The sequence below is a fragment of the Chenopodium quinoa genome, unplaced genomic scaffold (genome assembly GCF_001683475.1).
Source record: "Chenopodium quinoa cultivar QQ74 unplaced genomic scaffold, ASM168347v1, whole genome shotgun sequence".
Classification (NCBI taxonomy): domain Eukaryota; kingdom Viridiplantae; phylum Streptophyta; class Magnoliopsida; order Caryophyllales; family Amaranthaceae; genus Chenopodium; species Chenopodium quinoa.
This window is the reverse complement of record NW_018744151.1, coordinates 1,657,946-1,725,023: the sequence shown is the minus strand read 5'-3', so window position 1 is coordinate 1,725,023 and position 67,078 is coordinate 1,657,946. Positions and strand designations below refer to the sequence as shown.

Sequence of the window (67,078 nt, the reverse complement as noted above, 5' to 3'; positions counted from 1 at the left end):
AATAATCTATTTAATTTATGATGACATACTTATATACACTTGTCGTAAATCTCCTTTTAGTCCATGTGACTTGTCGGTTTTATCATCCAAAAACAAAATTAAATTTCTTCGAAAAATTCCCTCTAATAGTCTAATAGACATGAACTATATTATTAATGTAACCATTGGCGCAAATTTGTAACTATATAGTTTGATGTTCATCTTATATATCTAAATTGTCAATTAACTTGTAAATAATCTTTAAAGATAGTCGTGCTTATCCTTTGATATTTTAAACACACATTACGTATATATAGATCTAATTTGAAATTCCGATATAATAATTATACTTAGATCGACGTTGAAAAAGACGAGTTTAATTAGTGGTAAAGATTATCTAGATAAAAGTTATGAAAGTCTCACTAACTTTGCATGGAGAGCTACATACTTCTCCCAAATTGGCCATGAGATTGGTTTTGTAAGGGTGGAAGACTAGGGTCTGTTCTCATTGACTGAACTGAGTTAAACTGAACTAAACTTATTAGAGTTGAACTGAACTGATTAGAGCTGAACTGAACTGAACTAAACTGAATATTTTATAAGAGAAGGAAATTAGGAGTTGAACTGAACTGAACTTATTAGAGCTGAACTGAATATATTATAAGATCAGAGAATGAAGGAAATTAGGAGTTGAACTGAACTAAACTTATTAGAGCTGAACTAAATTGAACTGAACTAAATTGAAAATAATCGTATCAGAACAGGGTCTAAGGCTTTGTTTGGTTGGATGAAAAATCTTCTTTTTTTTTGTGAAAAATGATTTTTCAATATTTTTAATTATGCTAAGAAAAGAGGAAAACTTAGTGGAAGCAGTCGGAATTCTATTCCCCATTTTTCAAAGGAGTAATAATTATATTAGAAACAATACACTACGGCCCTGTTCTCTTCATCTTAAAAAAATAATATTAAGTAAAAATAAGTTCAGTTCAGTAAAATTAATTTTAGTTGAGTAAAAATAAGTTCAGTTCAGTAAAATTCAGTTTTGTTAAAGAAGAATTATAATAGAAAGTCAGCAAAAATAATTTCAGTTCAGTAAAAATAATTTAAGTTCAGTAAAAATAATTTAAGTTCAGCAAAATTAAATTCAGTTCAGTAAAAATAATTTCAATTCAACAAAATTAAGGTGAAGAGAACGGAGCATACGTATAAATGAAGATAATATTTAGACTAATCTATCTAGAATTTACATACATTACATATTTTCAATCAATAGTTTTCATTCTTTATCAATATGTTTCACTTGACATTTCACATGATGATCGAGACAACGAGACATCCAAAAGCTCATAAATATATACTACTGCGTTAGTACAATTTTTTTTTTCACAACTCAAAATCAATATATGACATGATTGCATTGGAAGGAAAAAGATGAAACACCATTAAAATAAAGAACTTGGTGAGTCACTTATTATCAACATCACCTTTAAGTAAGGACATCTCGAACATTAAAAGCTAATATACTTGCACATGAATAATTTTTTTTATTACAAGATGAAGTCATAAACATTATTCTTTTAATTGCAACAAACAAATTTTACACTATTCACACACCCCCTCTTTTAATTAATCATTTTTTGTGATTTATACATTAAAAAATATATGAAGTATATATATACATGAGGTCTTATATATATTGGAGTCACGATATTATATACTTTCAATACGTACTAATTTTTATACTAATTTTTTTTCTTAAATTTAAGTAAAAATATAAATATTATTGTATAATATGTGCATTGACAATATGAGATCTCCAAGTTGTGATTTCTTAAGAATGGAGGAAATTTATGGATATATATGTCATTAAAGTTTTTAGTTGCTACTATGTATATATAATATTTAATGGTTCAATATGTAGTGTAATAGTCTATATGAATTTTCATGGAGTAAATAAGGAGTATTATACAACCTTTAGTATTTGTTCGGTTGCCATAAATATATATATCAAAGTGGCTTACATTGTTATGAAAATTCTGATTTAAGTTTTAGAATCTTATGATTTTACTATTTATGTATATCATACGATTCGAATTACAATTCTATTCGATTTTACTTATTTCTCTTAACTAGCGAAATCCTTACAAGTTTAACATATATATGATTATTTATAAATATATATTATCAGTTGTTGGTAGCATGTTGAGTAAACAACTATTTTCTATTAATAATTAGGTTTTAAACTCATAATTTAAATATATTTAATTAAATTTAGATATAACGACTTGAATATGCATGTCAGTAAAATCTTACGCTTTTACAATTTGATTCTAACTTGACAAGACCCGACCCACACACTCACACACGCACCCAATATAACAAACACCATATATGTACGTACACTCAACTCAAGTATTCTAGTAATGCAAATTATTGCAATATGCAAATTAAGAGGTAGGGCTAAAGGGAAAACATGAAGATTATGCTACACTTTTTCCTTAAAAAAATGATGAAAAAATAAAGAAAAAGTAAAAGTGGTTTATAAAATTTGTACAAGTATTAAGAGTAGAGTAGCAACTAGCAAGTAGTACAAGTGTGCGCACATTCAGCTGGCAAAACAAAGATGGTCGGCTGTCAAAACTCAACTGAAATCACGTGCATAGCGCATGGGCCCCTTGCCACCTTATTCCCGGCGTTTCTGGATCCGCAGGTAACGCTTGCTTTTTTTTTTGTTAAGTTCACCATTTTATTTTGCTTTTTTATTAATTAAAGTCAATTACTTTCATTAAATAATTAATGTTACTACGAGTATAATTTTTTCCACTTTCTTCTTCTATTTTATACAAACATTTTTATGACACTTAATTACAGTAATGATTTTGAGTTTTTGTATTGTTTTCATTACATTTTCATTAGGGTTTACTTTAATTTGTACAATATCAAAAAATTATTCAAATGCTATGTAATGGACTCTTGAGTAAGGTAATACTATTCTTTTCTGTTTTCAAATTATTACCCTTCTAGATTATTTGTTTATGCATAAATAATTACGGTTATTGGAATGTATATATATACAATTAATTATCCATATATAGGGGGTATAGGGCCGTAGTGTACAATTGCAAGAATTGACCTACTAATGACAATTTTGCTTCATGATATGAGCGCATTGAGGGCCGGGTAAGGATTCTTTTAATCTATTCCTTCCTGACTTCTAATAATGAATTTTAACAGTAAAATTAAACGAGATTAAACTATGAGTTTAGAGATGTCGGTTCAATATACTTTATATAGTCACTTATGTGGTGACATAATAGACATGTACATATGTAGACATAGCCACATTTGATCATTATATATTATAGTTGTATTGTCAAATATCCTAATAAAAAAGGTTTACTGTCAGTCTTGAATATGATAATAGCAGTAGAAAACTGCGCCTAATATTATAACATTCCGTACAATTTGTATGGTATATGAACTTTTATAAATTTCCGTAAATTTTCTAGAAATGGCAATCTTCAATTTTGCATAAATTTATGTCCTGTAAATTCTGGACATAATCATTTGTTCCAAAAAAAAAAAATCGTGCTTTACCAAAGTTTACATTATCCAATATTATCGCACTTGGATTTAGTGATTATTATAGGATCAAGAAACTTTACCTCACTTAGCTTATAGGGGATATAAAAGGAAAAGAAATGCTCTTTGAGAAGAAATATAACCAAATTATATTACTCACTCTGTCTCAAAATATAGTATTTTCTTCGACATTTTCATAGGAATTATGGAACGTGAGTTCTAAGCTAAAAGTAGTTTATTCATTTGCAATTAATGATATACGAGTGTATAATATTTGATGTTATTCTCCCGATCCAATATTATTTGCAATTGCACGCACATATTTATGGACAATATGATCGGAGCACTTGATGTTATTCTCTCTATCCTAATTTACTTACCCTTTAATATTTGTATACGATTTTAAACATTGAAAAGAAATAATATAGGCATGTGAATGCGGCACCCAACTCATGAGAAAATAAAGTAGAGAACAAATTTCTAAATTAAACATCTCAAATAAAAAAAAATAATAAAAAATAAAATACTATGCAACTAATTAGATTAAGTCTCACTAGTATAATAGGTGTTACTTGGTCAGTGCTACAGGGGTTACTTCGTCATTGTTATAGAGTTACTAGGTCATCAGTGTTATAGGACTCAGTCGGTATTTTAGGGGTTACTTTAAGTGGCCACACGATGTGATTGGCTGCACACAAGATGATTGCTAACTTGTTATGTGTTTCAATCTAAAGTTAAAAACTGGCTAGCCATTTTAAAGGTGTCGGCCAGGCGGCCAGCATATGCAAAAATACAAGGAAAAGGACTCTTTCGTCTACAGTGACTACAAGCTACAACAACTTTAAGACCAGATAGAGATATATCAATTCAATTTGCATTCTTTTGTAAATCTTTTCATATAATAATAATATTGACTCGTCTTATTAAAAAAAAAAAAAAAAATTATAATGAAATAATAATAATAATAATAATACGAACATGATGGGAAAAAACCCATAAAGCAATGTTGTTTAATTTGCATTTCAAGAAAGCGATGCGCGCAATTTGAGTGTGTTACCTTAGCAGTAAGTTTAGGGAGCATGTTAATTTTACTCCTCAGTATAACCACATAGAAATATACTTACAATTCAAGCAAAATTTATAAGAATCTAACTTACATTCTTATGAATACCTTAATTTGTTTGTATTTTGTTCTTGAATATAGAAATATGTATGTACATTGTGGTAATATGGTGTGTGCAACCTAAGGCCCATGTTCCATATATTGGTAATTATATATGTATGCATGGTTCCTTATATGTACGTTTTTCTATCTACTCTATAGTCCGTACTCTGGATTATTTAAACTTGTATATTTTATCAAACTTTCTGAAATGGAAATATAATTAGTTTTTTACTCATTATTTTGAAAATTTTGCAATGCAATGAAAAAAATATATAATAAAGCTGCTTATATATATTCCATCATTTTATCTACTAAAATTCCTCATGTGAAAACTCATCTTCCTACGAGTATATTAAAGACGACGGTAAAATTTAAATCCTAGTGAATAAAAAGAAATGGAGGGAATGTAAATCAAAAGGTTTCAAATTAATGTATATTTCTTTACACGGTGATATTTTCAAGTCTAAAATAAAAATTATAGCAAGTGAAATCTAGTTGGATTCATCTTAATGTAATTTTTAATTTTGCAGCATCAAAATTTTGTACTCCGTAATACGCATATTGAAAATCATGCTAAATTCAAGACTTTTTTTTGGGGGGGGGGAGAAAATCATCTAGCTCTTTTCACCTAACAATAGCTGATTTGAAATTAGTTTTACTAATTCAAAAGTTAATTATTTTTGGTGAAATGAAATTAATTTTGCTTGAAATTTATCTATAGTTAAATTATTTATTGATTAAAGCTTTTATTTAACTGATTCTATTTTATATTTTTCTTTAAAGAAACAAATTGTATATATAAAAATTTAATTTTACTAAACTTAATTAATATGTAATATTAATGAACTTAAATTTTATAGAATATTATTATGATAAGATAAAGTGAACTGGGTCTTTTCACAATAAGTTAAAATATTAGATAAGGAAAAAAAATTCTAATCAAGATCGATAAGGGTTATCAAATATTAAATTACAACTTAAATAAGTTAAAATAAATGAAAATCACATAAATATAACAAACCCTAAAGTTCAATTTATAAAGTTAAAATAATTTCGTTAAATAAGTTCAAATAAGTAAAATACCCTCATTTTATTTTATTTTATTTTATTTTTTTACGAGAAGAAACGAATTTCATTAATGAAAGATAACCAAACGACACTTTCAAACAATTCTTAGGAAATCTAAAATTCCAACACAAGTACAAATCACCTAAGAACTAGTTACATCGCAGATTCGATCAACGATCGCCTTAATAATAACTTCATCCGAAGCAAGAAAATCTGTGAGTTAACACTAATTCGGCTCGAGATCCACCGATGAGTAGTTGTTTGGGTGAAAAAACTCATATGATCTTCTAGATATATAATTTCGCAGACGATGAAACCCTAAATCTTCAAACTTTAGCACATGAACAAACAAAGAAAAAAAACCTAATTGAATAAAAACCTTCATAAAGATGGGGTCCATTTATTCAAAGCAATTAAAAATATTTTTGGGGCTTACCACCGATAAAAACATCGGTGGAAGCCCTTATAAATTTTTATAATTGAGATCAGGAGAAAAAAGATGAAAGAGAAGGAGAGAAAAGGAAAAGAGTGAAGGAAAACTTTCAAAAAACAGAAAATATCTAGCAATAGAGGCTAGAAAAACCTTCCTAACTCTAGAGGGAACCAAAAAACCCTCCCAAAAAGAAAACCTCCTCATTTAATTATCACACTAGCTTAGTAATTATACCAAAAAAAAAAATTAAAATTAAAAATAAAAATTAAGATTAGAAAAAGAGGATGCACACATTGATGTTGACAGTCAAATTTTATCTTACCTAAACTATATATTGTCCACTTTTAAATGTTGTACTCTGTCTTTATATGCATAAATACGAAGTATAAAATAGTACTCCATTTTTTTTGGTGTAGGAATTAGGAAAATAGATTATCGTCCATTTTGCGAATTTTTTTAAATAAAAATACGAATAATAATTAATTCTTTATAATAAAATATTGTATTTACTAGCACAAATTAAATTAGTTAGGACCCCCATGAAATTGATTATTGGGCAATAAAATTGATTAATAATAACCCCCATGTCTTCCCATCACCATTTGATCCAAATCCAACGGCGCAAATTGTTGTCCCTCGCGTTATTACCTTCGACCCCACCACCCCCGTGAACCCCTCTATATAATTCTCCCTCACCTCCTTCCACTCCCCCAAGCAACCCACAACTTCCTACAGTATTTCTCTTTACTCTCTTTTTCCTTTTCGATCCAAACCAAATAAATACTCCCTCCATTCCTTTCTGTTGCTCGAATACTTGATTGTCGTGTAAAAAATAAATAAATTATTATTATTATTTCCTCCGTTCTTTTTTATTTTACTTAATAGTCTAATGGCGAATAATGAAAAAACCTTAATAATGTCATCGGTTCAAATTATGTTAATGTCAACCGGTGTCCTCTCCATTGCAGTCCTTTTATTTATGTCCATGCCAGCCATTATAAGCTCGGCCTCCGCCACCGCAACCGCTGAGCTACCGTCACTTATCTCCACCTTCCGCTCGTGGTTCCGCCCTCCTTATCTCTACTTTATCATCAACGCTATCATTTTAACCATTGTCGCCACCTCCCGCCTCCACCACAACCACCAGGAGAACCACCATGACGCGGTGGCTCCGGCGGCTGCTAAGGTTGCGAGCCAGCAACATCATGGTCATAGCCATCATGACTTCATCGCTGTTCGTGCTGATCAGTTTGCACCGTACGGTGTCGTTTCGGTGGCGGAGGCTGTTGTTGATAATGTCGTTGGAGCTGGTTTTTACGACGACGTCGTTTCCATGAAGGATGTTGAGAGGGTGGTTGAGGAGGAGGAGAGAGAAAAAAGAGTTGTTGAAGAGGAGGTTATGAGTAAGGGAAGAGAAGATATATCTAAGGTTGTTGAGAGATCCACGTGGACTCCTCCGCCTTCGTCGTCTCCATCTTCGCCGTTAAGGAGGCAAGAGAAGTTTTCACCGGCGATTTTCTCCGAGAAACCACCGGCTTCTTCGAGGTTCGGTCATCATCGGCGTCCTGCTAAGGCTAAACCCGCTCTTTCTGAAGGTAACCAAATTTAACTCTCTTGCTCGTAATTAGTTGTCATGTTATGTGTGTTTTATAACATTTATTTAAGTATGACAAACTAAAATATACAAAGTTTATTTAATCATTAGAGTGTTAGAAAATGAGATAATTTTTCCCAACATATTCTACAAATAGCATATCCCCCTTTTCGTTGTATTCTAAGTAATCATAATTAAGAAAATTTGCGTACGCATTATGAGGTGTACATGTGTTTATGATCTAATCCGCGGATTAGAAGGGGAGAGATTGTTAAATTAATTACTCCGTAGTTGAGATCTCAGGAGTAATCTGGGTGTTGCGTTATGAGATTGTGACGTTTGACTAAAAATGTTATTAAATTAATCTGAAATTTGTACTTTAATTTGCTGGAATCTTCGTTTAGCTTTAAAATCAATCAACAAAGCGTAAAAATGAAGTGGCTTTACTGTAGTGAGGAAAAAAATAAGATCTAATGGAGCCGTTAGAAAAGTTGACCTTGACTAACTACTTTTCTACTCTTTTTATTTTCCTTTTTTTCCCTTAAAGTTAAAATTCTTTTTAATTCTCTACTTGGTGTGAATACATTGAAAATTATTATTGGACCTCTAACTGAATTTAAGGTAACAATTTCCTACTAATTTCAGTGGTCGGTGCATATAATACAAGTAATAAGGGTGTGACATTTCAAAATATATATATATATATATATATATATATATATATATATATATATATATATATATATATATATATATATATATATATATATATATATATATATATATATATATATATATATAATCCATGATATAGCCTATTTTTGTAATTCTATTTAAGTTTTCATTTTAATTAAATTATCAGTTTCTCTATATTCATAAGTAATAATCCATTTAAAATATTATTGAATCTTAAGCTTGTAAGATTTAAAATATTGAAATTAATTTTAAATATAGATGTTACAACTTATTTTAAAGAAGTGATCATTTATACATTATGATATAATCCTCAAAAATTATTTATTCCAGGTATATAAACAAAACATTTCTTTCTTAGTAATAATGAATTTTAGTTTATTTTAAACATAATTTGACAATTCAATTTAATTTTCATATGATAGGTGGAAAGTCATTGAGAGTATCCAAGCCAAAGAAACATGATACCCTAGAAAGCACTTGGAAGGCCATAACCGAAGGACGACACATTCCATTAACAAGGCACCTTAAGAAGTCCGATACATGGGAGACTCATGACCGCCAAATCGACTTGCTCAACGATGAATCATTTCCAATGCCCGCGGTGGTGAAGAAATCCGAGACGTTCCATGAGCGTTCCGATTACTTGCCACCACCACCACCACCACCGGTGACTGTTAACAAGTTGAGGAAAGAGCCATCACTAGGTCAAGACGAGTTGAACCGTCGAGTTGAGGCGTTCATTAACAAGTTCAATGAAGATATGAGGTTGCAAAGGCAAGAGTCCATGCAGCAGTTTATGGAGATGATTAATCGTGCTACTTAACAATAATATTAATCAATAATGCTAATTATTATAAGAACTAAAAAAGAAAAAAAAAAACTTAATTAGGTGAATTGTAATGTTGTTGTGTACATTACTAATCTTATAGGGTTTGTATTTTTAATTTTTTTTCCCTTTTTTTCATTTTTGTCATTAATTAATTTTGCTAGTTAAAAGCTTATTGCTGATGATCATACTATAAAGTCCAAAAAAATGGAAATGCAATACAAGATGCTATATACGTAGTATATGATGTAATCTTAGAATTTTTTTTTCCCCCCCTTTCTTTTTGCATGAAAAAAAGGACTAGTTTAGCACTTGTAATTTTTCTTTCATGTTTGAAATACTCAAATACTGAAAAAATACTTTTCTTTTTGTAAGTTATTTAATTGGTTGATCATTTAATTCAATTTCTTTTGTAATTGTTAACGTTTAATTATAAGTTCTATATTTTTGTGATGTTAATTACCGATAATCTAAATTTAAATTTCGTATATGTTTCGTTTGTGACTCTAATGAAATAAAATGATAAAGATGTGTGTAAACTATTATCTGAATCATTATTGAAAGTTTGAAACTGTCATCTCATTGGTGACCCATCTCTTTCTATTAATTGTCTTCTTTCACCAGAAAATCAACTCTTTACAATTGTTCAAACAAGGCATCCAAATAGTAGGTACTAGTTGCAAAGTACATAAAACTATTAGGTCCACTTCTTTATTATTTGTTCCAATATGATAGCTTAGTAATTCCAAATTCCCTATCAAATCCTTCTTATGTTTTTTCCTTCTTTTTTTTTTCCCCATTTATTAAAATTTAGAAAAGGATGTATAGCATAGTTATTTCAAAACATTAATCGATCATATACTTAAGTTCATAAATTTTTTAACTTCATCAAGAAAAATAAGTTACTAATTTCCTTTTTTTTATTAATTAACACAAGATTTGTCCTAATATTTACAACATTCAATCAATTATGTTTTCTTAGGGTCCGTTTGGTATTGCTATATTTTTTTTTTTTTGATTTTTAGTTTCTTTCTTGAAATCATATTATTTATGTTATCATATAATTAATCAAAAATTGGTCAATCTTATTAAAATCATTATAATTTTGAAAACTGAAACAGAATAGTGAAAACAACCATTTCTTATTTTCTGTTTTTGATTTTTTGTTTTAAAAAAATAATCAACTTTTTGCTTAATATTTAATATATCTCATGTGTTTCTAAAAAAAAAATTATCTTCATGTACCAACCCAAAACTAGCTAGAATTTTTCGAGCCCATATCCTTTTATTATTAGTCATAAAAAATGCTAGTAATAATAACATGGTCCATACACCATACTAGCACTTTTATATATATATATATATATATATATATATATATATATATATATATATATATATATATATATATATATCTTTAAGGAGAGGACAAGATAATGTTGTAATAAACAAATTTTGATTTTAGATATAAATAAAGAATGAAATAAAGAATTTGTATTTTATGAAATGGACAAATATGAAATATTTTAAGTACATTGTAGAAACAAGTAAAAAAAAAGGAGTACTTTGGATAATTAATGTTGCGAAGTTACTTAACTAATGTGAACATTATGAAACAAAAATTAAACGACTATTTCACCAAATGCCACTGAGCATTTTAAAAATTCACCAAATGCCACTGAGTACTTTAAAAATTCTCCAAATGCCATCGGACTTTTCAGAATTCACCAAATGCCACCGAGTTTTTTAAAAATTCACCGAGTGCCATTAATGACTAACATCAGTTAATTTCGTTAGTCATTAAGGCTAATTATGTCATGTGGTGGCTTATGATTGGTTGCTTATTAAATTAGTAAATTAATTACTTAATAAAAAAAATAAAAAAAAATAAAAAAAAACCACCCACCATGACCCAACCCGACCACCGTCTATCACTGCCACCACCATATCCCCGCCTCCAACCAGTCCCCACCGCGGCGGCGAGCCGGCGACCTAGCCTTGAGCAATCGCGCCGCCGGCGACCCAGCGTAGCCAGTCCGCGCCGACAACGCACCCAGCGACCCTTCGCGCGATTTGCAAACTCCCTTTCTCCCTTGAAAATCCCTCCCCTTACCACGGCCGACGACCAAACCCCCCTCCCCACGCTTGAGAACCCAAATCAGTTCATCCCCTTCGAGCTCCACCCTTTCAACCACCACGTCGGAAACCTAAATTAAAATCCCCAAATATCGAAATCTTGGGTTTTGACACCTTAAACCCCAATATCGATTTCCCTAAATTCATAACCCCCTCCACTCCATCTCTCCCTGCTCCGACGAACCCAAACCACCCCTTTCCCTCCCATCTCCACCCCCTGAACCACCTCGCTTAAAATCGATAACCAAATTTTGGTTTTCGATTTTGGAGATTTCGTTTGGGGTTTTATTAGGGTGTCGAGGATGGTTGTTTAGGGGGGGAGTGGATGAAGATGGTAGGGGGCATAGGGTCAGGGGGAAGAGTGGCCGCCGACGGTATTGGTCGCCGGTGGGGATGGAGGCAAGGGGTTGGGCTGGCGTAGGGCGGTGCGTGGTGCGGTGGGAAGAGTGGCTGGGGTTCAAATTTTTTTTTTTTTTTTATTATAATTTTTTTTTATAAATAAAATAATAATAAAATGAACTCATTATAATATGCCACATGGCATAATTAGCCTTAATGACTAACGGAGTTAACTACCTTAATGACTAACGGAGTTAACTACCTTAATGACTAACGGAGTTAACTACCGTTAGTCATTAATGGCACTCGGTGAATTTTTTAAAAATTCGGTGGCATTTGGTGAATTCTGAAAAGTCCCATGGCATTTGGTGAATTTTTAAAGTACTCAATGGCATTTGGTGAAATAGCCGAAAATTACATTGTATGCAAATGTTTTATTATGTATATATAATTTTCTCTTTAGGAGCCAAGGTGATATTATTTAAACGATTTCGATCAACGTCCTTAAAGATTCAAAGCTGCTCATTAATCAGATGAAAAAAAAAAAAAAAACCCTCTTTTCTAGTTTAATGTTTCAATATGATATCTATTGAAAAACATTTCTCAACAGTATTGGAAAATGGATAACATGCAAAAACATAGCATTATTGTTGCTGCCTAGGATCGAACTGGGGACCTTTAGTGTGTAAGACTAACGTGATAACCACTACACCACAGCAACTTAGATGAAAACTAATGTTATTTTAAATTTTTTATTATTCAGAAACTGGTTTGTTGCTATCGAATTTGCTATCTATTCAATATCACTATGGCTGTCAGGCTGTGTTTGGTAACTAGCTTATCTGGGCAACATTAGCTTATTTGATCAGTATTAGCTTATTAACTATTAAATAAGGTAATTCAAGGTGTTTGGTGCAAAACTTATTTAAATAGTTCATTCCACTAAATAAGCTCTTAACTTATTCAATTCTTATGGTGAAATGACACTTATACCCTTATTGAATAAAAAAATCTTATATGTACTAACTACCCCACAATCAGTTTATTGGTCATTTCACATAATCAATCAGCTTTAAACAATCAGCCATTTACCAAACTCTTTTCTACAATAAGCTAATAAAATAAGTTAGTCAAATCAGTTAACACAATCAACTAGTTAAAGTCAGCTAACACTATCAGCTTCATCTTTTAGCTTTTCCCCAAACACGGCCTATAACTTTTATATTTTAACTACTATGGAAATTGCTAATAATTCACATGATTAATTATGGTTCACCTTTAATAAAATAAGAGGCACATTTAAAATTTCTTAATAAGAAACCCTCAGAAGTTAGATTCACATCCACAAACTTACTATGGAAAAATATACAAGTACTCCAGTTATCACACTAATAATAACCTTTCTTCTTGACATATACTAGTACGTGTGTGTAAATTTTAAAAGCTAGGAAGAAAGAACCGAAAGATAAAAAAAAGTAAATCAATAGGTCAATCAATAAGCTACTATTACAAGTTTACAACTATTTGATAATTGCTTACAAAAAGGTCATGTCATTAATCTCATTATCCTAAATTGACTAAAATAAGAGAATATAAAAGATTGGGATTAAAAAAAAAAAAAAAAAAAGTGATAGATTAATTAAAATTGAGAGAGTACATTCTAGTTTCACCATTAAAAGTAACTTAAGACTTAAGATGTATGCTAGTATTATTAAATGTGGAGGGCCCAAAAGTTGTGGGACAATATCTTAGTGTCCCTTAAAACTTCAATCAAAAGCTGGCTACATGGAACCATCTCCTCCTCTTTGTTCACTTTAGGGTAAGACTCTTTAATTCTTTTGAAGTTGATATGAAAGGTACAAGAGATATAACGGAAATAACTAACTTTTTAACTAACTTCTACCTCAATTTCTAGCTAATTTGTTGTGTTGTGGAGTTGGGATACATATTTCAATTTTTCAATGGTTCTATATGCTTGCCGAACATCCAAGGCAATGTTTTATCTAGAAGGAGGTGTGACTAATACTAATTTTATTCAATGTATTATGATGTTTCTTGGAAATTTCTATGTTCATATATATTTTGCTTATTTGTGAACATTTGTCACTTACAAGAAGAGTTCACCGGTCATAATCTTATCATAATCTTTATTACTTACGTATTATTTTCCAGTACTTCTCTAAAAACGTATGGATGAATTTACATTTTCTTTTACTTTTAGTTTTCATACACAAAAATTTCAATTTAGGGCCAAATGTAATTTATATCTTAATATTCAAAACACCATGATGTGTTGTATTTCTTTAAATGGATTGTGTTAATAGTGATTTGGAGGTAACAAGACTATCAACACGATCGATTTAGGTCCACTTGGCCCAAGTGAAGGTGTGAAGCTACTGTGTACATGTACTTTGCAAGCTTTTCGACATTTTGCAAGATTGGATTCTCAATCGCACGGTGTAAAACTTTTGTCTTACATTTGAAATCAACCTAAAATAGGTTTGTTTGACAACTAAGACATTATTTATTGAAATGTTAGATGAAATAACAACTTATTGATTGGAAATAACCTGTTCAAAAACTTCAAACTAGGCAAGATTTATTATCAATTAACGGAACTTGCATATTGGTTGAACTCATTGTAGCAACTCTCTATATTTGAATATAGAATACACATTAATAAGATCTTATACTACGGGCCTGTTTCTGATTTATTGAATTGAGCTGAATTGAACTGAACTGAATGGAGCTGAACTGAACTGAACTAAACATAATATTTTATGAGAGAAGGAAATTAGAAACTGAACTGAATTGACGAACTGAAATGAAAATAAACTGAAGAGAACAGGCCCTACGTATGTTAGTCAGTGGTAAAGGTTTACTCAATCGGTGTCAAAAGAGTTACGTGATCAGTATTATAGGAGTTATTCGGTCAATGTTATAAGGGTTGTTTTAATTTTTTATAAGTGGTCACGTGGTGTGACCAGCCACACACAAAATGGACTGTTTTTTTATTTTTATAAATTTGTAAGTATTTATAGAAGCTAAAGGGAGAGAGAAGGTAAAATATGCAAATTTTTTGAGCCCAATTCATAAGGGTATCTTTTGATTAGGGCCTTAGGGGTAAATAAACTCATAAAAGTGTTTATCATGTTCAGAAAATGGGGAGGTCCATATTCTTAATGGGCCTATGGACAAATCCGGCTGGGTCAGGTCAGATGGGCTTGGGTTTTGGCTAATGGGCCTAATAATAAGTCCTGGCTTATGTTCATCTGATTATCTGCAAATTGTTCTCTAGTTATTGGGTCAATTACCCCTCTTGTAAATTTTAAGTCATACAAATTGGATGGTCAGATTATCTACAAATTGAAAGGTACAAGTGTACAACTGCACAAAAAAGACACAAATTTTAGATTAAATTAATTGGAACTAGAGGGGAATTGAGGGATTTCTCAGTCTATAAAAACACGTCTTCAATGACTATAATAACAGTCTTATGTCATTGAATTCAATCTTATAAACTTCTTTATTAGTATGAGAATGAGTGTTATCTAAACACAATTCTATAAGCCGATAGTAAGTAAAGACACGCTTTACTATTGAGAGACTGTTACATATACGGATGCACCATACACCCATAAATAATATGTTCAATGATTGTTTTTCATTTAATCATCAAATAAAAAGCAAAAACTAACTTTGAATTATTTTAGTGTACGGTGCACCCATATACTATTGGCCGATAATTATATTATTATACTCTAAGAAATTTGTGAAAAGTGATGAAGACAAGAAGTTGCAATGTATAGAAATATGGAATAGGCTAGGGTAGAGGCTAGACTAGAGAACACAACCCAAGAGTGGTGGGTGTGACAAGGAATGGCGTAAGCAAAACAAGACTAGTTTCTTAAGTTGATGCCCCACACGCAACCTCTCTGCCCCTCAATCCTACCCATCTCTCCTGCTTTCACCTGCTGCACCTCCACCCCCACTTCCAATTATCCGCCTTCTCTCTCTTTCCTGTAAGTCTTTCTTTCTCTTTCTATCTCTCTCTCTCTTCCCCTATTCTCTCAATTTTTCCCCTTTTAATTTTGGTGTGTCTTTGCTTACGTTATGATATGGATTGGGTGCTAATTTTGTGCTTTTATTACCTAATTTTTGGTAATTGTAATGGGGTTTTCTTCATTTTTTTTCAATTTTCACCTAAAATTGTTAGAACCCCACTTGATTTTTTGGATAAAGATGTGATCTTTAGTCTTGATTTTTGTTGGGTTTGTTTTCTTTTGTTTGTTGATCTTGGAAAAATCTGTGGGTGTTAAGTTGATTATGATCTGTGATTTTGTTTATTATGGGTTGATTTGATTAAAATGTAATTCTGACGATTGTGTGTTTGCATCTTTGTGTTTTGATTGTTGTTGTTCTTCAGTTGTGACAAGTAATCCTGCGCGTGTCCCTTTTCTTCTCCAAATTTTACCCCATAAATTTAAATTTCTGAAACCCTAACCCTAAATTATATCAAACCAAAAAAATCCCCAAAAAATTTCAAGATTTCTTAAAAAACCCATATAGTATTACCCAAGATGGAAGTGAAACTGTGGAATGATAAGCGTGAAAGAGAAATGTATGAGAATTTTGCTGAGCTTTACGCCATTATTAAGGCCACTGAGAAGCTAGAAAAGGCTTACATTAGGGATGTAATTTCCCCTTCAGACTATGAAGCTGAATGTGTTAAATTGATTGCCCATTTCAAAACCCTTTCGTCGTCGTTGAAAGACACTGTCCCTAGCATTGAGAGCTTTGTTGATAAGTATAAAATGGATTGCCGGGCTGCGTTGAATAGGCTGGTGACTTCTGGGGTGCCTGCTACAGTAGAGCATAGGGCTGCTGCTGCTGCTTCTAACACCACTTCAGCTGCCACTGTGGCCGAATGCGTTCAGAACTTTATCACGGCGATGGACTCGTTGAAATTGAATATGGTGGCGGTTGATCAGGTTTATCCCCTGTTATCAGACCTCTCAACGGCGTTGAACAAGCTTAGTTTATTGCCGCCTGATTTTGAGGGAAAGACCAAAATGAAAGAGTGGCTTGGACGGTTGTCTAAGATGGGTGCTGCTGATGAACTGACTGAGCAACAAGCAAGGCAGCTTCACTTTGATCTTGAGTCTTCGTACAACTCTTTCATGGCTGCTTTGCCTTCTGCTGGAACTTGATTCACTTGGGTGAGCTTGTAAATATAATTTATATAAATACTGTTTTCAAACTCTTTTTCTTTTGGCTCGTTGTATTAAGTAGGTGACACTGATTCTTGCTATGGCTGCTTTTGTTGGAATGTGAATGATGATATTATAATCTTCTTCGAATGTTGATGGATTTTATGATGCTGGAGTTGGTTTGTAGGAGGAAATTTTTTGTACCTGTCAACAGAATTCATATGTTGAATAATACACTTTGCTCCTTGTTCTTGTCTTTCTGAGAGTTAGAGCTGTCTAACCATACTAATCTTTGCAACTGTTGCAAAAATGCTGAATACATTTGTGTTGTCTCTATAGTTTTAAATGTTTATTAACAGAAATTTTTGGTAATTTCTAGTATTATCAGTGTAGTATGCTCTTTTGATACAAACTGTGAACCCCTTTCCTATTCTTATATTGAAGCCTTTTATATCCTCAATTCTTGAATGGTTTGTTTATGTTCTGCCTGGGAACGATCGTTGTCATGTACCTTGTCCGTTGTTCTGTTGAAATGATTTCCTGGATGTTCCTTCCCCGTGCTGTGTGTTGGTTAGTGAAATTGTGCATTTCAGTTTTTGAATGAACTCATTGTTCATCATCGTTACTCTTGAATAATTTACATCGAGTACAAATTTTTGCAGAGGGAGCATTCTTCTGTTACCAGTACATCCTATATATAGTTGAAACATGAAAAACTAGATACATATTGACCCTTGTTTATGTAGTATAAGAAATCTTTTCATGAGATTATATTTGCTGAAAGCAGGCTTTCTGTTACAAACGAGCCTTGACATGTTGCAGACTTCAATTATGCGATGTAGTAGACCATTCAGACAAACCATCACTTGGATATGTATTCGGTGCATCCTAACATTCTTCTTGTTGCGATGCTTGGTGTTCTCTCTTCGTTGTTATCTTCTGCTCCTATAGTCTTTTTTGTTCTTACTGTAAGAAGCACATTTTTGTTTATTTTCTTTACTTTGAATCATTCAACAATTTAGGAATGCCAATGGTGCACTGAATATGTCGTTCTGACAACTTCCATGGGGTGAAGTTGTGTAATTTTGTTGTCTTGATGTCATGGATTTTTTTGCACTGGTATTTTCCTTTCTTTTTAACAAAAGTACAATTTGTTACGGAGTAATAATGTTACTTTAGTGATTATTCTTAAAGAGTACTTGTTAACAATCTAATTATTCTTGTGCAATTATCATTAGAAAGCATGATAATGTTTCACTACGTATTATTTAGGTTTTAAAATTTTCGAATTCCCAACATCTCATAAACCTGATATGCTTTAATCTAAACAACACTAAACGTTAAACCTCTGGTTTTTGAATGAAGATAGACATGTACTAAACCATGTGAACAATCCTTTATGCTTTTCAACTTTCTCACGAACATTATAGGTTATGTGCAACGATTTGACATAAAGCAAAGAGGGAAAATGTCTAATCGTTGCACATAACATATTAACATGTAACGGAGGTAGTACTACGTATTAAATTCCAATAGTTTTGCAATGAATATATATGATTGAAATAATTTGCCAATAATAGAAAAGGGCCAGAGAAATGGCAGTCCAAACATAAAAATACTATGTATTAAATTTCCTTTCCAAGCAATTAATTACACACAATCGTTGATCAAATGTGAAATCCTATTGACGATAGGTGAAAAATACATGAAATCCTATTGACGATAGGTAAAAAATACATAATGTGGTTGTTAAATTAGAATGAATCAAAATGTAAACAATTTATACTCAAAGGGGAGGGCAAAATAGAGTAGCTAGACCCTGATCAATGGTGATTTGAAGATTATCGTAGGACATCAAGGTTTTTTCGTCACACTTGTATGTACCATTACCTCTGGCCAGCACCTCGCCATCACAGTCTATGATTCCTCCTTTTGTTGAGTCTTTGGTACGAGAGCCGGGCTCCAATATAAAGGATTTCACCTGATACCAAAACAAGCTGAAAAGTTTAGTTTTTTTTTTTTTCTTTCTTTAACATAGGCATTATAAAGGGTTCCATTTTTCAAAAATAAATTTCCTATTATGGCTGAATTTCATCTTTGAATCTGCTCTAAAAATTAAAAACACGGAGAAAATGTTGAAATTCAGATTTCCTACGAGAACTTCTACTCATGTCTTTTTTTCTTTTGGCACCCCACTCCCTCGTGACCTCAATAGTAGATGCAACAGCCATTGCAGTTACAGCACAAGTTATAAGCCATTGCATTTTTTTTTAATAATTACAACACAAAAGAACTCACCTTAAAGTACAGGACGTGTGGCGATTTCACATGCTTTCCATTGCTTAAACTAGTCAATACTGACAGCAAACCCAATTTCGGGCAATCTTTCATAAGGATTACATCTAAATAACCATCTGAAAACTGCATGTTACCGAAGTAATAACAGGTGTAAATTGTCATATAGTAGAGAGAAATAATCGCATTTAATAAAGAATGGGAACGCAAGATGCAACTAAACAATCTCCTTGATCACATGAAATGTACTACTTATTACATTCTCCTTGAAAACCTTTTGAATACTTTCTAGCACTTAATCGTTACCTAACACACCCCCCCCCCCGGGTCTCTCTTTTTCCTACCCTCTCTTTCCTACCAATTCCCCAGAGATGAAATGAGTGTTTTCTTTACATTTGCGAAGGAAACCATATTATGCCATACCTTGTTCTGATACCAAGTTCTAAGAGCAATCATTTGATGACATGAAATATAGATTTTCTTTAGCCTAAATTTTCACCCTCTTTATGGAGACTATCTTGTTGCCTTGACTTTTCATGCTATAACATGACTCGAATGAGACTATCAAAATGCCACTGTGCCACGAAATAAAGAGCTACAGATGGCATCAAAAAAAAAGTTCAACATGTAATTAGCTTACTTTACGTCAAAATAACCAACCTTGGCATTAGGAGCTGGCATTGAACCTTCACTTCCCCAAGGTACATTTTGGATCCAAACTGATATAAATGGTCCTTCAATGGTCCGCCAATTCATGTTTTCCAGGTCAATGTTAGGCCCTAAATAGCCACTTTCTTGAGCATCAGTCTGTTTTCTCTTCAAACTGCAAAACGGCAAATCTTGAACTGATATAGCTTTATGGCTTATTTTCTCTGTATAATCTTCGAAATCAGATGCAGGGATGAAATGTATACGCCCATTATATTTCCTCAACTGAAATATTCTTTTTACGGCCTGTGGATATAAAAAGGAGAAGAACAGTGTCAACGAAGCCGTACTTAGATACAAAAAAATCTTAGATGAGCAAGTATAGCCTCTACTAGAAACAAAGGAGAGGGAGGGAAGGGAGGAGGGGGGGGGGGGGCAACCTGTTAATTCAAGTACCAGAATTTAGAATATACTCTCCAGCAGCAGCTATTTAAGTTACGGGCAAGCTAAGATACGTCTAATTTCAGGAGCATCTAAGTGGCATCGGTTATATAGAGTATCATGAGACATGCATTTTCAATTATATTCCTTCCAAAGCTTGAAGAACTCAAAAGCCTATAATATCCTAATCCACTATTTCTGCAACACACTGAATTCTAGTCTAATTTGTAACACCTCACCACTGGAGTCAAGCTCATTAGGACATATGGTAGATCATCTTTACAAATTAAAATATCCAGCTTCAGTGTCCATGTACTCAGCAGATGGAATAATGAAATCAGCAATATCATTTCAAAGCCACAAGAAAAAGAAAACATAGACGAATATATATTTGAAGGAAACAATGCTAGAAGAGAATTAGAGAAACATACATATAAATCTAAACGAGCCCCTCCCATCCACCTCCATATTTCTGATTCAATGTCTATGTCTGCCACAAGACCTAGCACATACAGCATTCAACGATAGAGGGTAAGTGATTGAAGCACACTGAGAAACGTAAAGCAGCAAAGAAGACATAATAACTATGTTACTCAGACTCAAAAAAAAAAAAAAAAAAGTAATAAACTAAAATAAAATTATGTTACTCAGACTATATATATATATATATAATAAAGTGCCTAGTGTCCATTCAACAAAAAGTGTCAAGTATCTAAACATATACTTGAAGTCAAAAAAACAGTTTGAGTAACATAGCATAGTATAATCTGAATGGATGACCATCTCATACCCCATGCAAGCATTAAGACACTGAAAAACCTTGTCTTCCCTTGTGAAATAGTAGCAATATCGAGGGAGGTTTTGTGACCTGTAACAGAAGACACCAATTGATTGGGTAAAATAATCAACATGAAGTAAAAGCCTTTATTACTTGCCAGCAGAATAATACTAACCCCGAATGATAGCAACAGTGGCACCAACTGCAGAACAAGGATCGCCAACTGAATCCAACAAAGACTTAGCCACACCATTTCCAGTACCTACATCCAGTAGAAGAGTGAGAAAAGCATAGCTACAGGCCTACAGTTTTGGCCTTGAACAAAATTATCAATTTACATCAAGATAAATTTAGTGAACATAAGAATAACCAAACTGAATTCTATGCACATCATACATTCATACATAAGAATGATATGATTAGTTCAGACAGAATTTCCAAAATATGATGTGGAAAAATCTTGAGATTTGGTATTTTTCAAGAAAAAAAAAATAAAAACAATCATTTCAAATCAAAACACGACAACACAACCTGGTTATTGTTTCATCTCTTTATCCAGCTGTTGAACTCCTTTCTTTCAAGACCAATGAATAATAAAATAGATTTCCAAGAGTTTCTAAAGCATTCGATTGATAGTATCCCAAAATTTCACTTTAAAACAAAACATAGAATGAAAATGTGCTACATAAATCAGCCCAGACAACAAGATTTACACCTTAGGATAGGATTTCAAGCATACAACTAAAAATATAATTCAACTTTGAGAAATTTTAAGATGTTATATTCAGAAACACGGAGATACATCAATAAACATTAGAGGGTAGAAAATATACCTGCAGGAATCACTCCAATAGGCATCTTTATTGCAGTATCCCAATCATGCCTTTGCAGCAAGCCATTTACTACCTACTAAAGTTCAGAACCCCTGTAATTAACATCTAATGCTGTAAAAAGTGCATTAATATCAGAGACACTGAGCAATTCATCTAAAATTGGCTGAGCTTGTTTTGTGCTACAATTGTATTTCCACCTTTCCATAGTGAATTCCCAACTTTTCTATCCTGAGTTAGGAATCACATGTGGTACAGTGCATTACGGCCATATCCCAAGTATAGGTAAGATAGGTTTATTAAAGTCTGATGTCCTACTAACCATGAATTTCATGCACCACTCCCACACAGAGCCATTATTAAAAATTCCCCCCTCCTTAAATACAAAATAAAAGTGAGCCAGGGTATACAATTTGAAATCGAGGGAATATATCTAATAAAATCAATATGAAAGTACAAATACAAAAACATACGAGTCCATTACTTTCCATCCTTAATAATAGGTAGCATATAATTGAAATTTTTATTTTTGAGTTCAAGCAACTTGTAGTCAATTATTCATAATTGTTAGTAAAATATATCATTAGGGAAACATACTAATATAGTCATATGGATGAACTACAATTTTCGAATATACATTATTTAAAAAGCGGTCATTATTTTTGGGATGTTCCAAAAATTAAACATGAGGGTCTTAGCCTTTGGCAATATAGAAAATAACATTTTAAAAGGTTTTATAGGAAGATCCAACGGCCAATGTTCCGTTAGTCTATTTCTGTCTTATCCGCATGACTGATGTAAAGTTTTTTGAATTCTGTTAGTTTCAACTCAAAGAATAATCTATCTATTTATCAACAATGCAAAAAATAGATATCACCCAAAACCACAACGCACACCATATAAAAGAGATCTCTTAGGGAAGTTTTCTTCAAAATCAGTAATGCATTAGTAAGTGCTCAACAGCATACCTCAACCAAGATACCATCACCACTAACACAAACGACGCCATCATACTTGGTAAGATCTAGTCCATAAGCAAGTTCCTTAGCATGTAGCTGATATTTAGTTTCTATTAACAATAACATCAACACAAATACCAATAAAACATAAGTTAACTAAGTGATGAGCTACAAAATAAAGCAGAATAACTGAGCAAAAGCACAAAATTACAAACCTTGCAATGTAAACTGGATTTCGGCATCCTCAAGCAAGGGCCGCACAGTATCAACAAATATCTGTAAGGCAGACTTCTTTCCGCCATACGGGTTCACCAAAACAAACAGCCTCTTTGGTCGACCTACACCCATGTTTACAGCAAATTACCATATCCATCAATTACCATATTTGCAAGATCTACCAAGGCTTTAAGCTTATTAGATAAACTACAAATGAAATTAGTTATGCTACCAATCCCTGAAAATCTACATCTTGGGTCTAAAATACCTGAATTTATACTCAATCAGTTCAATATAGATGTCCAAAGTATTGTTCTTGTATGATCTTGTTGAATTCGTCTCAATTTTTATTTCCAATCATGGCAAAAGATATCAACTTTACAATACAAAACTACTCATACATTTATACATAAATCAATCAATATCAAAGATGTGCATTGAAAACCGTAAAAACCGAACATAGATCAACTACTAGTATTAAATGAAAACAGAGTGTATGATCATATTACAAAAGATGTAATCAAATTAATTAATCAGCCATGAAATTGATTGTTTAATTACCAAGAGAATCGAGAAATTCTCGAAGTTTCTGGAACCAAAGCTGAAGAGACTCCTGAGAAGAAGCTTCCAGAACTAAACTCTTCCTCACCAAACCTTCAGTGGGTGAACAACAGAGGATCCCACCACCACAACCATTGCTCTTAACAGCACATTTGAGGATGATTCTAGAATCTTCCATTGAAACCCCTAGAACCTCCTTCTCCAAAGACAAGGACTTTTCATCGCCGCCGTCAACCCACCGGAGGATTCCGTCGGAGTTGAAGGTTAACGGAATTAGGGTTCCGTTAAGTGTGATTCTTTCGGAGATTTTAAATGGGATTTCTGCTTCGGATTTATCCATTGATTTTGAGATAAATTAGGGCAAAATTTTGAAAGTTGAGGGAGATTTAAGGTTGGATTTTAAATTGTGGTAGGTGAAATTTGGGGTAGTTTGATTGAATTGTGCGACATTCCTGGGGTTTATTAAGAGAAAATTAAAGATTAGATTTTGATCCGACAAACCAGGAAACATATTTAAGTTGCACCCACGTAAATACGTAATGATTGAATTCAAAGTTTGACAAATCAGTGCAGTTGACTGTTCTATAGTTGTGACTTGTGAGCTCGGCTTGGTTTTAAGACTTTCTCTTAACAATCCGTGTATCCGACTGGAATGTTAATCCTATACCCGAGTGTGTGGCTAATTGGCTATCACAAATTCATAATATATCTACGCTTTGTTTTAGTCATTAAAATCTGAAAAATTTACAAATTGCAGCTATTTAAAGTTCGTATTTTGCAAATTGCAGTCATTTAATTTTTTTTTTGCTAATTGCAGCCCAAAATTTCGTATAAATTGTAAATTGCAGCCCGATTCAATTTTTTCATCGGTTTACATGTTGAAAAATCTTCGGTTAAGGTTGTAGTGCTCATTTTAGTTCTTAGGGGCCCGAATTGAGCTCGGAATTAGCAAAAAAATAACATAAATGTCTCATATTTACAATTTCCCACAAATCGATACATTTTTGTTACGCAAAACGAGATATTTGCGTTATCTTTTTGCTAATACCGAGCTCAATTCGGACCCCTAAGAACTAAAATGACCCCTAAAACCTTAACCGAAGATTTTTCAACATGTAAACCGATGAAAAAATAAATCGGGCTGCAATTTACAATTTTTACGAACTTTTGTGCTGCAATTCGCAAAAAAAAAATTAAATGGCTGCAATTTGCAAAATACGAAATTTAAATGGCTGCAATTTGCAAATTTTCCTTAAAATCTTTCAAAAATATATAACGACTTCTCTTGAGATATACAATAAAAATACAGAGTATAAAACAATTGGTATATTGTATGTCATTGATGGGAGTTGCTAGTTTGACATGTTAAAAAATCAACTCATACAGTCATACCAATAAAATATTGGTTCCCTTGATAAATTTTCTATCTTGGATCATCAAGGAGGTTCCAATCTTACTAAATGTGGATAAAATGGCTTGTAATTTACTTTAAAAAGTATATATTCACAATGTCTCTTTATCATTGGTAGTTTTTTAAAGAAGGGACATTTTAAATAAGTAAACACAAGATACTTAACTCATGAGTAGGTTGAGTGAGAGGGAAAGAGGAAATTATGTAAATTTGGGCTGAATTATGTACATTGGGTAATTGGGTGTTCTAATTCTTTTTTTTTTTTGGTTGAACGGTGTGCAAAGGCTAGTTTATTGCGATTATAAAGTAGAGGGAGTTAAAAAAAAAAAAAAATCCACCAAATTATACTTGGTCTAATGGTGAGATTAATCATTAATCCCCGCGGTAATTAGAGGTAGGGGTTTCCCAAACGGCCTTACCCTTTTCCCCACTCCTAAATGATCTTATTTGCACACTCGTACGATAATAGGTTAGATTGTTCGATAAGGCAGTAAGAGAGTCCAATCTAATACAGAGTAATGTGTTTTCTCTAAACCTATCCGACTATCCCCTCCCAAAAAAAAAAAACATAAAACAAATACTCGTTCTATAACAAGGAATTAAGGCCAAATTGAGAATTGGGCTAAAAAAAATTAGGGCTAGAGAGAAAGCCAAAGCTCAGAACAAAAAGACACAAAAACAATTGGAGTACTTCCTTTAGTCTCTCTTGCAGTGAGTCTTCTTGGTGGTGGCAATGAAGACGGAGGCGGATGGCGCGATTGTCGGGAAGCCGCCGATGAACAGTGTGCATATCAGCAAGAGAGCTCTTCGTAATAAATCTCTCGCTGTCACTTTCAATGAAAAAGACTTAAGGTATTAAACCCCATCTCCCAAAAAACAAATACCCAATTTTCAATTTTGTTTTTAATTTACTTTGGATGAATTAAAGGTTGTTATGTGTACATTTTTGTGATTTTATGGTGATTTTTGGGTTTTGAAGATTTTTTTCTTCTATTATTAGAAGCATAGATTATGCCTAAAATGGCACTAAGCTTATTTGTTAAAGTAATTTGGTGTGGGTTGATGAGATAGGATTTGGGTATTTTAGGAATTTTGTTGATTAGGGGAGAAATTTGAGACTAATGTTGATATAGTTTCTTGAATTTGTATTAACACTGAAAGGGTTTTAATTTAGCTTTAAAAATACAATGATTTGTAGCTTAAAATTCGTAGTGGTAGATTATTGATGAAAATTGTATCATTTGAAGAAAATTAGTGGAATTAGGATAAGGTTGGAACTTTAGAAGCAATTGTAGTAACAACACTAATAAGTAATGCTAGATTGCTAGTGGCAAATGACAAACAACTGAACAAATGAAGTGAGAGACATTACAAATTACTACGAAGCATCATCAAAGAATGATAATATTGTAAAAAGGTATAAACTTGACATGAAAGGGAGTTGAAGATTTGTAAAAGATAATATGGGAATGATGACTACATGGAATAATCCAATTTGGTTAATGTAGCCAACCCCACTTATGGGATTAAGGCTTTGATTGATTGATTGAATATAGGAATGGTGATATCGATGAGAAGTAGAAGTACTTTGCTATTGTATCTCAGCTTGTTTGTCTAATAATTTCATTGGATCAAGCTTGGATCTTTAATTAGAGTTGTGTTTAAGCTGGTAGCAATTCATTCTTGCTACAAGATTAGCACTCCTAGCATGATGCATGAAGCATTTAAATTTAATGTCTTGCTACTCTTTTTATATATATATATATATATATATATATATATTAAATTTTTATAAAAAGAGTTCACATGTATTCCAATTCCTATCTTATGGGGTGCATTTCTTCATTCTATTCTTTAATTCTTTCTAATGTGACCATGAAATTAACATACACTGTGTATACCTTGTACAGAAGTGCTGTTAATTCGCTAGCCACTTTGGTATACATCCTTCTAGCTTAAGTAAATTATATTGTTGCATAAGGTGTTTATCTGTTTCAATCACCTAACTTATGGCTTAGCCTGCATGTAACGTAATTCTCCATCTCTCTGTTCAGTTAATGAATTTTTCTTTGGCAATTTGGTATCACAAGCATAACTTTGATTTAACAGTAATCATGTCATGCCAAAGTTTCATTCTCTTTGGTTTCCATATACTCAATTAAACGGTTAAACCCTTGGAAATGGAGAAGTGAGAAAATTTGTTGGCTACATCATTTTTCTTTATGATGATGTATAAATGTTCTGATTTGGATAGTTAAGATTGAAGAACCTGTGCATCTCAATATATTCAGTTGTTTACCTTCCCTTCCAAAAAAAAAAAAAAAAAAAAAAAAATTACTTCAAACCTGTTCAAGTTAAGGGGAAATTTGCCCAGGTTGATAAATTTTTTTAAGATAATTATTTGAAAGAAAAGAATAGTGTGACTTACCTTTTTTAATTCATCAAATTATTATCTTTGAGGTATTAAGAGCCTAGAGTTGCAGATGGAAAGCTAAGAGGGTGAAGCACTTAGCCGCAGTTGATTTAAAAAAGTTATATTGGTATTTCAGTCAACCGTTTTGTAAAAAGTTGTACATTAACCAAACTGTTTAGCCTCTATTTTTTTGTCTGCTTACTGGACTGATTTTGTTAATTTACCTGATACGGTTACCTGCTTTTTAGTCTGATTTTTTTTGGCTTTGGTTATCTATTAATACCCTTGCTTTTGGCTATATTATAGTCAATAAGCTGATCTTAAGTAATTAACTGAATTAATGAATGAAGAAGTTGTTGAGAAGTGGTAGGAAGTAATTATGGTTTTGATTGGAACAGGGATTATGTGGGTGGGTTCCACAAACGAAAGAAGAAGAGGAGAAAGGAAGCTCTGAAGCAGCAAGGAGAAGCTGAAAGGCGCAAGCGCCTTGAAGATCGTAAAAAGGTAGATATGTCATTCTGTCTAATGCCATTATAAATTTATAACCGATATTTATATGACTTGGTTTATACTTACTGCTCCTTTTCTATTTATCATGCCTTTTGAGATTCTGAAACAGAATGGTGGAAGGTTAACTTTGCCATGGATTTGTTGAGATTTGTGGTCAATATAAAGATAACTACCCTGTTGATTTTGTTTATTGTAAGATCTGCTACAAAGGCTTCACGATTATTATTTAGGGGTGAGGATGGGAAAAGATAGATGGAATTGAATTAGAAAGGGAAACAAAATGACATTAAATAATTCTGACTAAAAGGGTGATGAAGGTTTCTAGAACAAAAGGCTTACACAAGGGATTAGTTCAGTACAACACCTAGGATTTAGGCTGAAAGTTAAAAGTTTCTTGTTTGAGTATATGCTACGTGAGTTTGAAATGTTGATGGATGATCTCAGCTAGTCTTTACCAAGATCTTTGTTTTGGTTATGAGATAGTAGAAGACATCTAGCATCCTAGCTGATCTTGAGGAAAAGAAAGAAAAGAAATAACCTTAAGGAGTCTAGAACTACTCCAATGGCTGGTTAGTCAAGTGTATGTTATAGCCTGTCATGCCACACTGGTCTTTCAAGCTACTTTCTTTGTAGCTACAATGTGATCCAATGGTTAGCTATCATTTTTTCTGATTCCACTCCCCCTTCTCTGTAGATACTGTCAAAGCAAATTTGCTTGGGCAAGCCATCACCCATTTTTTATTTGAATGGTTGGCAACCAGCTTGGGAATACTAGGTAGTTGCAAGTAAGTCTCTATTAGCAACCATTGGAGATGCTTTAAGGATATAAGTAAGAGAACCTAGATAATTTTCTCAAAGAATCATTTACTAGTATATGTACCACCGTTTCCTCTCTTCTACTATAATAATTTATCACATTGCTTCATTTTGCTGGATTTACGGCTGCAGCCACCTTTCCCCTCCAATGGACCAATATAGATTAAACTGGATCTCCTTGGCAATGCAGTAAACAACATTTCTTTGCATCAGCAGCTTTAGAATCAGTTTCATCAAATCTATGTGAAGCTCTAATGATTATCGTCGTATCTTTTTAGTCTGTCACTCAATTGTATGGTAAACATTAATATTGTGAGCTTAATTTTTAATCATATTATAGCATTAGTGCATTACTGAGTTGGATTCAGTAGACAGCTTTTTTACCTTTGACCTACTTGCTTGAGTCCCATGGGAGTGTTTTAACAGTTACAACCAATCAATTTTTTTGGTTGTTTCTCTTAAGAATTGCATCATCTACCTTTTGTGTCATTTGTATAATCCCTTCTCAAGTTCTCAGAATCTCAGATCTGTACTGTGTAGTTTTATTCTTATGTTGTAAGCTAGAAATTTGCTTATTTACACTGTTAAAAGAGTTTATGTTTGAATCTGTTGGAGATGGAATTGGGCGTATTAAAGCAATCAGAGATATCAGAAAATTTTCTTATGATTTCTTTGTTTGTTCCTGTTGCTTTGTATTTCACTTAATCATGAAAAATGTGAACAAATTATAGGGAAAGCATCCTTCACTTTTCCAATAGAAAGTTGGACGTGTTTTAGAATAGCATATATTCTCTTGCTTTAGATTACTTTTATGTCTTGTATGAAGATCCTTGTGAGTCTAGATGTTAAGAGGTGCCACAATCTAAATGCGTTGTTGCACCATACTTTCAGTTACGATATCTACATAATCCTGCTCCAACTGCAGGTTTTTGGTGGTGTCACATATGTATACAATGAAAAGGTTATCTTTTATCGTACGACTCAAGTCATATCTTTAAATCTATTCTTTGGTGGAAACTTCCTTATTCTAACCTGTATACATATTCTTACATTGGTAGAATTAGAGCATGTGAAACTGCTAATGCTGATGGAAAATTATTGAATATCATTAGCATGTTCTTAGACACTTTTGTTGAGTAGAGGTATCAGGGGCTTTAGGGCCATGTGTAGTTCACTCATCACTGTTGGGGTTATTGGGGTTACATGCTGGTATTTACCACATTTAAGAAACTTGTAATGCAAATTTTGTTCTCCATCATAGAGCACAAAAATTTAATTATATGTTGGTGGGTGTTGGATCTAGGTCCTTACTCCTTAGGCCATATTCTAATCCTTTAGGTGATATAATAGGCATTGTAGAAGTAATCGATAGTATTTGTTTTCCTTTTATTACTTGGAACATGTTCTATGAAGTTACATTTTTCTTCATTGTACAAGTATATGTTCATGTAGCTGACCCCACTTATGGGATTAAGGCTTTGATTGATTGATATACAAGTATATCTTCGCTTGCAAAACGGGCCTTGATGTAATAGTGTTTCCTGTCCTATAATATGAACAAATTAGATCCAGTTAGTATATGGTATGGTATACAATTAGTCAATTACCATCAGTTTTTCTACTGGATTCAGCTCCTTGCTTGAAATTATTCCTATAAGAGTTGGTTTTTGTTTTCTAAACATCAGTTGACTGGCCTTTTATTGTAGGTGTTTTAATTTTGGTTTCCTCTTTGTTACAGAGGAGAAAGGAAAAGGAATATGTGCTGTATGGTGGCGCCCCACCTGAAGATGGTGCTAAACCTGTTGATGAAGATCAGGAGCAAAACGATGAGATTGAGCTGAACCCATTGGCTTCTGGTATTGTCTCACTATCTTTGATTTTATTCATGCATTGAGCCTATACATCATGGTTATACAGCATTTCTATATTTGTATATGGTTTTAAAGAAATACTTCGTAACTTATGCCATGCACCTTTAGTTTTTTGACTTTAATTGGTTAGCTGATTGATTGTGGGCTTGTGGTCCAATATATCTCTTTTAGATGGATTGACATTGCTTACTAATAATTCACCATCACATAATTACAGGAATTTTACACTTAAAAGACTGTTTTAATGATAACATCAGAAAATCTATTACTCTTAAGAGTTTTTTTTGGAGGGAATTTTCCCTCCTAAACTCTACTTTATTTATTTATTTAATTTTTATAGAAGCATTAATTTGCCTTAAAAATTCATTGTAGTAGTATTTATTTATTTATTATTATTATTTTTATTATTTGTTATATATATATATATATATATATTTTTTTTTTTTGAAGACTATTATTATTATTTGACCATTGTGTTATATTTATCTAGAAACTTCTATGTTTCAATCATCAATAATTTAAAAAATTGAGCATGGCTCAAGAATTATCTAGTGCTATCATAAATTGTTTGTAAACTAAAGAGTATTTCTTTCCAAAAAAAAAAAAAAAAAAAAAAAAAAAAAAAAAAAAAAAGTGGAGTATGAGTTAGGTAACATAGTAAATGACAGTTTTTTGGTTTGAGTATCATCAAAGCTGCGTCATTCTACTTGGGGTTTTATGAACTAATACAGTATGATTTAGGTAAGTTAATATAAAGTGACAATTTTCAGTTTGAATATCATTAAAACTGAGCTTTTTGCAATGGGTTCCGAAATACTGAACCATATTTTTAATACGTAGTAGTAAAATCTGTGCATTAATAAAAAGTCATACAACATCTACAAAAGAAATTCAAATCTAACTAATACATAAGATATTAAAATCAATGAATTCGAGAGTGGAGGAGGGAGTTGGGTTACTAACATATGTACTGCTTTAAGGAATAAAGGGAGAAGGTATTCTATTACTTCGACTCGAGGGAAGTAGCTTTCTCCCATAGTCTAAGAGTTTCTTCTGTTACTAGTAAACAGAGTAGTCCCACATCTAACCGTGGTTTGTGAAGTCAGCAAAGAATACTGAGATCTGACTGCTGAAGTGCTTATAGTAAACCAGTCAATGGAACTTGAAAGATATGTTACTCCGTACGTATTTTGCACACTTCAGTTAGCCAAACTTCGATATTTATTATAGTTAGGGACTCGAAAAATAACTTTTGCTAAAGTTTCAGATGCCAAAGTTGATAGTGACAAGATTCTTATCTAAAAATAGGCTATATATCCTTTCAGCTGAAAATATTTCGTTAAAATTCTCCTAGGATACTCTTGTTGGGATTTTGTGTTTTGACATTGTTGGGATGCATGTGAGATATATGCCCCTTTAGCAAAAGCAGATGCCTCAGATTGGGGAATGTTGGGGATATATTAAATCATCTTATATTTTCTAAGTTATTTGAGTGACTGCTTTACACGACTAGATTTTGACACTTTTTTTTGCACTTTCTTCTTTAGTTGAAGGGACAACGTCATATGAAAATGGTGATATAATGGTCACAGTTACTACAAGTGAAATCGGACTTGAAGAGAGTCCTACTGAAAAGTCAGCGCCATTATTACCGCTACCAGGGTCTACTGGAGAAGCTGTAAAAAAGCAAAATATTCCTGTAAGCAAGAAGAAGGCCTTTAAAAAATCCACCAAGGGTAGATCCCGGACAAAGCTAGTCAGCAAAAGGGAGAGGAGGAAAGGGAAGATAAATGGTAAAAAAAGGCGTTAGCTTGTAACACCCATTTTGTAACTTAACATGTATTTATTGAAGGCTTACATTTTCTTGATAGTTATGCTAGCAAAATGTACTGGAGTTTTGGGGGTACTGGACAAAGTATGTGTAGACGTGTAGTGATAAACAATTTGCTTCATACAAAGTGGTTCTGAAAGAATTTTGATGCTTTGGACAATCCTTTTTTGCGACCATTGTGCATGATTGTCTTGCCAATGCCCTGGTGACAACGATGGGGTGCCGGTTTGTCAATCTTCTGAGGGGACTGGTGTTTGCCTGATCTGAGTTTGCAGGCTCAATGTAGAAACTAAGCACAGGAATTAGGAGACAAGTGAAACATAATCAACACTAACACAACTACACAAGCAGAAATTGAACTGATGCTATTACTATTTCCTCACACCAGTAAACGTACATGTAAATTTACCATATATTTTGTAATTTGTGAGACCTCTAGAGTTGTGTATACATTTGAATCTTAATTATTAACCTGGTTGCTGGTAGTAAGATACACAAAATCTTATTGGGTCACCCTTTCTCAAAAGGCAATACTAAAAGTTCCAACTTGCAACCTTACCCATTAGAGTGATTAAATCTCCCACCCCATTTGTGAGAGTTTAACTCGTACCACTGTCCACACGGGTGAAATATAAAGGGTCTATCAACCTCGTTTCTTGATAATGGTTACGCTTTTAGGGAAGAAAAAACATATCTCTCTAGCACGCCCTATGATATGCTGCGGTAAATTTTTTGTTTACACCATATTGTTCAAACACCGATTATAATAGTATTATTTTTTTTTGCCGCTTTAATATTAAAGTTTCATAAAGTGTTTTGGAGGGAAAAAAATTTAATCGTTCCGGAGATTGTGTACAAATAATGGTAACATGGTTTACCAAAAGAAAAGGGGTGATAAGAACGCAATTGTATACTAAAGCCAAGCTAAATCCACATGCCAAACAAATGCATGAGAGACCCTATACTTTGAATCTGCATCTGTCAATCCCATTTTCTTCAATTAATGCTTCGGCATCTTTACACCAACTGTTTTTTCTTATGTTTTTGGCATTTAATTTTCATTATAAATTAATTTTATTTTTATTTATTGAATGGGGTGGCTGCAAATCACAATGACTTGTAGTGAGCATTTGTTAGTTTGTAACTTTGAAGCAATTAAGGATTGACTTACCTTGACTTGACTAATGCTTTAACTAACCCAACTAACCCTTTCTATTTATCACATATTAAGATTATATTATTATAATTAGTTAAGTTTGATTTGGTAATAGAGAGGGTAATAGAGTAACAAAATATGTTGCTTTTTTGGGCTATTTTATGCAAGCTCACCAAGATATCAATCCGTTCATAAATAGTATATTTTTATTTTTTCTGATAAGTTAGGGTATAGTCTTGAGAGAATACTATCCTAATTATAAATTCTATTAATATATATATATATATATATATATATATATATATATATATATATATATATATATATATATATTAGTTAAGTTTGATTTGGTGCATTTTTGGTGATTGGCTAGGCTAATTTTAGATTTGGGGCCTTGATTTTAGTATTTTTCCTACCAATCAATTTCTAATCTTAAGTAAAATCTCAACTTGCTTTTGGGGTGGCTACTGTAGTGGCTACAAATAAAAAGTAAGGGTATATTAGATATTTGCAGTGTGAAGACCGTGAATATAGATATTATGTATCTGTTTTCTTAAAATGAATATGGAGCAATATTTATAAAATTTCTTTTTAAAGCAACAGAGGAATTATGAATTACAAGTACTCCGTACTTTTTATCTAATTTGATTTAACTTGCCACTGTTGAACTCGCAATAATTTTATACTTTATATTTCAAATTTTGATTTTGTGAGATTTTTACACTGTATATTGTATACATTGTTGTCCATGAGTCCATCCATAGTCCCAAGCTTCCACATAATCCAAGGCTAGAATAATTGAGTGATTCTTACCACAACTTGTCCAAATCGAACACTACCATAAGCTAAGTAACAATTGAACAACAGTAGTTCTTTCTTTTGTGTATTGCATGATCATTGTGCATTAAGGTGAGTACGAATTCAAATTCAATATATTTCAATCAAGCCAAGCTAAAACTGGTATATTAATTTGAGAAGGTTAGTTGAGTTTGGTTAAATTATGCCATGTTAGAGTTCGGCTCAACATAACTTATAGCAAGAAAAGAGTTGTCAATTAAGGCAATCGGAATATACTCATTTTATAAAAGTTTGTCTTACATATTTACACCTTGATCTCTTTTCAAAGTCGGCAATAGCTATTAAGTGTGCATCTAAGAATGATAACAAGCCCTATAAAGTAATAAATATAATTTTAACGCATTCCTTTCTATATAGTTATCTGTACTACGATCACCACACCTAATTTTAAGAAATACATGGTATAGATTTAGTACAACAACGTGCCTTTGAATATGAAGAATATCGTAAACTAATTTAACACTGATGAAATAATAATTAATTAATCAATTTCGAACCGAACCCTATAATTATGTAGCTATGAGTGTCATGTGCTCCAATGTGTTACAAACAATTCAATATTCAATTATTTGCCACCACAATAGGAGGTCTTCATGAGGCCAATAACACCATAATTATAAGTACTATAAAAAATAATCTAATAATGTAAAGAATTATTCCACAAGATTAACCATTTTTAACATTATAAAAACACACAATTGATCAACAGTTCGTGTACTTTTTTCAATTTAAATTCAATTTGAATAATAAAAAGACAGAAAATATTCAAATCAAACCGACAAAATAATTAATTAAATCAGACGATAGTAAAAGGTAACCCCGCAATAACATCCCCTAGTCACTATCACACTTGATTAAAATTCCAAAATTCTTTAATTAAGTACTTACAGTAATAAAATACACGTGCATAATCCTAAAAATCAGGGTGTAATTTGTCAGATGAAATCAACGGCTCTGATGTAATTAATACAACTATCTGTAAACCTGTTAATTTGTATGAAGATCTTCATTTAAGCGCCGCCCCACAATAAAACCAACGCCTCTGAGTCAGCAAAAAGCAATTTATCCTTTTTTGGACTCCTAATTTTTCTTATATTTTATAGCTAAAAAAACAAATTAAATTGGATGTTCAAAGTTTTACTCAATTTACTCTTTGAATCATTTTTGATAAGCTGATAATTTGAGACTAGATACAATTGAAATATTGAATTCACAACCAACTTAACTTTACTTGTACTAATTACCAAGTACAACTATTGAAAGTTCAAATAAAGATTAAGCAATGGGTAAATATAATGATATTAATTGATGTATTGTGTACTAATTTGCTATTTAGTTACATAATAGTTAACACATCATATATTAGTTTAAATTAGAGTTGATTGTGACCAGTATTGCCCAAAAAAAAAAAAAAAAAAAAAAAAAAAACCAACACTTGCATAGGTCAATAAGGCCGGTATATACAAATTAGTGAAAAATTAGGGTTTTAATACCTTCTAGCTTAAAATTTGACTTACTCGATCAAATTCTTCCTTTCAAACTAAATGGCATGTAGGCATTACAATATCGGTTATTGTATGTAAGATACGAAAAAATATATGAAAGATAGATTAGAATATGCCATCTTCTTCATATTGTGTGATTTTAGTATAAAGTCAAACCCGGACCTTGAACAAGAAGATTGAGATGATAATTTGTCAAGTGGTGTACAACATGACCCGTCACGAAAATCACGACAAGACAAATGCATGGATAAGCTAGCACGAGACAACACAGTACAAAATAGGTTTAAACTATATTTTTGGTAGAATATTACTGCTCGAAAAAAACACGGCTTGACAAAATCAAGTGTAGTATGATAAGCGAGATTTAAGTTAGGCACACAAGCACGTCATGACACAACACAACAGTCATGACACAACACAACCCGGTGTAATGAATATTTACTAAAGGAAGATACATATTAGATTAATGAAATTTAGGTGAAGATAACATTACTTAAAATAAGTTTTATAAGCCCAAGTCAATATGTTGTGAAATGCATATCAATAGAATTTCACTTATCTCATTTTGCCTTTTTATCTTAATTTATTAATTATTATCTTATTCCTTTAAAATTATCAATCCTTATCATAAATATTATTGAACCTTATTAGAATATTCTTATTAGACATGAAATAAGTGAAAAAAAAATATATATTCTTAATTATGATATTTTATGACTTTTGTATTGTTTTTTCCATAAGAGTTTCAAGTATAACAATATACCTTAGTAATAAAGATATATACTTACTTATTATTTTTTTTTTGGTATGCACACTAAATTACCAACTTTCTATTAATAAATTATACATAATATTGGAATGAATATGAATTATTCGACACCAAAATAGAACCCCAATTGTCCTATATCTTATTCTTGAATGATTCACACATGGTATACAAACATTTTATGATACACCCCAATCTTGGTATTTTCTATAAGGTTAGTTTAGGCAATCCATATCATATAATAATGAAAGTGACTTCTCAAAGAGTCAAGGACCCCCCTCCAATAAGCTATAAGCTCATTCATAACATCTCTCAATTCACAAAATCTCACAAAAACAAAATCATTTAAAAAAACCGCGTTTTTCTTTTCATCTTTTTATTGATTGATGCAAAAGCCGTCAGTTTTGAAGGAAAATTCCCAGACCTTTCGTTGAATGTTCTACCCTTATTTCCAAAACACCAATAAATCCAATCCAATAATAAAGGTTCCAACTTTTTTTTTTCCCGCTCTCTTTTTAACTCTCTCTTTAGTTATACTAGTGTCTATTGGCTAGTCGGCCGATAGCATGTTTTTCCATTGAGTTTTAATAATATTAATAATAACTCGAATCGAGGATTTGGGTATTTGTTTAGGATGAGATAAGAGATTTTGCATCTGGGATTTTTATTTTATTTTGTTTTATTGTTTGTTCAGATCCATTTTTGATTTATAAAGGGAAGTGACAAAAAAAGAAAAAAAAAATGCAGACAAGATATATGGAAAGATCGAATAGTATGGGTGGTGGAGGTGGTGGTAATGGTGGGAGAGAGAAAAGAGCTTTGGATTCAAACTCAACTGCTGCTGATGAAGATGGTCAACCTGATCGCAAAAGACCTGCTTTAGCTAGGTTCTTTCTTTTTTCTCTTAATCTTTACTCTTACACTGTAATTTGGTGGATTTGGTTTTGTTTGAATTGATGGGTTTTGATGTTTGATGGTTGATTTTTTCTGGGTTTTGGATGAATTTTTCTGGTTGTTTGGTTGATTTTGTCAATTTTATTTTATAATATTAAAAATTGAATCTTCAATAGTATTGAGCTATTTCTTGTAGTTTTAATTTTCTTAAAGAGTTGTATTGGGTAATAAAGTGGTCACTATAATGAAGTTGTGAAGTTCCTTTCTTATCTTAGTTCAGTAATTCTTGATAGAAAAAAAATAAAATTTAATTATTTAATTTAACATGATGAAGATTTGGAAGTTTCAAAATAGGAAATGAAATTATATAATCAACAAAGGGCTTGTTTATTGTTGTTTTAGTTTATGGAAACTAGAAAAAAGTGGTTTCTAGTCTTTAGTTGTAACATTTCATACTAAACATGTTTACCATAAATATGATAAATTTTAAATTCAATTTACGGAGTACAACTTACTTTATATACCATATGACTTGAAATTTCCCGAACGAAATCAAAATGTAGGCAAAGTCCGAGACAAAGCTTAAGTACTCTAATTCTATTAGAGTTATGCTTTAGTTTGAGTAGAGAAGTTGTGTATTAGTTTACTGCTTAGTGGAAACAATAACAAAAAAATATGCATTAGTTTACAGTTTTTGTAAAATAGGGATTTGGGATTAACTTTGAGTTTTTGCTTCAAGATTCGTGTGTTTCTCGAGCTTACATTTTTCAGTATTAAGTATTGTTTTACTCTACTGCAGTGTGATTGTGGAAGCCTTGAAGGTGGATAGTTTGCAGAGGCTCTGCTCATCCTTGGAACCCATTCTTCGGAGAGTTGTAAGATAATCAAACTTATGTATGATTCTTTGCTTCCTAATAAGGGATAAGTTTGGATGATTAATTTTGAAATCAAAATACTGTTCTTAATTGGTTTTTAACACTTTCTTATACTAGAAGCAAACCATTTTTAATTTGACATTCTAATTTTTCGGGGGAAGGGGGTAGTTTATACTTCTTGGCCTCACTAATTACTAGAAACTACCTACTTGTGTACTGTAAGTATCTACTTTATGACACATGCTGCTTTGTGCTTCTCTTATAGTCGGTCTGTATGAACAATGAACAGGTTAGTGAAGAAGTTGAACGTGCTTTGGCAAAGTTGGGGCCAGCAAGGCTTGTTGGAAATGGAAGGTAAAACTCAACTAATTGATGTTTGAGAGAATTTACTTAGCTTTGCTTAAGTTCTTGCATACCACCTAAATATAACTAAAAGGTTTCACAGTTCAAATTATTTATAAATTTAAAAAGCTTAAATTCTAACCAAAGCTGTAGCCTAATAATAATTTGAAAGAACTGTAAGGCTGAACTTTGTTCAATTTTGTAGGACTTCTCCCAAGCGGATAGAGGCACCTGATGGAAGAAACTTGCAGCTTCATTTTAGAAGTAGGCTTTCTCTACCCCTTTTTACTGGAGGAAAAGTAGAAGGCGAGCAAGGAGCTGCAATCCACATTGTGTTAATTGATGCAAATAGTGGGCAACTTGTCACAACGGGTCCAGAATCATCTGCGAAACTGGATATTGTTGTGCTTGAAGGTGATTTCAATGATGAAGATGATGCTGATTGGACCCAAGAAGATTTTGAAAGTCATTTGGTGAAAGAGCGTGAAGGAAAGAGGCCCCTTTTAACTGGAGATGTGCAAGTGACACTGAAAGAAGGTGTAGGAACCCTTGGAGAACTGACATTCACTGATAATTCAAGCTGGATAAGAAGCAGACAGTTCAGATTAGGTCTGAAGGTTGCCACTGGTAATGATGAAGTTGTTCGTATCCGTGAAGCAAAGACAGAAGCTTTCACTGTCAAGGATCATAGAGGGGAATGTGAGTTGACTTTCTCTAATCTATGTGTTCCTGTGTTTCCTTTTTTTCCAGCTTAGGTTTCCTCCCTCTTCTCTGACCTTGCATCTAATAAATTCGCTTTTGTGGTGTTTGTCTTATCTAGTGTACAAAAAACACTATCCTCCTGCACTAAATGATGAAGTCTGGAGATTAGAGAAGATTGGGAAAGATGGGGCTTTTCACAAGAGATTGAATAAAGCTGGTATAGTTAGTGTTGAAGATTTCTTGCGGTTCGTTGTCAGAGATCCACAGAGACTGCGAAATGTAAGAATGTTATATTTTTGCTATTTGATGACTATCCAATCTTAGGAATTTGACTAACATAACTGAAATCTTTGTAGATACTAGGGAGTGGCATGTCAAACAAGATGTGGGATGCACTTGTGGAGCACGCAAAGACGTGTGTACTTAGTGGCAAGGTTTTTATCTACTATCCCGATGGTCCACAAGGAGTTGGTGTAATCTTCAACAGCATTTATGAGTTTATTGGCTTATTTGCTGGTGGTCAGTACTACTCAACTGACTCGCTTTCGGACACTCAGAAGGTGAATATTCCTCTGAAACAAATCCCCTATCTTTTTTCAAATAAAAAAAAAAATCCTTACACTCGCTGTTACCATTTCACCATTTGTGATAATGTTGCTTTCAATTTTAAAAATGTATGCCTAAATATTTGCATCCAAACGGGCATATTGATTGATCACCTAATTGAGTAAGACTTGTGGAATTGGACCATAAATGCAACATATGCAGCTTGAAATTGACCTTACAAGGTTGAATGAAGAAGAATGATTTTTGCAAACCTTAACCATGTTAAGCATGGTTAGGTATGTGTTTAATATGTTGGCTGAATATCTATTATGTTGGCAGGTCTATGCAGATTCCTTAATAAAGAAAGCATATGAGAACTGGATGCATGTTGTGGAATATGATGGCAAGTCTCTCTTGAGCTTAAAGCAGAGCACTATTGAAGATTCTTCGAGGACTGAAGCATCAGTTTCCCAACCAAACCCCAATTTCTACAACCATCAACTCTCGCTACCCAGTTTACCTGTTGCTCCTGTGGAGCAGCCTTCTGTGGATCCTAATCTCAAGATGGGAGGTAAAATTCTTGGCATTTTTAAAAAGCATCTTTATTTTTCACCTTTTCACTGCTACAAAGGATTTTTCACAAAGCAAACGATAAAACTACCATATAAACAACAAATATAGCATTACTAATACAAGCTTGTATTTATGTTTCAGGTTTACATGATACAATGGGGACAAGATATTCTGCACAGTCACAAACAATGAACCTTAATGGATCTGCACAGTTTGATGCCCCCTCATTTTTGCCTCCAAATCAATTTATGGGCTCTTCGGGTCTAAGCCAACTTAGAAACAATAATGCTTTTTCTCTTGGATCAGCACAACCCTCTTTCTCTGGAATGCAGCCTGTTGGAACCACCAACTATGCTGATTACCGAGGAAGTGAGAACTTACTATCAGAGGATGAAATCCGCATGAGAAGCAATCAGATGCTTGAACACGAAGACATGCAACATTTGCTTCGCCTCTTTGGGATGGGTGGTAGTCATCAAGCTCAAACTCCTGTCGTTGCTGAAGAAGCATACCCATATCCGGCAGGTTATGCACCATCACCAGCAATCAACTTCAATTTTGATGAGGATAGAGGCCGCTCTTCTGGGAAAGCAGTTGTGGGATGGCTCAAGCTTAAAGCGGCCCTTCGATGGGGAATCTTTGTTAGGAAGAAGGCTGCTGAGAGACGAGCTCAACTTGTCGAGTTGGATGATACATAGATGTGAACCCCTACTAAGATTACCCTGCTTTATTTACCAATAGCTTCCCGGTTCATCCCACTTTGCTTATGTCCTACAAATGCTCATCACAGGCAAAGTTTCAAAACTTTGTTTGAATTTTATAGTGGGATGATGCCTGCTTTCTTGGCTTGCTTGGTTATGGATCCTTGATGATAAAAGGGCATCAAGCTCAGTCGAGATGCTGTTGCACAAGATACTTATGTTAAAGATAATATGCGATAATGGGAGGGTTAGAGGTTTGTCCCTGGATATCTCCATGGACATACCTCCATTAAGGTCTTTAAAATAAGAGGCCTGTTATATCTTCAATTTTTTTCCTTGTGTACTTGTAGTTTGTATCATGACTTGTTAGATGAGGTCTAACATAACAAAAATCCGTTGTATTTATTATTTAACGCAGCAATAACTGTCAGTGGTAGTTGGCTTGATTACCAACCAGATTGAATTTCATGCTTGAATGAATTTTTCATTTGTTTTTGAATTTCTGTTTGATCACTTGCTTGAATACTTGCTGCTTTTTAAGGCTTCGGTGGTTGTCTTTCAAGTAGTGTATAGTTTAAGTTTTCATCTTTGCATTGATACAATTAAACAATCTACATTCCATAATATACTACCCGTTTCTGTCATAAGAATTCAAGTCAATTAGCATATTTTCATCTGTTTATGTAAATTGCTTAGATCTTTGATAAATTTAATTTTTTCTATATAATTCAGTAACTGAAAATAGTAGTATTCACCTTCTACGTTTACAGAGAATTATCTTGGGTAGTTTGGCCAAAACTATAAACAGGAAACAATAGTTAAGGATGACAAATAAAAAACAAGAGATTGGGAAACCCTACATCTGAAAGCAGGACTAGACCACCAGACCACCTAATCAGAGTTTCTATGCTCTATAGTTGAACGATGTGAAAGCAAACTTCAACTACGAGGCTTACAGCTACATCTGAAAGCAGGTCTAGACCACCAGATCACCTAATCAGAGTTTCCATGCTCTATAGTTGAACGTTGTAAAAACAAACTTCAACTACGAGGAGTCTAAACACAGTGCTGGATGATCAAATAATTCAATCCATATCTGAGGCTGATTCTTCTTCTTCTTCATCTTCATCGAGAATGTAAACTAAGGCTCGCTTTCTAGCAGCAAAAACACAGCCCACGCCTCTGGATGCTGTTGCAAATTTTGAAGTAAAATGCTTGTAAGTATTTTCATCAGCATCATCATTGTTAAAAGAAATTGTTTAAAATCACTGTATCCAAGTATCAAGTGCCATATGCGCAAATCTTGAGGTAGAAAGATAACTTACAACTAATTGCAAGTGGTGGAACCACATTGTGAGGTATGCTTCGAACCTTTGCACTCTCCATTTGCAAGGGCAACGTAAGATCCTAAAGTTATACAAGTGCATTAATTAGAAAATCAAGAACTTAAACCGATCAAAATGCACATCATAATCACAACCCACAGCTCCCAATTTGTGAAGAATTTCTGTAAGAAAAAATTCAGCACAAAAAAGTTTCAAAAGCATTCCAACTTTTTTAGTAGACAAGATCTAGCTGTTTTAAGAATTCAGAAAAAACAATAATCAGGGTACATCTTGGTAGCAAAAAGTAGTAATGTCTATTTCACTTACAAGTGAAGACAAATATTTCACTAGTCTTCCTATTAAGATATTTTCATATCAAATGCAAGCAGGGATCACCCATACTTCACTAATTGCTAGTTGCTAGGGATCACTCATACGTCACTAATTGCTAGTTGCTAGGGATCACTTATACGTCACTAATTGCTAGTTGCTAGGGATCACCCATACGTCACTAACTACAATTTTCACCTATACAACACTAATTGCTAGTTATCCAGCAAAATGCATTCTATTTTACTTTTATTTACCATTGGTATTCCTCTTATTTTTGAATGTTCAACTTCACTTTTAATCCAATTGCTTCTTTATTGGAGAACATGATTACATTGCCTCATGAACCAAAAGACAAAACAAAAGGATCATGAGACGCCGCAGAACTGGAGCCAGGATCCTTCATTGAAATTCTTAATGTTTAGAAGATCTAGGCATTTGTTCAGGCCATCTTCTTTGTTCAGATACACCGTTTTACAGGTTGGGGCAATGAACAAATGGAGTCATCAAGAAGAAGATATCTGATAACAATAGCAGCATAGCACTATAGCAGTCACTATGTGTATGCCAACTAACTCGGTTAAATTCTTGGGGGTTGATAGTACCCAAGACCTAGGATTGAATCCTGTCTACATCATTTTCTCTTAACTCCCTCTGATCACAAACTCAGAGGGAGAAATAATTTTACATTGAAATAATAAATAAAAACACTATAGCAGTCACTACTCAGCATGTGAAAGACCTACCTGCAACTGATCCAAATTCCAAAAATTTTGATTGGTTGATCTTGAAATAGATACAAATGGAAGATCGTTTGTTGGCACCATCATGAGCTGAGCATTTCCACTGCTGTCAGAAGCGGCTGTTGTTTCATTCAACAGCAAAACTAACTGACGTTCCTGTATTAAAGAGAAACATATCCGTCTCAATATTCAGGAAAAAAGTCTTTCCATGAAGCAAGTTGGCCAAAGTAGAAAACAAGGGCTAAAAAAGGCTTTTAAGTGTATTATGGAAATACCTTGTAGAGGGATAAATCCATGCAACTGAAATCCTTTGACACAGACAACAGCAAGGCTTCAACTGTAGTATATTTGTTCCTAATATTACCTGCTTCATTCATAACTCCCCGTAATATGCATATACAGTTTGAAACATCTGATGAGGACCACTCAGGTATTTGGAAAGTGATGTAGTCTACAAGGTTTTCTTGACTGGTTTCACATGCTGAAAATTCAGGGGCAGCATCCTAAAATGAAGCAATGCATAAAAAAAGGGGAAAAAAAACACAGAATAGATGCTATCATATGATGCTCTTAAGAGGATATTGTATGTCAGTCTTGAAGTTTGCAAGGTACCCATGTTCATGAGAACACTAAAAGAAAATGAATGTCTAGTTTGCACTGTGACCTGACATTTGACCTTGGGAGGAAGCCCCAGTTTATCACCTTGATAAACAAAATTCGTTTATCAAGTGGCCAAATCGTAAATAAATCTTAGGTATACAGCATCTATTACATTCCTCTGTTCATTGTTCTTTAATAACGAACTGGACTCAGATAAATTTTTATTTTTTTTTGTTTGTTTTTTTTCCAAATCTCTTCTACAATTCACAGCAAATAATTGCACTCCATAGCAAGTTAGCAACAATTTAATAGGGGCATAAAAGTTGCCCAGTGAGAATATGGGTGCTAAATAGGTTTGATTCCATGCATCCCAATTCACAGGGAGGTTTAAGTGGGAGACAAACGAGGAAAATAAGGGATAACATTTCTAATCTTCTTTTAAGCAAACAAGTCAAACCATACACAGTATATTTTAATCTTTTAAAAAAAAAAGGGAACTAGAGATGAATAGATCTGTCAATTCAGGGTAAGCTGCGATATTTCCAATCATATCTTGTGCAAAAGGAGAGAGGCATTTCTCAGAAGTATTATGTTACAGATGCCTATTAACCAGTTAGCTATTCACAACAGATCTATGTGAAGACAATTTGATGAGCTATTCTTTGCTTAACAGAAACAAACTTACAAGCTGAAGCTACATTATTCAGCCTTTTAATAAATTTTTTTCCCTTTCAGGGGCCTATTATAGAGTCATTCGCTGTGTTATTCTTTCCTATAATGACATAATTTACAAACTGATGCTATGTTATTCAGCTTTGGGTGCGAATTCTAGGGACATAATGACATATTGCCTTTAATCAAGACAACCATAACTGACCAGGTAAAGCACACAAACAATTCAGGATAAAAAAAAACTCAGCAGGCGTCTATGAGAACATTTGGAGATGAACTCACTTGCAGTCCAGAAGCTGCTAAATTATATTAGTTGCAAGCTTGTCTGGAATATAAAAAACTAACATTGGTAACAAATTATGTACAACAGAGCATTTACCCAATAAAATGATATTGATGTCAGAACACTGCAATGGGTGGATGGCGATGAAGATTGGAAAGAGTAGAGAGGCAGCATCTGCTCACATATTATCTCCTTTGAAACGGTTATATAGGGCATATTGAACGCCTCCTTGAAACTGGAAAGTGTGACATTACATTAAAATAAAGGAAGGAGTAAATCCAAAAATAAGAAATTCTTGCGATGTTAACAAACAGATCTGAGGACATTCTCCTCTAAGCACAGCAACTACATCTACGGGTGACAACTACACAACTGGTAACATCTTTCAATTTAATATTTTCCAACAACACACTGGATACATAAACAAAAAATATTTTATATAATACTCCTTCCGTCCCCTAATACAAAGCCTCATTTTCTTTTTGGGTAAATCAAAATACAATGCCTCTTTCTATTTAAAGGTTGTATTTTTTGACATTATTTTAACATCAATTTCCAATACTTTCTCTCTATCTCTTCAATTATTCCCAACTACTTTTTTTTTTTCTCTATATATCTCTCTAACCCCACACGCAAACATGTATTTTTAATCATTAGTGTTACATAATTTACAACTTTCTTGATTCTCGCATAAAAACCAAAAGAGACTTTGTATTAAGGGACTGAGGGAGTAAAAATAAAAAGAGCACAGAGAATATTTTTTTCAGATACACAAAAAGGGCAAGGCATGAGAAACTAAAGAGAAATTTTTTCCTCGGACAATAAAAAAAATACTCGAACCCTTTTTGCATACTCCAATTTCTATATTAGTATGTCCCTAAATGTATGCCTTATCCCATTAATGATCATTTGGTCCTCCACTCCTCCCTCCACTTTACCCTCTCATAAACCATATATGGTCCCACTATTTTTCTTAATAAATATGCCTACCCAAATATTTAAAAATTGTACTCCTCCATCTCATAATACAATGCCTTATTTTCTTTTTGGTAAATCAAAATACAATGCCTCTTTCGATTTAAAGGTTGTACTTTTTGACATTATTACCCTCTTTTTAATGAGTTGTCATCTTTTTTCCTTTTCTCACTTTATCTCTATCTCTTCAATTATTTCCAACTACTTTTTCTTTCTCTCTAGGAAAAATTGCTCAAAATAATCTCAACTTTTGCCAATTGGCTCGAAATAATCCCAACTACAGATTATTTTTAAATAATCCGAACTTTGGGGGTCATTAATTTTTATTGGTCCCAAGTGACCTGTAACTTGAAAAAGAGGTTTTTTTTTTGTTTTTTTTTTGTTTCAGTTACACGTGTCAACACTTAATAGGTTGAAAAAATAATAAAAAAAACCAAAAAAAAAGGAAAGAAAACCCAGCCCCCCACCCACGCTCGTATCACCACCCACTGCCACAGTTTTCACAGCCCCGCTGCCATCCCCCCACCCGCCTGCAGCGCAGCCCCCACCCCCACTCCCACCTCTCGCAATCCCCTCCTCACCACCTATCGCCGAAACCAGTCCCCCTTCCCTAAATGCACCACGATTCAAGGATCTATTCGGCGACGTCGGTAGGCTATCGGTTGAGAATCGTACCGATCACGACGTCGTTTGAGGAGAAGAGTCGCAGATGTTGATTCTCGTAGGAGAAGATGATCAGTGGAAGAGAATTTCGGATTGCGATGAAAAAGTTGGAAAAGATAAAGCGAAGGAAGAAGATGAGAAAAAGGATTGATGATGGCGTGACGTAGTAGTTGCCATTGTTGTTACAGAGGAAAGAGAGAGTGAGTTTTTTCAATTTGGGTAAGGCTTGCACAGCCCGCGGCGGGGGATGGCAGCAGGGGCTTCCGGAAACGACCAAGGGTGGTGGTGGGATTGCGGATGTACGGACGTATAATGGGGGCTGGGGTTTTTTAATTTTCTTAAAAAAGGTTTTTTTTTTCTAAATTTCTCAACCAATCACTTGGTGACACGTGTCCCTTAACCTGCTGTAATAGGTTGGGTAACCGGTTGGGTCCGTTAAAAGCGAATTACCCCTGAAATTTGGATTGTTTAAAAATAATCCATAGTTGGGATCATTTTGACTTTTTGAGCGAATGGGCAAAAGTTGGGATTAATTTTATCGATTTTTTCTTCTCTCAATCTTTTTCTAACCTTACATACACATGCATTTCTAATCATTAGTTTTAAGGAATTTATAACTTTCTTAATTCCCGCGTAAAACCCAAAGAGGCATTGTATTATGAGAAGGAGGGAGCACTAAACATAAATAGTGCTTACAAAAAGAGACAAAAGGGAGTACATATAATGTTCTAAATAAAAATAAGGTTACTAATTGATACAAAGAGATACCTGGATTCCATATACTGGAATTCTTTAGCTAAGGTTCTGTGCAGGCATTCAGTATCAGCAAACCCCCCTAATTTAACAAGTTCTTCAACTCGCTGTGTTGTATCCCTGAGGCAATAGCAATATGAGACCAATAATCTGAAGTACATACGATCTGTTCCTTCAGGCAACCAGAAAGCATAAAAAATTGCTTTGAATCTTATGTTTTTCCAACATGGTTGTCAAACAATCAAAGTGAGATGGGGGTGGGAGGAGTTTGCTAAAAGGTAGAGAAAGAAACAGTAGAGCAACAGGGTTGAAAAAGGCATTTAACTTTCCAGTGCTTAGATGACTTACGAATCAAGTTGTACATAATGATCAACCATAGATTGGTCCAGCAGCAGCTTTACTGGATCCCGATCATAGAGAAACTTCAAAAACATTATTACAAGTTCGCTGCAAAGTGCAAGCTAAGAAACGTAACTACAAGAGAGACACATGGCCAATCAACTTTCCAAATACCATTTTTAAAAAGTAAAGCTAGATACCTGTTGTATGCTGGAAGCTGATCACTAGATTCTGACATAAGTATCTTTATACACCTTGACAGCCAGCTGAAAAAATTTATGAACTGAAGGAGAAGAATTAAAACAGGATGAAGAAAAAGAGAAAGTGACATAAATTCTTATCAAGCTGACCACTCTTTAAAGACTTGATGAGAGGGATTGATAGGGCCAGTTGGGACTTCTGAACAAGCTGACAGAGTGACAGTTTTTATACTTATGGGTCTAGGAGGAGAGGGTAGATTCAGAGGAATTTATCTTCAGCTTATTCCTCGTTGTAAATCAACAGCAAAGAACTTCAAAAATCATAACAATTTTATTTGATATGATAGGTTTCATAGGAATTTTCTGAAGGTGATGAAGTTTTAGTTCTGGCTTTAGTTGGAGAAAATAGGTTTGAGATTTGGGGTTGAAGAATAACTTAGATAGGTGAAGAGTTGCCTAAGAGTGACTCTAAAGAAACATGCTAATGAACAATTGTGAAAATTGAATCATACAATTATACATTCTTGTCTGTACAAAAGAGCTTAGCCAAAAAAATTATTGAAGAAAAAGCCAAAAAAAAGGACCTTTAGCAAGCATACCTGCTGGGAAACAGACGAAAGAATCTGCACAAAGCGCACTACTTGTACAAGCAACATTCCTACTTTTTCTGTTGCATTATCTATAAGTTTTTCATCCAGGCCAATGCCACCATAGCGTGCCCGCCACCTTGAAAGACCTCTTAGTTCTCCCATTCTAAATCCAATAATTTCTGCTGCTGGCTGATCAAAGTAGAGGTAATGATGGTTAACAGTTTTGCAGCAATTATGGAAGGAGTCTGTCCATTTCCCAAAAAGCTAATATTCTTGACTTTTGGAATTTGGACTACAACGAAATATATCAAAACGACTAATAAATTGGTTGAGCTACTACAAAGGTAAGGCTACATACACCCAACTCCCCTAATTTTACCTGTTGAGAGCCTCTTAAGAGGCATTGTGAAAATGATGGAGACAAGGAATGAGCATGCTGATTTTGAAACAAAGGCTTATATAAGTTTTATCAGTTTTGCTTTTCTTAATCCTAATTTACATTCAAAGTGAGTCAAAAGTATGCCACACCATGTTTCAAAAGGGTTCAAGGAATGCGCAGCCAATCTTTGCAAAATATAACAGTTTATTAGCACATGCCTGGATTACAATTTACATTATAGTTCATGGTAAGATAAAGGGGCAAATCATATGGCAGTTTAAAATGTAATTTCTGTGATAATTATCATGCTTCAAGATGTTCACATATTTTATAGCAAATGGGTAATACTAAGATCCTTATTCTAAATTCCACCATCTGAAAATTTCCCTGTGTGTAATCTATTATTCTTAGGAGAGGGTGTAAAGTTTTGTAGAAGTTCAAGGAGTTTAGAAGTTTTGTAGAAAATAAGCCTCACTTGAGGCCTTTACAAGCAAGAGAAGTTGCAGGTCATTCAGCACAAGACAATCAGAAATTTAAGGAATTCAGATGTAACAACACCAAATACTGAGCATATAGCCAGAATCCGTCAGACAAACTCCAACACAATAACTGGAGAGTCTAGGTAGGCTAAAATGAGAAAAAGATAAAAGAGACATGAGGAGGCACCTTTAGGTTAATAAGTCTCCCTTTACTTTGCAACATACTATGTAGATATTACTTAGCTTTTATAACTTACCTTATTAGAGGAGAGAATGGAGGACAGAATTGTGCCCTTACTAATATCTCTAATTGATATTACCATTAAATATGTCAAGAGGTTAATGTAATAGATAATTAAAAGTATACAACCATGAGATAAGAGTGAAAGGAGTGGAAAAGAGGGGTACCTGGATATGATCAAGGAGAATAAGCTGAAGTTCACTTCCTGCACTAGATACAGCCTTCATCACTCGCTTGAGTCCCTATTCAGAATGAAACAAGAATAAGTATCTAAATTTTTGCCCCTTCCCCATACACGCACCATGTGAGTTCATCATACCGATTCACCAAGAGAATTGACCAGAAATTGATGAACCGGTGGACTAGTTCGAGCGCCTCCTAGAAGACTCAAAAACTCCTCTTGAGGCGATGAGTCCAGTCCTATAAATGAAACAGACGGAGGTCTAGAGTAAAGTCAAAAATAAATGTAGATGTGCTGTAGTGTGGTCCACATTAAGATTACCGTGGTCAACAATTAGTGTAGATAAAGAATGAAATTTGTCTTGGAATATCTGCATGGCATCACACCACTGCTTATACATGATTGAAAGTGATGCTCGAATGACCTCAGTCAAATCTTCAACGCTGGAAGCTTGTTGAGCGATTTGATGAAGCTCTTGTTTCCTACAAAAAGTATGATCTTCAGCAAAATGCAAATTCTTAAACTCCTTCACATTAATTAAAGCTGGTTAAACTTGAAATTTTGAAAACAAGGCTAGCATGAAGCACATATGATTCAAAATGTTTATTTTATTTATTATTTTTTTTTTTTAATGTATGTACGCATGATTTTAATATTAAGGGAAACCATTCAATTAAAAATGAACAGTTAATGTTACAATTTCTAAATGGCCGATGAACTTTTCTCCAGAATTTACACACACATGATGTCCAACACAGAGCAACTAGCAGATTTAGCTAGCTGGAATATTACTTTCTATATCAAGTCCAAGTGCTTTCAAGTTTCAACCACAAAATAGCTATAACAAACCATATAATCAATGTACCAGTGTAGACTATTTCCGTTCCTCTTGAAGTTTCTCTTAGACTCTTACATTAACTGTTTAGCTTAAATTTTTTTCAGGATTTCCCATCTGAAAGACAGAGATGCAGAATGGCTAATGAAGCTACCACATCCAATTTACAAGACTGTATTAAGGAAGTGATGATATCTGCATCTGCATGTTCACTGATGTTATTACAAGTGGCATTAAAGAAAGAGTTATAATCAAGGCCAACTCCCCAGTAGTAGAGATAAGGGGATTCAAACACAACAATCCGCATGCATTACTTAATTGGAAAATCATCATGCTAATACATTTAAACACAGAGAACCATGACTCTCGAGTTCCAAGATATGACACTAGTACTTGAAGCAAGGACGAGATAAGCATGAGAATAGAAACCACAGCTCTTAAGTGTCAATATTATGATTTGGACATGAGACCACTAAATGAATGAACAAGTGTGCCAATAGGAAATATCTCTAGACTTCTAGTAGAGTGATCTAAATCAGGAGGTGCTACAAAAACTAGATCCCATTTAACTTCAATATCTTCAAAGTGCATATTACCTTTTCCGGAAAATAGAGGTGTCCAGCACCAAGCAATGCATACCCTCAGTTTTATTTCCTGACATTGGCCCATGATTGAAATCACTACTGCTGCAAGAAATTTCTCCAGAGCAGACGATGATCAAACGACAAAAATCCTTCGACAAAGCAATCTAATTCCAGAGGAAGGAAGAAATTAGAATTCACAAATTAAGTTCATTTTCATAGGAAAAACTCGAAAAAGGCTAAATGAATATGCATGGTAGGTAAATGTAAAAGAGAATCAGCATGCTGTACCTAAATGTCAGTTTTTAGACTAAATAACCCTAAATTGAATTCCTTGAAATGGAAATTATATTTTCAAACTTGACACCTCAAAAGAAATATTAAACAAATAGGGAGAACACATGCATATAGTAATCATACTTTAAACAGTTGTGTGTCCAAATGTAAACTTAGCTCTTTAACTGATTCATCCATAAAAGAAGCTTAAAATATTCTTAATCATACCAATTTAGATTGTTACTCACTATTTACATTTTGGAGTCAGGAAAATATCAGAGAACATTTGAAGGATAGATTGCTTTTGAAGGTACTCACCTTATAAATGGAAGCATGCAGGATCTGAAATGCTACTTGATTGCCAAGTACTGGAAGAGACAAATTGTGTATATTCTGGCAGAAACCCAATTGATGTCAGGAATGGTAAAATTTAGTAAAAATGATAATTTGCAGGAAAAAAAAATTAATTGACTAAATCAAACAGAGCCATGTGAAACACAAGATTCTATATAACTTCCAAAGACGAGAGCACACTTCATATTAAATCCCACAAATGAGCTTCGGAAAGGTTAGAAGTTAGAACAGTGTATCTCACTTGTAGCCATACTAAAAGATGCTGTCATTTTCCTTCACAAAAACAAAACAGGCAATTATCAAGTGATCAGGACATGAACATTAAGTGATAAGTCCATGACTTTTAGTCCTTTCTCATTTAATATAATTTAAGGCATTCCATTACTTCCAGGAGTAGTCACAAAGTAGGAAAATAAGGTGTAGTTAGCATATTATAGCCTATTAGAAACCAGAGTTGTAAAATAAATGATACTCTCGTCATTCAAAAATAACATGGGCCTTATGTGACTCACTGACTCTTGTCCAGTAAATTTGAAGAAATTATAATGGCAAGAACATTATTTGATGTTAGTAGGCTTTGATTACAGAATTTAACTAAAGCCTATGTTTTGAAGTGAATATTTTTATTTCAGTAATGTTATTTTATAAACAATAAGCGATGATTGATGGTAAGAAGCACAGGTTTCAAGCTGTGTGAAATTTTATTATGATATAGGTGGATGAGGAAGAGTGATCTCTGAATTGTGTCTGAGGATTGACCTGACACATGACTTTCATATTCTCGAAAGAATGCAACAAGTTATGCATATAGGTCAACTGGTCAAGACATTACAAATAAGCACAACTACCTGTCAATCAGAAGAAGCTAGTTTACACATTGTATCAGATCAATTCAGGTAACATGCAGTTCCAATTTCAGCTGGAAAATGCTTGAAAAAACCCCAATCTTTTGGTTTGTATCTAGATAACAAAAAGTCAAACTTCTACCCTACAAAAGAAAAACTAAACTCGTTTATGGTTATTACTACTCTCACCCTTTTAGAACAACATTTAACTTCTAATTTTTGTTCCTACATAAACTAATGCTACAAACCATTGACCCTATGGGTAAACCTAAAAAACTTCACATCTGACTCCCTCATCCAGGTAATACCTACTTGCAGATGATAAAATATTGGTTACCAGTCCCTTTGTTTCAAGCTGGCTTCATTCAGGTGTATCTTTACCAGTTCTAAGTCTTCTAACCAAAGCTGATAGCTAACCAAATCAAAGATGCTAAAAATAAATAAGAAAGCTAATGGTACATTCATAATATTTGAATTCAGCTCCAATATAGCACATAAGGCAATTAAGTTACTCACAATTTTTCCAATGGAGAATATACCAAATATGCTAAAGCAAACATTTCCATCTTTATCAGCACTGCATAAAATATTAAATCGTTGATGCGAAGTATTTAGCAGATCCTGAAACGAATCTTCAGTGTTATCTATAAGAGTGGAATCTCCAGATACTACTCCTGGCATCCGTGGGACTCTTGGAGCAGGAGGGAAGAAACGCAATGTACGATCTTCATAAGACACGGTGTTGTCTTCATTATCCTGGATCATAATAAATAAATAATACATGTAGTTATAATACAAGGGAATATGAAATATAGTTATATACTATGACTAAAAAGAATTCTAAAATAAAAAGACAACGAAATATGCATCCTTGCAACATAAGAATAAAATGATTTGGGCATCAAGTCACAAAGCACTTCCATTTTCTTTTTGGGTTGATGAAAGTTTTTTTTATCTATTCCAATCTGAGGGGTTTGGATGAATTTTGATAGCAAGAAATAGTACAAGATAAATAAATTTTAAAAAACAATTATAAGCTCTAGTCACCTGTCCAAGTCCATTATCCTCCTCCCAGTTAAGACAAACTACCGCAGCAGTGTGAGACTTCATGCTTCTTAATAGTTTCCCATTCTGCAGTAATAGAAGCATTCAGAAAGATAATAGTATATATTATTAATATCAAGAAAATTCTCAACAATTAGTTGTCACCACGAAATATATATACATATATTTCAGCACAAACTCCTCATTCATAAAATCTGCACAGTGTTGTTGGAGAAAGTTTCACAACTACATAGCACAAAAGAACTAATTTAACCTACAATAGACAGGTAAAGTGAGGGAACCAAGTCTTTCAGGAGAAGCTGTAACTTGGGAAAACTGTTAAATGCTACATTTCTTCAAGTTTAGATTATAAAAGCAAGGTAGGCTATAATATCAAAGAATATTAAATCATAGATTCTGTTGGAAATAGACAAAAACGAAATCATTCTCTAGTATTGACTATTGAGGTCATCTAGGTTCTTAATAGCTCACGATCAATAATATTTATCTCCTAATTAATATGCCTTCCAAAAAACCTCACATCAAAGATTTTGTATTTCATTTTTTGCCATTATTTATATACTCAAGAAGGTTGAAATAATTTTTCTTCTAAGTTATATCGGTGTTTGAAATAATCAAGAGTTTAGAAAATCCTTTGCCATTATTTATATAATCAAGGTCTTGGTGAGGTTTTTGTGATGAGGTGCACTCAGGCATGAAGACATATCACCACTTCTTTTTATTTCTCTTAATGCAGAATTTAAATTTAATTCTGTTAACCATGGAGGCATGGAGCATGGACTCAACTACCAGGAACCCACTCTTTTAACACCATAAAATGGCAGAACCAAGAGTCCATCGTACAACCTGCATTTGCAGGAACAGGAATTAATTATACAATACACCTGTGCTTTGTGCAAAGGCCTAAGGACATCAATTGCCTCAGTGCACCAACAGTCTTTTCCAACACTGAGAAATACATGCCGATACAGATCATGAATTAAATCTGCCTTCCTATATATCTACCAATTTTGGGTCAAACATGCTACTTTAGTTTGGCGTCTAAGAGAAAACTGAGGCCTACCATCTTTTAGAAGATATATCTTTTAAATCTACACAGAGAGGTTGGAAGGTTCAAAACTTTAAAACACAATATACTCTCTCAAAGACTAAAATACACCGTTATGATCATGGATATACATGAAACTTTAGTGCCAAGAGTCTATACAGAGAACCAATTTTGTGCCAGGTATTCACCATGATGATACGTTGGTAATGGGGACCTTTTGAGTACGCTTGAATTCGCAGGCAAAAAGTGCCAAAAGCTGAGGCATTATGTACTTATTACTTATAAAGCTGTTAGTTACGTTTGGGTTTAGAGTACATGAAAGAGAAGGTCAGAACTCAGAAGTACACTTGTGAGAAGGATAGGGGGAAAGTTGAACAACCAACCTAGTAAAAGCAGATACAGGATATCCTTGTGGAAGATAGATCAAATAGTATACTCATTTCACCCCTGCCCCATCCCTAAAAAGAAGAGTGATAGGGAGACACACATACACACCCAAACACTGTCACTAGAAATCTCATAGAACATGTAAATCAAAGAATAGCATCAAGAAGTTAAATCATAATGAGAGAAACAAAATGAACAGGCAAGCAATGTTAAGCATTGCATAAAAACTATAGACAGGTCATGTTCAACAAATCTCGCAAATCAGAAAAAAGCAGAATAGTAAAGCTAGGAGAGTAATCAGAAAATTTATAATAATAAATTAATAAACATACTATGGAAGAACAAGATGATGATGAGGCGCAGAGTAATAAAAAGCAACTGTATAATACTTCAACATCTTAGGTACTAACTTCAACATCATGCAACGATATGGTTCCATCTTCAAGGCCAACAGCTACTGCTTTACCATCAGGACGCCAACATAATGATGTTATACACTTTCCTAAGATGATTTAGAAACATCAATTAAAGTCAGATTTTAAAGATTCTTCTAATAGTATGGTCCACAGTAAATTGTACTCATAATATTTAGTCAGATCATATAAAACAAAAGGTATTATTGAACCAGAGTATCACCAAGTCAAAGTTACACAGAGACTGCAGGATATATATATATATATATATATATATATATATATATATATATATATATATATATATCCATTCACATTTACAGAATAAAATACTAGAAGGGAAAGCATATAAGACGCAGAACATTCAATAAAGCACCTGCCAAAGAAATTCAATACCTAAGAAGTAAAAGAAGATTTATTGCCTCTTAAAATACTTAACCAATTTTATAAGCATTACCACAAGGGAGAATGGCATAAGGTGAACACAATAAAGAAATCCACAATTAGACAGACTTTCTAGCAGAAACTATATTGGGGGAGTTGTACTCATGAACTAAAATCCATCCGTGAAACCATCAGTAAAATTGCAGATAAGCTATTTTTATAATAAATTAAAGAGCATAACTATTGCTGATTTTAGAGGTTGTATTATTATGGACCGGACCATGGCAATTCTCTTAATAAAAGACACACATATTTCATTAACTTTTCTTTAATCAATTAATCTATTCCTTCTAGGCTTCTACCACATAATGCTTGCAAACATCTACCATTTTTCAACTTTCACGTTGTAAAGTCCATGATTTAAGTCATACAATGTATTTCTTCACCATAAAATGTTACTCATATTAACCTAAGTTCCAATCCATAAAATTCACTCCAAACTAATCCAAAGTAGAATTATCCAATAATTCCCAACTTGATTAACACGACACAATCTACAAACTCCCACTCGTGATCTTAATTCTCACACCATATACTCCAACAAAGGTGAATTTTAATTCAATGAAATAACGACGACTACTCCAAGCAAAAACCAATGCCCCTAAACTTTTTTCAACAAATCAATGCTCTGATTTCATAACAGGGAAATGGAGCCAAAATAAACACACATACCAGGTGAAATTGTCCATAATCGTTGCCAATTAAAGCGGTGCAGTATAATTTTGGAGTCCTCGGTCACCATTGCCAATAAATCCTTTTCTGGATTCCATTCAGCCAGTTTTATCTAATCAAATGCATAGATATAATCAAATTGAAGAATTAAATTTATTTAAACTTTCAAAAACTAGTAATAGTAGGACTGTAGGAGAGAGAAAGAGAACCTGAGAAGGCGCTGGTTTGTCAAATTGAAGCTGAAAAGGAAGAACTCGTTCTGATTCATCGGTTTCCATTGCCAAAAATTGATTAATCTCTGCAAAATTCAGAAACATTAATCCCAGAAATCACAAAATAATCAAATTTAAAACCCTAATTGAGTTTGAACAAGTTCAGTAGAATAAATTGATTAGAAATACAAATTTTAAAATTATACGATGAATTCATAATATGTGAAATTAGGTGTTGAAGAAATGCAAATGAATATGATTAAATTAGCAAAAAAAATTGGGGAGTTTGGGAAAAAAAACCTGAAGAGAAGAAGAGTGTAGCAAGAAATGATAGCAGCAGTATTGAAAGAAAAAGGCGGGATTTTGGAGGGTTTTATACGTCGTGTTGGAGAACTCGCAAATTTTGAACCTTCTTAGATTAAAAAAAAATCTTAAAAATGCGCCGTTGCCGGGGATCGAACCCGGGTCACCCGCGTGACAGGCGGGAATACTTACCACTATACTACAACGACTTGTTTGATAAAATTTGGTGGGTTTCTATATTTGACATAAGGAATGTTATGAACACTTCCTCCGTTTTAAAATACTTGTTCCAAAATTTTATTAATTTTCATCCGCGGAATTTAAAGAAAAATAGAAGAAATTAATAAAATATGGAGGTAGTGGGGTTGGTGAAAGTAATTTTTTTTGTAAAAAACCAAAAATAGTGGAGAAAATTGAAAGAGAGATAATATGAAATTAATATTGTTGGGACCACTTGATGAGAGAAATTAAGAGGAATTCTTGAACTCTAACCGTTATAGTCATTTATGACTCTAACAGCACACGTTCGTTGGTATTTCACATGATACCAACAACAAATTATATCGATACCAACAAAACAATTTTATGTTCGTTGGTATCATTGAATAAAGTGGTTGGTATCATGGTGATACTATCTAAAGTATAATAAAATACAAGTCTGTGTGATGACATTATTTTTTTCAAGTACGGTAAAAGTGAATGGACGATTATACCCCTTGTTAGAGTCATAAATGACTCTAACAGTTAGAGTCCTAGAATTCCTCAGAAATTAATTAAATATTGTAAAAGCTTTCCAAATAAGGAAATGGACCAAGTATTTAAAAACAGTCAGAAAAGGAAAGTGGAGTAAGTTTTTAAAAACGGAGGGAGTAATATTTAGGGTTGTCAAAAGCTGACACAATACGGTAACCCGACACGAAATAAGCGGATTTGGATATAAAGATTTCTTGACCCGGCGTTTACATAATGGATCGACACAAATTAAACGGGTTAGGTACCCGAAACTGACATGCATGACCCAATTATATAAATGGGTTGAACAACAATCCGTCAACCCGAACTTGACACACAATCTATTAATTAAGGTTTGTTCACTTCAGCTTAATTTCAGTTCAGTTCAGTTCACTTCAGCTCTAATCAGTTCAGTTCATTTCAGCTACAATTAGTTCAATTCAATTCAGTCCAGCTCCTAATTTCCTTCTATCATAAATTATTCAGTTCAGATCCAATCAGTTCAGTTCAACTCCTAATTTCCTTCTCTCATAAAATATTCATTTCAACTCAGTTCACTTTAGTTCGGCTCCAACCAGTTTAGTTCAGCTCCAATCAGTTCAGTTCAGCTTCTAATTTCCTTCTCTCATAAAATATTCATTTCATCTTAGTTCAGCTCAGCTCCAATCAGTTCAATTTAGTTCAGTTTAGCTCAGTTCAATAAATGTGAACAACCCTTATTAAGTAGTAAAAAAAATAGATTTTTTTTAATCAAAACTTGTAAATTTGTTAATTACCTTCACTACCATTTATACATGTTGGTAATTTTTTGACGGTTAATTTGACGAAAAAATTATAATGTTTATCTTTCGTAAATTAAAATCTAATTTGAGACAATTCTCATGGGTGGTTGAATTGTTAAAACTACTAGCTAGTTTTAAACCCTTGTAGTATCTTTTGCTAAAACACTAACTTTAAACTGTTGTAGTATAATATCTTAATGAAATAATGATGTCTATTTTTTTATTTTTGAATTGAATATTAATTAGTCTATTACGTATTATGCGGCCATGTGGGTAAAATGTTATTCGGGTAACCCGTTTAATAAACGTCTTAGGGTTGGGTCAAGAGTTTTCAACTCGTTTAATCAACGGATTAGGTTTGAGTCAAGGGTGTCGTTTAACATTGACACGACCCATTTGACAACTCTAATATAAATATTTGTAACTTATTTTATATTCATATATACGACAGACATTCATAAACCCTAATTAAACCTTCGTTCTTAGTTTTGAAAGTTGGGAGGAATCCCAAATGGCCACCAACAATCCAAAGAAACCCCGGTTAAAAAGCTCAACCAAGATCGATCGAATAAGTAAATTACCAGACGCAATCCTCCTCCATATACTAAGTTTTCTACCGGCACGCGACCGGTATACACCGCGCCCTCCCTCTCTAAGCGCTGGGCTCCTCTTAGGTCCTCCCTTCGCTCTCTCGTTTTCCGCGAACATATTAACAACAATGTATTTTGTGGATGCAACGTTAGTCAGGTTCAATTTCCAAAAAATCGGCAGATTTTGCATTGCTTTTCACTATGAAACTCCGCTTCGAAAGTTTGGTAACAATAATGGTAATTTGCCAAACCATGGTAAACCTAAAGTTGATACTTGGGTTGCTTTCGCGGTTACACGTAAGGTTAAAGACCTTGAATTGCTCCTTATTCTAGGCTTCGGACATCAGATAATTAGGTATGTGTTGCCTAGATTCTTGTTCGAAAATAAGGTTTTGACAAGCTTGAGTATAAGAAATTGCGAGTTTTCGGATTGCAAAAGTTCGATTAATTGGTCATCGTTGAAGACTTTGGTAATGGAAGATACTAGTTTGGATGATAAAGTATTGGCAAAAATAATGATGGGTTGTCCGCTTTTAGAGTGCTTGAAATTGGTTAATTGTGATGGGATTAATAACTTAGATATCTATATCTAATTATCTATACTTAGTATTCAAAAACAAAAACCATCATCCCTATAATGCCACATGTACATTTCATTTTTTTCTCGAAAGCCACAGGTCACCTCATTTAATCTTTCTTTTTTATAAATCCCCTTTCTCATATTAAAAAAAAACTTTATGTATGAATGATTGAACGTTGTTTGGTTCACTTTCCTCCAGTTTAATTTCTACTACAATTACATTCAATTTTCACCTCTTCTTCTCCTCTATAAACTATTCATTTGCCAATATAAATATATTTAAAAATAATTATTTATATAGTATACCTATAAATAAACCGTGCATTGCACGGGCCAGAAGGCTAGTTGTCTCTAATAAATTAAAGGTTTTGGACTTCTGGTGCTTGATAATTATAGATTTCGTTGTAATGAAGTGGGTAATAAGCTAGAGTTTCAGCTCCTTTCCTTAAACTATTGGTTGTTTCTAAGTTTATGTGTTACAAGAAGGTTGTGTTTAAGATTTTATCTTCCTTGATGGAGGCAACATTCAAGGAAGGAAATACATCGTCGTTTGATCGACTGAATTACAATGATCGAATGAAATACAATGATGATGAACGACCTTATGAAAAGGATGATGTTGAGGAGAGGGTTACTATGGTGAGGACCTTTTGTTAGTAGTGTTCAAAATGTAAAAAAACTCACTTTCGGAAGTTGGTGCATCCAGGTTAGTATATTTCAATTTTATTTAGTTATATAAGTGAAGTCCCGTAAATACAAATCAATAACTACTTCAAAGAAACAACAACCAATAAAATTAATCAAAATTAAGTTAAAATAATTTAAGCTCAGCAAAAATAATTAAATTATTGTAAAATTAATTTAGTTTTTAGCAAATAATTTAGTAAAATTAATCGAGTTAAAAAAGAATCAGATAATTTTAGGAAAAATAATTTCAATTCAGCATATAATACGTTATACGTGAAGAGATTAGGGCCTTTGTGATTATATATATGACTTTGATTCATTTTAATAGTTGGACAATATGTAGGTTCTCTTTAATGAAGCATTGCCTTATTCGTTTCCAAATTGTGTGAGTCTTACTTTTGGATATCAACCTAAAGAAATGGGAACTCCACGGAATAGCAACCATGCTTAATAATGCCCCAAGCTAGAGAAGTTGACGATCAACATGTGGACTTCATCGTCTAAAAGAGTATGATTCTTCTCATTGTCGTGTTTCTTTTCTATGATACACTTTTTTTTTCCTTTTTTTTTTTGGTAATTCTACGGTGTAATAGTTGTCTTATTTCTATCCTACTTTGTACCATGTATACCATTTAACATGGGTATAAGGAGTAACCTGATTCTATTTTAGGAAACTTGAAAATTTCACGGACATCTTATGAGAGCTAGTGCGTCTCCAGATGGAGGAAGTATGTACATACGTAGCTTATTTATTGTAACTATATTTATAATGTCGATATTTCATCCTATTGTATGCAGGTGATGTATGATAACGTCACTTATCCCGAATTTATAAAAATGAAAGGTCTACAACACCTTAAGACAGTGAAGATTGTCTCTTGAGACGTGCAAAAGTGCTGGAGAAACTGTCTATATATACAAATATGTACGATGATAAACAAGGCGTACAAGACCAGAAATTGGGATGGATACAATTGCTGCACTCTCACTCTTTCACATGCTGTCGAACCTCCCAAGGTCCTCCCCATCTGCTGTGATTCAAATCAACTAGACACGGGTTTTTGTTGTGTTGGTCTCATTTGTTCTAAGGTCGTGAACTCGTGACATGGTTTTAGGCTCGGTTTAGTTTGAACTCCATTGTTGCTTTTGTTTGCTTTTCGAATTATGTTCTTTTGCTAGCTTTTGCGTTGTGCACTATATTGAGATGTTTATTTGATCGTCGAGAATTGAAGAGAATGCAAGTCTCGACGAAACATTGCCCCAAGGACTAAGCTAAGGTAGACTTGATCTAGTGTGTGGGATAACTTGATCTTAGACTCTTGGAAAGCTTGTTTGATTGTTGATGATGATTTGTATAATTCAAATTGGATTTTGAATCATGCCATATGTCCCGGAAAAGGCTAATCTACACCTGACATTGCAGCAAAACTTATTGTAGTATGTAAAAATCGATAGCTTGACACTCCTAAATAATTAACACTTAAAGATATGGTGTCTATAAGCTAACACAGCCACTGGAATGAATATTAGTATAAAGCCCTATTCACTTCACCTTAAAAAAAATATTTAGTAAAAATAATTTCCGTTCACTAAAAATCAATAACTTTGAAGAAATATAACACAAAATCAGTAATACTAATTTCAGTTCATTAAAAATAATTTCAGTTCAGTAAAAAAAAAAGTGACGTGAAGTACGGGGCCTAAGTGTAAGGCCCCGTTCACTTCACCTTTGCTGAACTGAAATTATTTTTATTGAAATAAAATTATTTTTACTGAACTTAAATTATTTTTACTGAATTGAATTTAATTTTACCGATTATCTGTTATATTTCTTCTTTAAAATTACTAATTTTTACTGAAGTGAACTTATTTTTACTTAACTGAACTGGAATTATGTTTACTAAACTGAACTGAAATTTGTGTAATGAATTAGGTCCAAGCTCGTTTTCATGTACATGGCATTTCCTACTTTGAATTACAATATATTATTTATCTAGCTAGGAATATCAACATTTAAGCATATATAGCCTAAATGACTACACCTCGAAGGGGAATATTTGATGTACGATTTTTTTTTGGAAGATTGTAATTCTATCAACCTTAAAGCATATACTTACACGGCTACACCTACCTTGAATAGTTTTTTTTTTTTTTTTTTTTTTTGGCAAATGAAGAACAAAATCCAAAGATAAAAAGAAAAACCAACAACCTAATTCGCTAAAAATATAAAAACGGACACAAATATTAATTACGACTGTCAATGGTCGTAACGGCTGGTCGTAATTCACGTGGTCGCAAAAAAACAAAATTACGTCTAAATGACGGTCGCAAGTTAAATTGCGACCGTTTTATTTATTTTCAATGACCGGTAGTAAAACGGTCGCAAAATTTAGTAATTGCGACTGGACAAAGATCGGTCGCAAATCTGATAAAGTGCGACGGTCTAAAGCGATTGCTAAAGTATTAAAAAAAAAAATTAATGCACCTCACTGCCTGTACCGCCCAACCATGCCCACAACCACTTCCCACTAGAAACCCACCTCTACCCCACCGCCCTTTCACCCTAAAAAAACTCTACCCACCACTACCAGCCTAACGTTTAAAAAATAAATAAATAAAACAAATGCACCTGTCTTCCCTGCTAGCCCAGCCCCACATTCACTTCCCACCACAAACCACCATCACCACTGCCCTCTATATCCACCTCCACCGCCGACCCAAATAATTCTAAAAAACTAATACCCACCCCCACCCGCCCACCTAAAACAGCCCTAGACCCGTAACAACCCACAACTATCAATGAAATCCAAAATATACAAAATCATGAATATAAAATTCGAACAAAAAGCATAGCGCAAGAAAATTCAAACAAAAGATCTTGAAATTAGAATACAAAATCAAGAAAATTAAAACAAAAAAATCAACAAAATTCGAACACAACATCGACAAAATTCGAACAAAAAAAATCAAAATTTTTTATAAATATAAACATAAATATTCGAACAAAAAAGCAAAATAAAACCAGAAAAATCAAAAATAAAGAAAAAACAAACAAAATGTACAGAAAACTCAACATACCTTTCCTTGTAATTCTTCCTCTTTGTGTTTATATGGTCAAATTTGACCATAAAAACTCCAGATCTGGAATTTTTATGGTCGAATTTGACCATGAACACCACATTCACTTATTGCTCAAGCCCTTAGACCAAAAGCCGAAGAGGGAGGAAAATAAGGAGAAAAGAAGCGTGAAGGTGAGCGCCGAGCTCGGCCTTCATAGAACAAAGGGAGGAGAGGCGTTGAGAAATGAAAGCTAAGAGAAAAAGTGAAATTGGAGTTTGAGAAAGGAAAGAGAAAGGAGGAGGAAGTAAGAAGAGCGGCATGAGAACTGAGAAAGGAGGAGAGAGAAAGATGGAGGAAGTAAGGAGGAGAGAGAAAGGAAAGAGGAGCAGCGTGAGAAAATAGGGTTTAGGTGAGTTGGGCACTTAGGCTCCCTCTTTTATACCCGAATTTTTTCAATTAATAAATCCATGCAAACTGTGACGGCTTTACGCGATCGCAAAACCACGACCGTTACGTTTCTACTGCCGGTCGCAAGTTGTACAATTTACGACCGCTAAAAGTGGTCGCAATAGGATTAATTTTATTTCAATTTATTTTAGACAAGTATAATATTAAAAAAATATATATATTAAAATACCTTTGTGACTGTTTGATAGCCCAAAAACGGTCGCAAATCTGCGCCCGCTCAAAAAACGGTCGTAATATTATGACTGCATAAAATCGGTCGCATATTTCATACTTTGCGACCATTTCATTAACGGTCGTAAAAAAAAACGGTCGCAATTTAACATATTTCTTGTAGTGGAATATGCTAAAATGGCAGTGTGTGACATTGCAGCAAAAACTTACTATAGTATGTAATCGATAGCTCCAGTGGAATAATATAAACACCTAACAATATGGTGTCTATAATCTAGCCCAACCAGTGGAATAATTATTAGTATAAGTGTTTGTTCCTTTAGCAAATATAGCTACAAAAACAAGTTAATTGCAACGATAGTTAATCATGAATCGCGTGACCTAATTTGAGCCTACTCAAATTAGTGTTATATTTGCGTGTTTAAGTCTTGTGTGAAATTGTATCACTATAAGTCTATATATAAGATTCTAAGCTAAAAATTTCAATTAAAAGTTTCTTAAAATCAATTTAAAAAGTGATTTTGTCTATGTTAATATTTTTGGAAAAGAATTTATTAACCATTTCAATAATGGTATTTTCGTCGTTAAGTGTTTTCCTTATGAATTCGACATACCTAATTAAACTTTTACAACATTAATTATGTCTCGCGCACTGCTAAGCTCAACACCTGGAGATCTAATTAACCTAACTAGATTCGCCCTCCATTCTGTAATGATTATTTCATTTTTCCTTTAATGATCATTTTTAATCTAAGTCATTTTCAGGAACATATTTAATTATGTATCAATATTTTTGAAACATAATATTTTTAAACCAACATATCCAGATAAAATTTACAAATCTCACAAGAATACATTTTCTTTAAACATTTCTTCTATTCAAATGAAATGTTAGAAATGAGATAATCACAAAAGAACAAAATGTTAGTAATTAAGAGAAAAGGGTTCAATTCATACAAAGCCACTACATGGGATAATTGGATATGCAAGTGTATTTTAGTCGTTAAAATGTGTAATCGCCACCGGAAAGATCAATAGACAAAAAATTTCATAAAATAAAAATCAATTACTTGAAATAAATCCAGAAATAAATAATTATATAATTTATTTTATGTCTATACCATCAATCAATTACTACATATATAATTGATACTGATTATATATTAGTAAAACTGATACGGAGTATTGTCTTACACTTTGCATTAGTGTTGACGCTCATATATCAACGAAGAAATACAGTTAGTCGAACTCAACGATCTACCTTTATCCTTTCGTATTTACAAATTAATATATTTATTTTCATATATTATTTTATCTTAACCTTTCTATTCTATCAACGAAGTAAATATAAGTGACAAAATCGAAAAAAATAGTTAAAATAAATAATTCCTTAACCTATAGCACACATTGTGTGCATTGCTTATAAACCATTGTGCCCATACATGTCAAAAATTGAATTGGGTCACTTTGGATTAGCCTAATCCGGGTCGGTTTTTGACACCTCATGACCCAAGTGTGAACCCTAGCAACTTGGTATATAAGGTCATTTTATTACATGTGGCTGTCTATTAGGTTTTTACATTTCATCTCATTCTTACAAGCAGACAAGAGAGAGAAGCGACAACCAGTAAAGCACTCTCAATTGTCAATTGATCACCTCTCTTAACGGTAATTTCACTCCATTTCTTTTTGTTTATTCTATAATTTCTGATGTTGACTTCCTTTATTTATTCAAGATTCAATCTTTTTTATTTCCACTGTTTAATATAAGTGCGGAAATTTAGGGGCTTTTTAATATATTGTCAAATTTCATTGAATTTTGTCAATTTTACCTCATTTTAATTTATGGATCAACGGTAAACAACATAATTAAATGAATTTTGAGAATTCCAATCTTTGTTGTTTGATTAATTCGATTTTGATGTAATTTTTGTAAAAAAAACTGAAACCCTAAAAAATGACGTGCATGTGTTGATGTGTACGGCTTATAAAAATTAGGGTTTTACTGCAATTTTTGGTTATGGTTTCTTATCTGATCTATAGGTGTCAATTTTTAATCGAGTCATGTAGATGTAATTTATTGATTTATTTATTAACTTTTTTTTTTTATATCTTGATCAAGCAGGGTAATTTCATTTGTTGATTGTAAGGTATGACTTCTCTCGTTGACTCATTCGTCATTTCAAGTTATCTGCTAGTTGTTTATTTGTGGTTTTGATAAAATATGTCAATTGATCTGTAGTCTGTAGCTGTGATTTGTCTCACCATTTTTATTCAAGTATAGATGAATAAAG

At 33.2% G+C, this 67,078-nt stretch overlaps 6 protein-coding genes and 2 non-coding genes across 13 annotated transcripts; 4 read left to right on the top strand and 4 right to left on the bottom strand.

Annotated features, from left to right (window-relative positions):
* The first annotated feature begins 5,851 nt into the window (after positions 1-5,851).
* LOC110693536 lies at positions 5,852-9,617 on the top strand. The gene is made up of 2 exons (XM_021870662.1): positions 5,852-7,822; positions 8,940-9,617. Exons 1-2 carry the CDS (start codon positions 7,117-7,119, stop codon positions 9,338-9,340), a joined length of 1,107 nt encoding a protein of 368 aa, XP_021726354.1. The 5' UTR covers positions 5,852-7,116; the 3' UTR covers positions 9,341-9,617.
* Positions 9,618-12,466: 2,849 nt separating this feature from the next.
* TRNAV-UAC lies at positions 12,467-12,539 on the bottom strand. The gene has a single exon. It is a non-coding gene; the product is annotated as a tRNA-Val (tRNA).
* Positions 12,540-15,663: 3,124 nt separating this feature from the next.
* LOC110693535 (vacuolar protein sorting-associated protein 28 homolog 1) lies at positions 15,664-18,111 on the top strand. 3 transcript variants are annotated; one of them, XM_021870659.1, is made up of 3 exons: positions 15,664-15,840; positions 16,245-17,037; positions 17,816-18,111. In XM_021870659.1, exon 2 carries the CDS (start codon positions 16,399-16,401, stop codon positions 17,026-17,028), a length of 630 nt encoding a protein of 209 aa, XP_021726351.1. In that variant the 5' UTR covers positions 15,664-15,840; positions 16,245-16,398; the 3' UTR covers positions 17,029-17,037; positions 17,816-18,111. The 3 variants fall into 3 exon arrangements, with proteins under 3 accessions (XP_021726351.1, XP_021726353.1, XP_021726350.1); XM_021870661.1 differs by lacking the exon at positions 17,816-18,111 and adding an exon at positions 17,691-17,772; XM_021870658.1 differs by lacking the exon at positions 17,816-18,111 and having other exon boundaries at positions 15,667-15,840; positions 16,245-17,284.
* Positions 18,112-18,624: 513 nt separating this feature from the next.
* Positions 18,625-24,274, bottom strand: LOC110693533 (sphingosine kinase 1-like). 3 transcript variants are annotated; one of them, XM_021870655.1, is made up of 10 exons: positions 23,757-24,274; positions 23,195-23,317; positions 22,989-23,089; positions 22,024-22,096; positions 21,366-21,452; positions 21,203-21,280; positions 20,844-20,914; positions 19,984-20,277; positions 19,327-19,449; positions 18,625-19,009 (listed from the first exon to the last, which is right to left on the bottom strand). In XM_021870655.1, the coding sequence occupies exons 1-10, from the start codon at positions 24,094-24,096 to the stop codon at positions 18,815-18,817; spliced, it is 1,485 nt and encodes a 494-aa protein (XP_021726347.1). In that variant the 5' UTR covers positions 24,097-24,274; the 3' UTR covers positions 18,625-18,814. The 3 variants fall into 3 exon arrangements, with proteins under 3 accessions (XP_021726347.1, XP_021726348.1, XP_021726349.1); XM_021870656.1 differs by lacking the exons at positions 23,195-23,317; positions 23,757-24,274 and having other exon boundaries at positions 22,024-22,115; XM_021870657.1 differs by lacking the exons at positions 23,195-23,317; positions 23,757-24,274 and having other exon boundaries at positions 22,024-22,099; positions 22,989-23,076.
* A 1,481-nt stretch (positions 24,275-25,755) lies between these two features.
* On the top strand, positions 25,756-32,768 carry LOC110693532 (ankyrin repeat and KH domain-containing protein 1-like). The gene is made up of 4 exons (XM_021870654.1): positions 25,756-26,019; positions 27,979-28,084; positions 30,645-30,762; positions 32,325-32,768. Exons 1-4 carry the CDS (start codon positions 25,901-25,903, stop codon positions 32,585-32,587), a joined length of 606 nt encoding a protein of 201 aa, XP_021726346.1. The 5' UTR covers positions 25,756-25,900; the 3' UTR covers positions 32,588-32,768.
* Positions 32,769-37,215: 4,447 nt separating this feature from the next.
* LOC110693531 (calmodulin-binding protein 60 B-like) lies at positions 37,216-42,025 on the top strand. Of its 2 annotated transcripts, XM_021870652.1 has the most exons (9): positions 37,216-37,378; positions 37,588-37,780; positions 38,587-38,662; positions 38,952-39,016; positions 39,210-39,703; positions 39,825-39,985; positions 40,063-40,266; positions 40,592-40,823; positions 40,967-41,523. In XM_021870652.1, exons 2-9 carry the CDS (start codon positions 37,635-37,637, stop codon positions 41,521-41,523), a joined length of 1,935 nt encoding a protein of 644 aa, XP_021726344.1. In that variant the 5' UTR covers positions 37,216-37,378; positions 37,588-37,634. The 2 variants fall into 2 exon arrangements, with proteins under 2 accessions (XP_021726344.1, XP_021726345.1); XM_021870653.1 differs by lacking the exon at positions 37,216-37,378 and having other exon boundaries at positions 37,635-37,780; positions 40,967-42,025.
* Positions 42,026-42,225: 200 nt separating this feature from the next.
* Positions 42,226-57,925, bottom strand: LOC110693530 (anaphase-promoting complex subunit 4-like). The gene is made up of 20 exons (XM_021870651.1): positions 57,712-57,925; positions 57,409-57,497; positions 57,200-57,311; positions 56,081-56,172; positions 54,218-54,301; positions 53,687-53,926; positions 52,290-52,364; positions 51,711-51,862; positions 50,601-50,761; positions 50,418-50,518; positions 50,266-50,340; positions 49,009-49,188; positions 48,410-48,492; positions 48,219-48,317; positions 47,886-47,990; positions 45,576-45,714; positions 44,200-44,427; positions 43,928-44,080; positions 42,852-42,933; positions 42,226-42,715 (listed from the first exon to the last, which is right to left on the bottom strand). Exons 2-20 carry the CDS (start codon positions 57,475-57,477, stop codon positions 42,612-42,614), a joined length of 2,334 nt encoding a protein of 777 aa, XP_021726343.1. The 5' UTR covers positions 57,478-57,497; positions 57,712-57,925; the 3' UTR covers positions 42,226-42,611.
* On the bottom strand, positions 57,852-57,923 carry TRNAD-GUC. The gene has a single exon. It is a non-coding gene; the product is annotated as a tRNA-Asp (tRNA).
* Positions 57,926-67,078: the final 9,153 nt, after the last annotated feature.

Excerpts from the sequence above, each read along its gene's own strand:
- LOC110693536 (XM_021870662.1), top strand. The coding sequence starts at position 7,117 with ATGGCGAATAATGAAAAAACCTTAATAATGTCATCGGTTCAAATTATG. Across the intron at positions 7,823-8,939 it reads TAAACCCGCTCTTTCTGAAG|GTGGAAAGTCATTGAGAGTA; the intron begins GTAACCAAATTT and ends TTCATATGATAG.
- LOC110693535 (XM_021870659.1), top strand. The coding sequence starts at position 16,399 with ATGGAAGTGAAACTGTGGAATGATAAGCGTGAAAGAGAAATGTATGAG.
- LOC110693533 (XM_021870655.1), bottom strand. The coding sequence starts at position 24,096 with ATGGATAAATCCGAAGCAGAAATCCCATTTAAAATCTCCGAAAGAATC. Across the intron at positions 23,090-23,194 it reads AATCCAGTTTACATTGCAAG|AAACTAAATATCAGCTACAT; the intron begins GTTTGTAATTTT and ends TATTGTTAATAG. Across the intron at positions 20,278-20,843 it reads GGGCTCGTTTAGATTTATAT|GCCGTAAAAAGAATATTTCA; the intron begins GTATGTTTCTCT and ends TTATATCCACAG.
- LOC110693532 (XM_021870654.1), top strand. The coding sequence starts at position 25,901 with ATGAAGACGGAGGCGGATGGCGCGATTGTCGGGAAGCCGCCGATGAAC. Across the intron at positions 28,085-30,644 it reads GCCTTGAAGATCGTAAAAAG|AGGAGAAAGGAAAAGGAATA; the intron begins GTAGATATGTCA and ends TCTTTGTTACAG. Across the intron at positions 30,763-32,324 it reads GCTGAACCCATTGGCTTCTG|TTGAAGGGACAACGTCATAT; the intron begins GTATTGTCTCAC and ends TTTCTTCTTTAG.
- LOC110693531 (XM_021870653.1), top strand. The coding sequence starts at position 37,635 with ATGCAGACAAGATATATGGAAAGATCGAATAGTATGGGTGGTGGAGGT. Across the intron at positions 38,663-38,951 it reads AACCCATTCTTCGGAGAGTT|GTTAGTGAAGAAGTTGAACG; the intron begins GTAAGATAATCA and ends AACAATGAACAG. Across the intron at positions 40,824-40,966 it reads TCCTAATCTCAAGATGGGAG|GTTTACATGATACAATGGGG; the intron begins GTAAAATTCTTG and ends TTTATGTTTCAG.
- LOC110693530 (XM_021870651.1), bottom strand. The coding sequence starts at position 57,477 with ATGGAAACCGATGAATCAGAACGAGTTCTTCCTTTTCAGCTTCAATTT. Across the intron at positions 50,762-51,710 it reads ACCTCTATTTTCCGGAAAAG|GAAACAAGAGCTTCATCAAA; the intron begins GTAATATGCACT and ends TACTTTTTGTAG. Across the intron at positions 48,318-48,409 it reads CAGCTTCCAGCATACAACAG|CGAACTTGTAATAATGTTTT; the intron begins GTATCTAGCTTT and ends TGCACTTTGCAG.